The sequence below is a fragment of the Arachis ipaensis genome, chromosome B4 (assembly GCF_059453495.1).
Source record: "Arachis ipaensis isolate K30076 ecotype BB chromosome B4, ASM5945349v1, whole genome shotgun sequence".
NCBI classification, from domain to species: domain Eukaryota; kingdom Viridiplantae; phylum Streptophyta; class Magnoliopsida; order Fabales; family Fabaceae; genus Arachis; species Arachis ipaensis.
Window position 1 is genome coordinate 79,899,680 of NC_142439.1, and position 72,089 is coordinate 79,971,768.

The 72,089-nt window shown below is 38.5% G+C and overlaps 1 protein-coding gene and 2 non-coding genes across 3 annotated transcripts; 1 reads left to right on the top strand and 2 right to left on the bottom strand.

The window, feature by feature from the left end:
• Positions 1–20,906: 20,906 nt before the first annotated feature.
• On the bottom strand, positions 20,907–21,014 carry LOC148568076 (small nucleolar RNA R71). The gene has a single exon (XR_015882979.1). It is a non-coding gene; the product is annotated as a small nucleolar RNA R71 (small nucleolar RNA).
• A 21,184-nt stretch (positions 21,015–42,198) lies between these two features.
• On the top strand, positions 42,199–42,302 carry LOC148568077 (small nucleolar RNA R71). Its single transcript, XR_015883004.1, has one exon. It is a non-coding gene; the product is annotated as a small nucleolar RNA R71 (small nucleolar RNA).
• A 7,212-nt stretch (positions 42,303–49,514) lies between these two features.
• Positions 49,515–51,004, bottom strand: LOC148568078 (uncharacterized). The gene is made up of 5 exons (XM_088485830.1): positions 50,946–51,004; positions 50,366–50,486; positions 50,040–50,261; positions 49,708–49,931; positions 49,515–49,606 (listed from the first exon to the last, which is right to left on the bottom strand). Exons 1-4 carry the CDS (start codon positions 50,966–50,968, stop codon positions 49,737–49,739), a joined length of 561 nt encoding a protein of 186 aa, XP_088341956.1. The 5' UTR covers positions 50,969–51,004; the 3' UTR covers positions 49,515–49,606; positions 49,708–49,736.
• Between the last annotated feature and the right edge of the window lie 21,085 nt (positions 51,005–72,089).

The following is a 72,089-nucleotide window of genomic DNA, read 5'->3' on the forward strand; positions in this document are numbered from 1 at the left end:
TCCCTACAAACTTCATAGTCGTGGACATAGGAGAGGATGATGATAATTCTATCATCCTAGGAAGACCTTTCCTAGCTACTGCAAATGCCATGATTAATGTGGCAAAGGGAGAAATGGTTTTCCCACTAGAAGAGGACTACATCTTATTCAAGATGTCCAATCCCAATTCTCCCTCTAAAAAGAAAGAGATAATGGTGCAACACCTAATGTTCCAACCCTCTCTTTCAATGTAGAGCTTTACTGAGCCCCCAAACATCAATTTTAAGTTTGGTGTTGGGTAGCCATCAACAAGCTCTAAGCATAAAGGTACTAAGAAGAAAGTACCTAAAGGCTAGAGGGACAAGAAAGTCCCCACTGAAGGCCTCTCACCTGGCATGAGAGTTGTCTTCACTAAGAAATCAGTCGTACCACATACAGCGACTCATATCCTATCTGTAGAGCATGTGGAGCTCATCCATGAGAAGACAGGAAGAAAGTTCACTGTAAGGGGCAAAATTCTGAGCCCATACTCACCTCTGCAAGGAGCTAACTGTCAAGCTAGTGACGTTAAAGAAGCGCTTGTTGGGAGGCAACCCAACCTTAATTAATTATTATTATTTTTTTCATTTTATTTTTTTTAATTTAAATATTTAGGTTCATGATCATGTGCAGCAGTCAGAACAGAGACAGAAATATTAAGCAATGAAAATAGAAACACTCTAGATGGAATGTTGTTGAAGTTGAATGCCAGATAGGGAGCAAACCCTGGGCGTTCAACGCCCCCAATGGGCAGCACAGCTGGCGTTGAATGCCAGCCAGGGAGCAGGCCCTGGGCGTTCAAACGCCAGTGCAGAGGGCAGGTATCTGAATTCCCTAGCCTCTCAAGACCAGTGGGTCCCACAACATCTCTACCTAATCCACTTCTTTCTTCTTACTTTCACACTTTCCTATGCACACTTCCCTATAAACCCTAGCCCAATCACATCCATATCACTTCTCCAAACCATCATAAATCCCACCAACCTCCACCCACTTTAAAATCAAATTTCCCTCCCAATTACCCACCCATGGACGAACCCAACCCTATCCCCACTTATAAATACCCCTCTTCATTACCCTTCAAATACACCTCTCATACACTCTCAAAACCCATTCGGCCGAGCCCTCTATCTCCTTCTATTTTCTTGTTCTTCTACTCCATTCTTCTCTTTTCTTTATTTTTTCTCGAGGACGAGCAAAGATTTTAAGTTTAGTGTGGGAAAAGCATTGCTTTTTGCTTTCCATTACCACTTATGGCACCCAAGGTTAGAGAATCCTCTAGAAAGAGGAAAGGAAAGGCAGTAGCCACCACCTTTGAATCTTGGAAGATGGAAAGATTCATCACCAAAGCCCACCAGTACCACTTCTATGAAGTAGTGGCAGAGAAAAAAGTGATCCCTGAGGTCCCTTTCAAGCTCAAGAAGAATGAGTATCCAGAAATCCGAAGAGAGATCTGGAGAAGAGGTTGGGAAGTCTTAACCAATCCCATTCAAGAAGTTGAGATTTTAATGGTGCAAGAGTTCTATGCTAATGCATGGGTTACTAAAAACCATGACACTAGTGTGAACCTAAATCCAAAGAATTGGAGCACCATGGTCTGAGGGAGAATCTTAGATTTTAGCCTAGAAAGTGTGAGATTGGCGTTCAACTAGCCTCTGATGCAAAGAGACCCACATCCTTACACAAGGAGAGTCAACTTTGATCAGAGACTGAATCAAGTGCTCTCAGACATCTGTGTGGAGGAGCACGGTGGAAAAGGGATTCCCAAGGCAAGCCCATTCAACTAAGAAGGCTTGACCTCAAGCCCATAGCTAGAGGATAGTTGGAATTTATCCAACGCTCTATTATTCCCACTAACATCCGGTCAGAAGTGACCATTGACAGAGCCATCATGATCCATTTTATCATGATTGGAAGTGAGGTGAAAGTACATGAGGTAATTCCTCAAGAACTGTACAAGATAGTTGAGAAGCTTTCCACCAATTCAAGGTTGGCATTCCCACACCTCATCTGTCATCTATGTAATTTGGCTAGAATTGTCATAGAGGGAGATATCTCTATTGGGGAGGTCAAGCCTATTACTAAGAAAAGGATGGAGCAAACAAGGAAGCATGCACAAGAGCACTGGAAAACAAAGTGCTTAGGGTCATGGCCAAGACTCTAAGAGTTTTGTTCACGAATCAAAAAGAACTGAACTAGGAGAATCAATAATATCATCTAGATTCTAAGTTCCTAAAGATGCCAACTAATCCCTGTAATCATTTAACGCACATATCAAGGCATCAAATGATAATAAGAGAGGATTAAAGTTAGTAATTTGAAGGCCAAAGAAGCATGTTTTCAATCATAGCACAAAATCAGGAAGAAAAACATAAACCATGCGAATAGTATGAATAAGTGGGTAAAGAGTTGATAAAAACCACTCAATTGAGCACAAGATAAACCATGAAATAGTGGTTTATCACCAACCATTCTGAGTTTCAATGGATAGTGATATGCCAAAACTATTTAAAAGCAAAAAGCTACTAAGTCCCGCTCATCTAATTGAAACTGAGCTTCATTGGAAACTCTGAGATTTATTGTATCTAACTCTTCTTTCTATCCTATTTTGTTTTTAGTTGCTTGGGGACAAGCAATAATTTAAGTTTGGTGTTGTGATGAGCGGATATTTTATACGATTTTTGGCATCATTTTCATATAGTTTTTAGCATGTTTTGTTTAGTTTTCATTAAGTTTTCATAGGTTTTAGTTTTAAATTCACATTTTTGGATTCTACTTTAAGTTTTTGTGTTTTTATGCAATTTCAAATATTTTCTAGCTGAAATTGAGGAGTTGGAGCAAAAGACTGATTCAGAGACAAAGAAAGCACTGCAGATGCTGTCTGTATCTGACCTCCTTGCACTCAGAAGAGCTTTTCTAGAGCTAGAGAAGTCCAAATGGAGCGTTCTCAATGGCTATGGAAAGCTGACATCCAAAGCTTTCTAGAAATGGGTAATAGTCTATACTTTACTTCAGATTAAAAGGCCAAAAATTGGCGCCCAATGCCAGCCTCTTGCCTCCTTCCAGGCGTCCAGCGCCAAGGAGAATAGACCAGCGTCCAAATGCCCAGAGAGGAGCCCCTAGCCAGCGTTCAATGCCCTAGAGGCCTCATAGCACGTGGATCTCATCAAAGCTCAGCCCAAACACTCACCAAGTGGGTCCCAAAAGTAGATTTTAGCACTGAAAAAACTATTTTACCCTTATTAGTCATTAGTTTAGTATTTAAAGTAGAAGATCAACCTTGTTTAGGATCTTCTGCCATCTCTTCCAGCATATTTTGAATTCCATCATTGTATTCTCTATCAATATGAGTTTCTAAACCTCCTAGGTTGAGGGAAAGAGCCCTGCTGAGTTCTATGAATTAATAATAGTATTACTATTTCTCTTCAATCCGTGTTTGATTTAATTCTAAGATGTATATTTGTTCTTCAACATGATGGATGGGATGATCCATGACAATCAGCTTCGTTCATCATACTAAGACAGCGTGCCTGGCAACCACCCTTGTCTACTTGGGGTCTTGTGAATACATGGATGGAAAGCATCAACCGCTAGCTTGATTATACATCTTTTAGATGGCTAATCCACGACTTCGTTGGGGACTTCTTGAGACATCAGTTGAGCCAATTTATGGGGAGATTAGGGTCTCTGTAGTAGAAGCTAGAACCCAAAGGCGCAAAATTCTCTGATCCAGAAGATCTGACCTTGTTTGTGGCATTTTGAGTATGATCATTAAGGAGAATGGACTACAGGAGGTTCACTCTCAATCAGCCTGGATGCGTACTAACCCTAGTGTTCAGATCTCGAGGAGCATTGACGACCTCTAAAGAAAGACGTTGATCACATACAGCCTGCCATTGAAGAAATCATTCGCAATTGAAGAAGATAGTAAGACCAGAGTTAATTCAGAAGGACAAAGCAACTCCAAACCTTAACCATCTTCCTATCTCTGATTATCATTTAATTTAGAAAGTATTTTATACACTTTTATTCCTTTCAAGTCAACCTAGTTTAGATTTCACAAACCAACAACTCCTTGATTCGCCTGACTAAGACCTGCAAGATAACCATAGCTTGCTTCAAGCCACAATCCTCGTAGGATCGACACTGACTCGCTCAGGTGTTACTTGGACGACCCAGTGCACTTGCTGGTTCAGTTGTACAAAGTGCGGGGATTCGTGCACCATTAGGACATGCAAGATTCTACAGGAGGTTCATAAAATATTTTTGTAAAATTGCAAAACCCCTATGCAAACTCTTAGCCTCTGACACTCCTTTTGTTTTTGACATGGATTGCTTGCATGCTTTTGAAACTCTGAAGGCAAAGCTTATCTCTACACCTGTCACCTCTGCACCCAACTGGGACCTGCCATTCAAACTGATGTGTGATGCTAGCAATTATACCATTGGCGCAGTTCTAGGGCAGAGACATGATAAGCTCATGCACGTCATTTATTATGCCAGTAACGTTCTAAATGACGCGCAAAGAAACTATACCACTACAGATAAGGAATTACTTGCAGTGATCTATGCCATTGACAAGTTCAGATCTCATTTAATTAGCTCTAAGGTTATTGTCTATACTGACCATGCTGTTCTCATGTACCTTCTAGCCAAGCAGGATTCTAAACCAAGATTGATAAGATGGGTATTTGATAAATCCCATATTTAGGATTTATCTTGTATTGATTTTAGGAGATTTTATCACCTTTTACCCACATTTATTCAATGAAATAGCATGGTTTCATGATTGTCTCCCAATTTGTGCTTAAGTGTGAAAACATGCTTTCTAGGTCTTTAATTAGCTAAATTCAATTCACCCTTGATTCTACTAGACGCCTTGATTTGTTTGTTAAGTGATTTCAGGTTGAAAAGAGTAGGAATGGATCAAAGGAGTGAAGAAGAAAGCATGTAAAGTGGAGAAAACATGAAAAAGCCAAATATTTGGATATCTTCATCCACACGCACGCGCACTATACGCGCACGCGTTGATCGCGAAAATGCAAGGGATGCGCACGTGCACTGTACGCGTACGCGCCGGTGGACACACGTGATTTTTTAATAGAAAACGTGCCCAGTGATTTCTGAGACTGCAACCAACTTTGGCGCCAAAATGCATTTAAAGGACAAAGGATTGAAGGGAATCAATACTTAGCATCATTTACACACATTAGGATTAGTTTAGAGTTAGTTTTAGAGAGAGAAGCTCTCACTTCTCTCTAGGATTAGAATTAGGATTAGGTTTAGTTCTTACATATAGGTTTCAATTCGTGCCTTTTTCTACTTTTGATTCTCAATTCTTGTTGTTACATTCATCTTCCTCTATTCTTTTGTTGTAATCTCTTCTATTTTGTTTCCATGCTTTGTTGTAGATCTACTTTTGTTCCTTCTCTTCTCTTTCAATTCAATTAGAGGTAATTCATAATAATTGTATTCCTTTTGACTGTTGTTATTGATTTCTTACAATAATTGTTGTTAGATTTTATTGTTGTTATCCATTTACTATGCGTTTCTCTAGTGCCTTCCAAGTGTTTCATGAAATGCTTGGTTGGATTTTAGTGTAGATTTCGTTCCTCTTGGCCTAGGTAGAGTAATTAGTAACTTTTGAGTTATCTAATTCCTTTGTTGATTGATAATTAGAAGTTGCTAATTGATTTGGATACCACTAAAGCTAGTCTTTCCCTTGGGAGTTGGCTAGGACTTGTGGAATCAAGTTAATTCATCCACTTGACTTTCCTCCATGATTAGAGGTTAACTAAGTGGTAGCAATGAAAAATTTTGGTCACAATTGAAGAGGATAACTAGGATGGGACTTCTAGTTCTCATATCTTGCCAAGAGATTTGTTAGTTGTTAGTTTATTTCCCTTGCCATTTATATTTCTTGCCTATTATCCCCAAAACCCCAAAATACATCTCATAACCAATAACAAGAACACTTTATTGCAATTCCTAGGGAGAACGACCCGAGGTTTAAATACTTCGGTTTATAGATTTAGGGGTTTGTTTTAGTGACAAACAAATTTTTGTATGAAAGGATTCATGTTAGTTTAGATACTATATTGCAATGAGATTTCATTTGTGAATTCTAAACCATCAAAAATCCATTCAACAGTATTGCTCCTTCAAGAATTTGACATAGAGATTAGGGACAGAAAAGGATCAGAAAATCAGGTGACTGACCATTTGTCTCGGATTGAACCTGCAGCAGGGACGTCCCCTCCCACTACTGAGGTATCCGAGACCTTCCCTGATGAGCAACTCTTTACAATACACAAAGCACCTTGGTTTACCGAAATTGCAAATTACAAGGCTATAAGGTTCATCCCCAAGGAATACAGTAAACAGCAAGTTCAAAAACTCATACATGATGCTAAGTACTACTTGTGGGACGAACCATATCTTTTCAAAAGATGCTCGGACGGTATAATCTGCCATTGTATGTCCAAGGAAGAAACACAGCAGATCCTCTGGCACTATCATGGATCAGAGTATGAAGGTCATTTTGGAGGTGAGCGAACAACCACCAAGGTTCTTCAGAGTGGCTTTTAATGGCCTACGCACTTCATGGACTCCTAGGAGTTTGTCGGCAACTGTGACAGTTGTCAACATGCTGGAAATCTCCCTCATAATCACGAGATGCCACAACAAGGGATCCTGGAAATTAAGCTGTTTGATGTATGGGGCATAGACTTCATGGGGCCTTTTCCACCCTCATATTCGAACACATACATCCTTGTGGCAGTAGACTATGTGTCTAAATGGGTTGAAGCAATTGCATCACCCAGTAATGATACCCGAGTAGTGATAAAATTCCTCCAGAAATACATCTTCAGCATATTCAGTATCCCAAGAACACTGATTAGTGATGGAAGCAGTCACTTCTGTAACAAACAACTTGACTCTATTCTACACCGTTATGGTGTTCGCCACAGGGTGGCAACTCCCTACCATCCGCAGATAAATAGATAAGTTGAGGTCTTCGACAGGGAACTCAAAAGAATCCTAGAGAGAACAGTAAGCACCTCTAGGAAGGATTGGGCCAGAAAGCTTAATGATACTCTCTGGGCATACCAAACTGCATTCAAAACTCCAATCGGAATGTCACCCTTTCAGCTGGTCTACGGTAAGGCGTGCCATCTCCATATGGAATCGGAGCACAGAGTTTACTGGGCAACCAAGTTCTTCAACTTTGATGCCAAGGCTGTGGGAGAAAAAAGGTTGTTCCAGTTGAACGAGGTGGATGAATTCTGACATGTTGCATTTGAGAAAGCTAAAATCTACAAGGAAAGAGCCAAGAAATAACATGATAAAAAGATATCTTCCAGGGTCTTTAAGCCTGGCCAAAAGGTTTTACTCTTCAATTCCCGACTTAAGATCTTTCCTGGGAAGCTCAAGTCGCGATGGACGGGACCTTTTGTGATCACTGACGTGTCACCTTATGGTCATATAGAGCTCCAAAACATACACTCTTACAAAAGATTTATCGTTAATGGACAGAGAGTCAAGCACAACCTAGGAGATACCATTGAGAAAGAAAGCTCTACATTGCTGCTAACATGACACAGTGATGTCAAGCTAATGACGGTAAAGAAGCGCTGGTTGGGAGGCAACACAACTATAAGTATCCTCTAAGTTTAATTTTGATTTCAATTTTCTTTAAGTTTGAATTTCTTTTATTAAATTTTTATTCGTCATTAATTTTCATAGTTTTTCTAGCTTTTCTAATGTTTGTGATCATGCAAAATGCTTAGAACAGAAACAAGAACGCATGGTGATGACTGCGCATTATTTTATATTTTTCTATGCTTTTTCATATCAAAAATTAGTTTATAATGCCCAAATATTGAGTATTTTTTGTGCTTAAGTCATATATTACTTTCACCTCTTTGATTTTGATCTATTTTCTAGAAAATGGTAGAAAAAGAAGTAAAAAGCACAAAACAAGCATGAAAGAAGAAAGGAGTTTAAAGGGTAAAGCAAAGAAGATAAGAAACAGGGGAGAACGCCTTTGGCGCTACGCTTCCCTCAAGAACGCTTCTTCATCTCCAAGAGAGCACTGATGAATCCATATTTTATGGTATTTATTTGCTCTATTTGGGTGGATTTAATTGACTTTTCTTGCATTTATCCATTGAAATAGCATGCTTTTATGAATTCTCTCCTAATTGTGCTTAATTGTGAAAAATATGCCTTTCATGATTAAATTGCCAATTTTTAATTCACTTTTCTCCCATTCGATGCTTTGATATGTTTGCTTGAGTGATTTAAGGTTTTGAAGGCAAGAATGGCTTGAGAAGGTGGAAGGAAAGCATACAAATTGGAAGAATTCAAGAAATGAAGGATTTGGAAAGCTGTCTATCCTGATGTCTCGGTACTAAATTGGTCATAACTTGAGCTACAGAGGTCTAAATGAGGCGGTTCCAGCGGTATTGGAAAGGTAACGTCCGGGGCTTCAAAATGATATGCAATTTTTTAAAGTGGACATAAGTCTAAGTGTGCCTACGCACAGGTACTTGTGCGTATGCACAAGTCAGGATTCAGCATGTGTGCGGACGCACACATCTGTGCGTCCGCACAGGTCCCTGCACGTGACCTCATTAATTGCAACTCACTTGCAGTGATTTTTGGGCCCCCAAAACCCAATCCAACTCATTTCTAAAGCTATTTCAAGCCAAATTGATGCTTGGAGAAGGGGGGAGCACTTAGGTTTAGGTTTTTACATGTTTTTGTTTAGTTTTTCTAGAGAGAGAAGCTCCCCACTCTCTCTAGAATTACCGTTTTATTAGCTAATTTTCTTTTAATTTCTGTCTTTAATTCTTATTTTAGTGTAGTTTTATTTATGTTTCTATGCTTTGTTGTCTTTATCTTCTTCATCTCTTTTGTTATTTTCTCCTTTATGTCAATTTTCATGTTATGAAAACTTTTGTTACTTTAATTCCAATTAATACAAATTTATGTTTCCATGTCATTTATTGCTTTCTTGAGTTGTTATTGTCATTCCCTTGCCTTTGGTATTTTGGATTTTATTTTATTACAATTTAATATTATTTTATTCTCATGCACACCAAGTGTTTGATAAAATGCTTGGCTTAATTTTTACTTAGTTTTTCTACACTCTTGGCTTGGAATTGTTGACTTTGGTGATCCTTGAGTCATTGATGTCAATTCTTGTTTGATATATTAGAGTAGTTAGTTGATTTGGTCTCCCTTGACTCCATGTGACCCCTTAGTGTTGACATAGGACTTAGGGATTGGAATTAACGATGCGTATTTGACTTATCTTTGATGTAAGGTAGACTAAGTAGGATTAACTCTTCATAATCATCATGTGTTTGTGGTCAATGGTTAGGATAGGTAACCTTAGCTCTCAATTACTTGCCAAGAGGTTTTCTTGCATTTTAAGTTTCCTTTCCTTGCATTTAATTGCTTTGACTGTTATTGTTTTGACTTTTAATTCCTTGCATGTTTATTTAATTGCTTTGATGTTTAAATTCTTGCATGTTTAGTTTTCACACTCTTGGTTGAGAAATTGGATGTTTGGGTGGAATTGAGTTGTGGATGTCCATTCTGCATTGTGAGAATAGTTAATTGGTTTGGTTTCCATTGACGCTAGTCTTTCACTAAGTAATTAGTGAGTTGACTAGGACTTATGGATTGAGATCAATTATGGATTTTTGACTAATTATCAATGAGGATTGACTAATTTGGATTGATTCAACACAATTGCCATGTTTGTGGTACATAACTAGGATGGGAATCCTAAACTCCCGAATTCTTGCCAAGAGTTGCCATTTAATTTCATTCATGCTTGTTTCAATTCCTTGCTACTTACATTTCTTGCTTTCCATTTACTTTCTTGCTATTTACATTCCCTTGCTCTCTTGCTTTCATTCACAATTCCCCATGCTCTCTCTCATAGCTAATAATTGTACATTTCATTTGTAACTCCTAGGGAAGACGACCCGGGAGTTAAGTACTATCGGATTATTTTGTATTGACTTTATTATTTGATTGATGCTCAATTGTTGGGTTTGAACTATACTTACAACGGACAAATTCTACTTTTAGTGTGAAAATCCAAACCCATGCAATTGGGCGTCATCAAATTTGGCGCTGTTGCTATGGAGTTGCAATGGTGTACGTTATTGGCTATTGTACATATTGTGAATAGTGTGAATAGCTTGCTTTTTGGTTGATTGTACACATGTTGCTTGCTTATTTTTAGTTGATGTAAATTTGTTAATATGTAAATAGCTTTCTTTTTGGTTGTCTTTGTTTATAGTTAGGATTGGGATCCTAGAGGACATTGGACATTCTAGCATTTGTGGGGAAGTCAAGTACAAGCCACCATAGCAAAGGCTCTCCCAATTGTCTAACTTAAAGACATTAAATAAAAGTGCTTGGTAACATTGTTCTAACTCTTCTCTTTTTGTATATATTTTGGTTTATTGCATGTTTGTTTGATTGGTTAGCTTAGAATTAGTTTAATTTTGAGATTTGTAAGTAAATTTTGGTTTGGATCATGAATTTATGGGTTATTGCATGTTTTGGTGATGAGTTTTGATTGAGCTAAGGCTTGATACCTTAGAATTTAAAAATTTTTTTTGGGAAAAACAGGGCATGTGCGTGCGCACGCACACGACAACAAATTGCCACTTCCTGTGCGTACGCACCCACCTGTGCGTACGCACACAAGCCTTTATACCCCCTGGTCGCAGCGCCAGCACGCCTTGTGTGTGTGCATTCCCCTATTTTCTGCCACCTGTGTGTGCGCACCTACTCGTGCGTACGCACACATGCCCTTTTTTGCACCCTCTGTGTGGCCGCACAGACGTGTGTGTCCGCACACCAACTTGCAACCACTCTGGTGGGAGCGTTGGCACAGCCTGTGCATGTGAACCCCTGTCCCTTATGCTCATGAGCGCATGCACGGACTTGTGTGCGCGTGCACACATGATCCTTCCAAAAAAAAAACCCTTGTGCGTGCGCATAGCCCCGTGCGCACGCACACACCTTGATTCCTCTTCTGCCAGGAGCGCTCGCATAGCGGGTGCGCTCACACACCTTCCCCTTTCCTCATAATGTGCGCACGCACACATCCTTGTGCGTGCGCACGCCCCTGTTTTCTTACTATGCCTCTTTTCTTCTCTTCTCTCCTCTCTTTTTCTTCTCTTTCACCCTATTTTCTACTTGTTTTTGTTCATTTTGTTTGCTTCTCGCTTTTATTTTAGTTATTATATTAGTTTTGGTTTAGTTATTTGTTATTTAAATAAGTTGCAAGTGTTTGCTTGATGATTATTGGGTTGCTTGTTGCTTGAATTTTGATTCAATGAATATGTGCACTATGTATCAAGTCTTTATTTGATTGCCTAGATGAATTGCAAGTATAATGCATGTGTTGTAGCTACCATATGTGTTAGACTATATCCTTGTTTGGCATTTTAATCATGAATTGTGCACTTTTACTTTAGTGAATTGAGTTGAACTACTTAGTCATCATGATTCTTAAGTGAATATAATCACATAACAAGGTATTTGTTCCTTGTTAATACTTTGCATTTTTTTTAGTTGACTTGACTTGATTCTTATCAAGACTTGTCACTTTTTGTAACAAGCACCTTTCACATGTGATTATTTTATTATTTCTATGGATGAGTAAGTAGTCACTTTTCATCATTGAATTGGTTATTGTTAATTGTGCCATTTTCTATTAATTTTGCGCTTTCACTTGCACAATTTCAATATCCAATTTCTCATACACTCGATTCCCTTTAGTTGTGGTTCCCTAGGGTTGCTTGTAGCTTAAGTTTTGTTTATTCTTTACTTGCACCCTAGGCCACTTAATTGAGGAACATGCTATTTCTCTTGCTTTTGTGGTTACCAATTTAACCGGCCAATGTGTTGTGTTCTAAACCGCGCGTATTTAGAATACGCACATTGTCTTTTATCATACCACACATCTAATTTTTCCTCAATTCATGTTTGTTTGTTTATATAGCAACCCGGAGCCCCGGTGCCCACTAGCTGAAGGTGGAGCCTCATAATTTTTCACCCCCCCGGATTAAGCACATGCACGGAGGACCGTGCAATGTTTAAGTGTGGGGGAGGATTCGCAATTTCGGGGCATAAATCTATCTTTCTCAACACCTTGCACTTAGTATTATATAGTAGTCATGCATATTTTGATATTTTGCTCTTAATTTTGGCTTGTACATATGATCTTTTTGTTTTTTTTTTGTCTTGATTGTGATTTGGGATGATGTGATGATTGCACCTAAGTTTGATTTCCTATATGTTCCAAGGGTTACCTAAAACTGTAGGTCGATCTCGGTCGAGATCTGCGGTGGTGGCCAGAGCTGTCGTGTCCGACTTGTAGTACTTGGTGGTGATGCTGATCCTGGATCACCGGAGGGGGTGCTACCTGCAAAAGACTCCAATGCTTAAGTTAGCATGGGCTTTAAGCAGGTTTTTAGTAGAATCAGAGTATGAGTTATACCTGGGTGCTCTAGTGTATTTATAATAGTGTGGAGTGACCGTTCTAGATAAGATAAGTTAGTTATCTTATCTTTATCTTCAAGTGGGGTCATCTTTATCTCCTAGGGGAGCCGTCCTTATCTTTCTAGGCTTCAACTGCCTTTAGATTGGGCTGTGTCTCTTTATTTGGGCCAGTTCAGGCCTCTTATGTTGTTTTGGCCTACCTCTTTTAAAGGAGAGGTCGGGGATCCTGACCTGAAGAGGTCGGTTGCTTTGTCTTCGATCTCCTTAGGTCAGATAGCTCGACCTAGGGTATGAATAGTGCCCCTGCTTGAGCTCAATCTTTTTTAGGGTTGTGTCTTTCAGACTTCTATTTTTTTGGAGAAGTCGAGCTCAAGCATTTCTGCCTTTTACCGATTTATATAACTCCTGCTGGGCTCCTTTGAATGCGAAGCGTGTTCCTCCTTTTTAATTGTAGCGCGTGTTGCACTTTTCTTGGAAACGTGCGAGGGTTTAAAAGCTCATTTAATACCCCTTCGCTGTTTCCTTTTTCCCTCTTTTGGCACCTCACTTTGAATTTTTCTCTTTTCAAAACATTCACTTTACAGTTTCCTTCTCTAACTCTTCTCCGTGTCCTTCGCTTGTTGTTCGCAAGACGTTTCATTCCTCTATACCCTCTGTTTTTGCATCCCCCGCGCTTCCCTCTCTTCACTTTCGAAGGCGGCTGTTTGGAGTGAGATTTATTGCTGTTTTCTTCCTGATCACCTTCTCGCGCTCGTCTCTTCTTCCTCTTCAGGATGTCATTTTCTTTTTTTTTATGCTTTTTGTCATCTTTTTTGTTGCATGTGATTTTTATTTTGCTTCTGAGAGTCTTGATCCTTTTTGAGAAAAGATTGTATCTCTCCTTTTGTGTTTTTATGATTTTCTTTGAGCAAGCTTGCATCTTTGTTGTGATCCTGTACTTTGTTGTGATGCATGTGCCTGGTAGTTTCTGTCCTTAGAGTTTTATTTTCTTTTGGTTGCGTTTCCTTAATCAAAGTCTTGGTTTTTGTTGGAACTGCTTATAGAGGAAGATAGTGACTTGCTGGAAGGGAAGTATGTGTACCTTCTGGTGATCTTGCTTCTTTTCATCGTTGCCTGACTTCTCTTTGTTCTTGCTTAACAATCTTCTGATGATAAACTGTTGTAACTTTTGATGTTTTTGTTGGTGATGATGGCTTTTGCGTTGTGGAGTGTCGATTCTTGTTTGTGAGATGTTATAGGTCGTCAATTTCCTTTTTCCTGGTTCTTGCCTTGTTATTGCCTCCAAAGGGTGCCCCTGGGCTTTTGGTGTGAGTCCTGGGGTTTTCCTTTTACTAACTTCTTGACTTTCATATGTTATTGTCCGAGTTGTTTCCCTATTTGTCTGAGTTGTCTGGTAGTAACCCATTTTATTTTTTCTTACTGTAGGAATAGTTGACCCATGTCACATCGCAAAAATATTGTTGCAATGTTTTCCAAGATCCTAGTTGGCATGTCAGATTGGCTGGATTCCATTGTTCTGATGTGTGTTATAGTTGCTGACTCTGAGTATTGTGTGCGGCTTAGGAGACACTATAGGATTTGTAGTGATAGAGATCAAGAGAAAAACTATGAGTTAGTGTCACCTGACCCTGAGGAGAGGGTTAGCTTTCCCTCTTTAACTCAAGGAGAACACCCTTTTTTCTATGCTTATGACTATTTCTTTAGTCAGTTGAATATTACCATTCCCCTCTTGAGACTGAGTTGATGTGGTCTTGCAATGTAGCTCCTTCTCAGCTCCACCCGAACTCTTGGGGCTTCTTTAAAATCTTCCAGTTGTTGTGTCAGGAACTAGATATCCGACCCACCCAAACTCTTTTTCTTTATTTTTTTGTATTGACAAAGCCTGGGGTAGCGAAGAAGAAAGCATCCTGGGTTTCTTTCCGAGCTACTCAAGGCAAAAAGGTTTTCTCTATGTATGACGAGTCCTTTAGGGACTTTAAGAACTACTATTTCAAGGTCTGAGCTGTTGAGGGAGCTCGGCCCTTCTTTTTGGATGAGAATGACGAGCCTGCCTTCCCTTTGTATTGGCAAAAGAACATAGTAGTATCTAGGTATTCCTGGGAAAGTCTAGATGAGGTCGAGCAGGCCTTTGTAAATGTGTTGGAGGAAAACTGGGGGGAGCCCCCATATCTTGATACAAAGAAGTTCCTAGGGGATCCTTCCCTTCTTCGAGCTGAACTAGGTAGTGGTCGACTTCCTTTCCATAGTTGTGTTTTATGGTTTGAATGTTTATCTTTATCTGTTTGTGACTTGTTTTCTTGGTTTCTTTTTTGTAGAGATGGTGAAGTCTATGGATTCCATGAAGCACTTTCGCAGGGCAAAAAAGGCGATGGCTGCTTCCAACATCTCGGCCAAAGCTGCGAAAGGAGAGTCCTCTCAAGTTCCTCCAAAGAAACCACCGTCGAGTACCTCTGGGACGAGGAAGGTTATTCCAACCCATCAGGTCTGATTTATCCCTTCTGACCCAATTCGACCACCTTTTAGCGCTGCCTCTTCTCCTATTGCTGGGCCTCCTCCTAAAAAACAAAAAACTGTTGAACCTTATGACTTAGATGCCGCAGATTTTGATGCTATGGGATTTGTTGATAATCAAATTGCTCCTTTTGGTTGACTTTCTATGGATGATGTTTCCCTCCTTCAACACTTGAATTTTATCACTAGTAACAATATTCGGATGGCCCATATGGGAGCAGCTCTATTTTGTACTGTTCAGGACTCCGTAGTTCATGCTAGGAAAGCTTTTCTTAAGGATGCCAAGTCGGAGTTCAATAGGATTAAAGGTTTGGAGGACGAGTTGGATACTAGGGTGATTAAGCTAGAGCTGGACTTGGAGAAGGAGAAGTCGCGGGCTACTGCCACTGAGGCTGCTGCCAACTTGGCTGGGGAAACAACGAAAAACTACAAGGAGAGCTATACTCGCACTTATGCCGAGGTGTTGGAGTTAAGGGAGAGGCTTGAATCAGCTCTTGCGAATTACATCGATTTCTAGGGTCATCTTGTAGATACTGTGATGGGTGCTTACGAGAACTTAAAGGCTCAGGTCCAAGTTCTTGCTCCTGAACTCGACCTGACACTCTTTAGCTTGGACAATGTAGTAGAGGATGGAAAAATAGTGCCCACCCCAGATGACGAGGATGATGAGCCTCCCCCTTCTGCACCACCAGCCAAGGCTTCTGCAGCCACAACTTCTTCAAATCCTTCTGCTGAGGTCGACCATTCTCAACCTGATCCGGATTGTGAGATTCTTAATCGTGAGGATGGGACCGTGGACACTATCCCCGTGAATATCATTCCTCCTCCTTCTGCTACTGACCCTGCAACTAGGGAAACCTTGCACCCCTTATGATTGATGTGTTTTATCTCCACAGTCCGACTTGTGGGATTTTGAACTCTATTTTTTGTAACTTTGTTTATGATTTGGTTCTCTTTGACTGTTAGTTGCTTCTATGCAACTTAGTAGAAAAACAAAATGCTTCTGAACTCTTGAGGCCCTCTTTCAGGTCGCCTTCTGAGTCTTTTTAATGATCAATATGTTTCTTTGGATACGTTAGTCGTTCCTTTGCAAATTTTATAGATCTTTATAGAGTGTTGGTGTTCTTCTTCCCAACCTCTTTTGGATTAGACCTCTTATCTGTCTTTGGGTTTGGTGAGATAACCCTTGGGGCTAATTTTTTTGACAACTTTTTAGTGTTCTAGCAGAACCTTTTTAGTTAGTCTTTGAACAATTTTGATAGCCTTGTTGTGGAGTCGTGGCTTTCTGGGCAAAGCTATGTCCTTTTTAGCGCACGCTTTTTGTTGGACCGACTTCTCTTGTCGATTCTTTCTAAGTTATTTTTAGTAGTCTATTTTTAGTAGGACTTCGTCAGGCCACTTTTTATGGATTACTTTTTATAACTTTTTGCGTTGATCGTTTTGGTGCGACTTCTTCTTTGTCGGTCTTTCTTAAGTTATTTTTAGTATTCCATTTTTATTAAGACATCGTCAGGCCACTTTTTATGGATTACTTTTTATAACTTTTTGCGTTGATCGATTTGGTCCGACTTCTTCTTTGTCGGTCCTTTTTAAGTCATTTTTAGTAGTCCATTTTTAGTAAGACCTCGTCAGACCACTTTTTATGGATTACCTTTTATAACTTTTTGCATTAATCTATTTTTGTTGCTTTCACCTTGCTGACCTTTTTGTAACCGGGCAATGAATTTGGTTTTCATTCTACGGACTTTGTCGTGATCGGGCGATGAATTTGGTTTTCATCTTGCCGACCTTGTCGTAATCAGATAGTGAATTCTTGCACTCAGATTAATGCGTCTTGGTAGGTAACTTTTTATGAAATCTGAAAAACTTTATTCAAGAAGGGAATATAAAAATAGACAATAATATATACATATAAGTGCTTACCTTTCTAAGTCGGGCAATTTCGTATCTTGGCTTGGCGCCTCATTAAAAAACCTTTTCAGGAAAAAGAGTGTACCTTGACCTAAGATCTTTATCACTTTCTAACTATAGTACCTTCTTAGGTTATGATGAGCGGATAATTTATACGCTTTTTGGCATTATTTTTACACAATTTTCAGTATAATTTAATTAGTTTTTAGTATATTTTTATTAGTTTTTAATTAAAATTCACATTTCTAGACTTTACTATGAGTTTGTGTGTTTTTCTGTGATTTCAGGTATTTTCTGGCTGAAATTGAGGGACTTGAGCAAAAATCAGATTCAGAGGTTGAAGAAGGACTGCAGATGCTGTTGGATTCTGACCTTCCTACACTCAAAGTGGATTTTCTGGAGCTACAGAACTCCAAATGGCGCGCTCTCAATTGCGTTGGAAAGTAGATATCCAGGGCTTTCCAGAAATATATAATTGTCCATACTTTGCCTGAGTTTAGATGACGCAAACTGGCATTCAACGCCAGTTCCATGCTGCATTCTGGAGTTAAACGCCAGAAACAGGTTGCAAAGTGGAGTTAAACGCCAGAAACAGGTTACAAACTGGCGTTCAACTCCAAGAGAAGCCTCTACACGTGTAAAGCTCAATGCTCAGCCCAAGCACACACCAAGTAGGTCTCAGAAGTGGATTTCTGCATCATTTACTCATTTCTAAAAACCCTAGTAACTAGTTTAGTATAAATAGAACTTTTTACTATTGTATTTACATCTTCGAATCAGATCTTTGATCAGTTTTATGCTATCTTAGACCTTTATGGGGGCTGGCCATTTGGCCATGCCTGGACCTTCATCACTTATGTATTTTCAACGGTAGAGTTTCTACACACCATAGATTAAGGTGTGGAGCTCTGCTGTTCCTCATGAATTAATGCAAAGTACTATTGTTTTTCTGTTCAATTCAAGCTTATTCCTATTCTAAGATATCCATTCGCACCCAAGAACATGATGAATGTGATGATTATGTGACGTTCATCATCATTCTCACTTATGAACGCGTGCTTGACAAACACTTTCGTTCTACATGCAAACAAGCTAGAATGAATATCTCTTAGATATCTAGTACAGAGGACCGAGTCCGAGATATTAGAATCTTCGTGGTATATGTTAGAACCCATGGACGGCCATTCCTGAGATCCAGAAAGTCTAAACCTTGTCTGTGGTATTCCGAGTAGGATCTGGGAAGGGATGGCTGTGACGAGCTTCAAACTCGTGAGTGCTGGGCGTAATGACAGATGCAAAAGGATAGTAAATCCTATTCCAGTATGATCGAGAACTGACAAATGATTAGCCAAGCAGTGACAGCGCATTGGACCATTTTCACAGAGAGAATGTGATGTAGCCATTGACAACGGTGATGCCCTACATAAAGCTTGCCATGGAAAGGAGTAGGAATGAATGGATGAAGACAGCAGGAAAGCAGTGGTTTAGGAGGAACGAAAGCATCTCTATACGCTTATCTGAAATTCTCACCAATGAATTACATAAGTATCTCTATCCCAGTTTATATTTTATTTATGTTTTTATTATCAATTCACCATACCCATTTGAATCCGCCTGACTAAGATTTATAAGGTGACCATAGCTTGCTTCAGGCCGACAATCTCCGTGGGATCGACCCTTACTCAGGTAAGGTTTATTACTTGGACGACCCAGTGCACTTGCTGGTTAGTTGTGCGAAGTTGTGATAAGGAGTTGAGATTACAATTGTGCGTACTAAGTTGTTGGCGCCATTGATGATCACAATTTCGTGCACCAAGTTTTTGGTGCCGTTGCCGGGGATTGTTCGAGTTTGGACAACTGACGGTTCATCTTGTTGCTCAGATTAGGTAATTTTATTTTAATTTTAAGCTTTTTATTTCTTATTTTCGGAAAAAAAAATTTCTTCTTTTTCGTTTTTCCAAAATAATTTTCGAAAAAATCCAAAAAAAATTTATAAAATCATAAAATTAAAAATAATTTTTGTGTTTCTTGCTTGAATCTTGTGTCAATTTTTAAATTTGGTGTCAATTCCATCCTTTTATTTTCCTTAAAAAAATATTTTTCAAAAACACATGCATTGAGTTTCTTTCTTATTCTTTAGGATCTTCAAGTTGTTCTTGATAAGTCTTCTTGTTTGATCTTTAAAATTTTTTGTTTTGTGTCTTTTCTTGTTTTTCATATGCATTCTTGAATTCTTAGTGTCTAAATATTAAAAATTTCTAAGTTTGGTGTCTTGCATGTTTTTCTTTTCTTAAAAATTTTTCAAAAATAAGTCTTGATGTTCATCTTGATCTTAAAAGTGTTCTTGGTGTTCATCTTGACATTCAAAGTGTTCTTACATGCATTAGTTGTTTTGATTCATAATTTTCATGTTTTGAGTCTTTGGGTTGTTTTTCTCTTTCTTCATTGAAAATTCAAAAATAAAAAAAAAATTTCTTTCTCTTATTTCACTCATAAATTTCGAAAATTTGAGTTGACTTTTTCAAAACTTTTTAAAATCTAGTTGTTTCTTATGAGTCAAATCAAATTTTCAATTTAAAAATACTATCTTTTTCAAATATTTTTCAAAAATCAAACTTTTTTTTATTTGTCTTTCATATTTTTGAAAATTTCAAATTAATTTTCAAAATATTTTTCTTATTTTTATTCCATATTTTCGAATTCAATGCTAACAATTAATGTGATTGATGCAAAACTATAAAGTTTGTTACTTGCCTAATAAGAAAGGTTCAATCTTTAAATTTTAAAATCAAATCTTTTTGTTTCTTATTAGTCAAGTAATCAACTTTAATTTTTAGAATCAAATCTTTTTAAAATTCTTTTTCAAATCTTTTTTAAAATAAATTTCGATCACATCTTTTTCGAAATTTAATTTCAAAATCTTTTCTAACTTTTTATCTTTTCAAATTTGATTTTCAAATCTTTTTCAATTAACCACTTAACTTTTTGTTTGATTCTTATCTTTTTTAAAACTACCTAACTAACTCTCTCTCTCTAATTTTCGAAAATCCCTTCCCTCTTTTTCAAAATTCCTTTTTAAATTAACTATTTGTTTTAAATTTAATTTAATTTGATTTAATTTCTCCTTTCTTAATTTTCAAATTTTTTATTTTAATTCTAATTTAAAAACAAAAATACTTTTATTTTATTTTATCTAATTTTCGAAAATTCTTCTCCCTCACCTTCTTCAATTTATTTATTCATTTACTAACACTCCTCTTCATCCAAGAATTCGAACCTATTCCTCACCCTTGTGTTTGGATTTTCCTTCTTCTATTCATATCTTCTTCCACTCACATAAAGGAATCTCTATACTGTGACATAGAGGATTCCATATTTTCTGTTCTCTTCTTTTTCATATGAGCAGGAATAAAGACAAGAACATTCTTGTTGAAGCTGATCCTGAACCTGAAAGAACTCTAAAGAGGAAGCTAAGGGAAGCTAAAGCACAACTCTCTGGAGAAAATTTGACTGAAAATTTCAAAAAAGAAGGAGACATGGCTGAAAATAATAACAATGCAAGGAAGATGCTTGGTGACTTCATTGCACCAAATTCCAATTTACATGGAAGAAGCATCTCAATCCCGGCCATTGGAGCAAACAATTTTGAGCTGAAATCTCAATTAGTTTCTCAGATGCAACAGAATTGCAAGTTTTATGGACTTCCATCCGAAGATCCTTTTCAGTTCTTAACTAAATTCTTGCAAATCTGTGATACTATTAAGACCAATGGGGTTGATCCCGAGGTTTACAGACTTATGCTTTTCCCGTTTGCTGTAAGAGACAGAGCTAGAATATGGTTGGACTCTCAACCTAAAGACAGCCTGAACTCTTGGGATAAGCTGGTCACGGCTTTCTTAGCCAAGTTCTTTCCTCCTCAAAAGCTTAGCAAGCTTAGAGTGGATGTTCAAACCTTCAGACAAAAGGAAGGTGAATCCCTCTATGAAGCCTGGGAGAGATACAAGGAACTGACCAAAAAGTGTCCTTCTGACATGCTTTCAGAATGGACCATCTTGGATATATTCTATGATGGTCTGTCTGAATTATCAAAGATGTCATTGGACCATTCTGCAGGTGGATCCATTCACCTAAAGAAAATGCCTGCAGAAGCTCAAGAACTCATTGACATGGTTGCAAATAACCAGTTCATGTACACTTCTGAAAGGAATCCTGTGAGTAATGAGACGCCTATGAGGAAGGGAGTTCTTGAAATTGATGCTCTAAATTCCATATTGGCTCAAAACAAAATATTGACTCAGCAAGTCAATATGATTTTTCAGAGTCTAAATGGAATGCAAGCTGCATCCAACAGTACTCAAGAGGCACCTTCTGAAGAAGAAGCTTATGATCCTGAGAACCTTACAATAGCAGAGGTGAATTACATGGGTGAACCTTATGGAAACACCTATAATCCCTCATGGAGAAATCATCAAAATTTCTCATGGAAGGATCAACAAAAGCCTCAACAAGGCTTTAATAATGGTGGAAGAAACAGGTTTGACAATAGTAAACCTTTTCCATCATCCACTCAACAACAGACAGAGAATTCTGAGCAGAATCCATCTAGCTTAGCAAATATAGTCTCTGATCTATCTAAGGCCACTGTAAGTTTCATGAATGAAACAAAGTCCTCCATTAGAAATTTGGAGGCACAAGTGGGCCAGCTGAGTAAAAGAGTCACTGAAACTCCTCCTAGTACTCTCCCAAGCAATACAGAAGAGAATCCAAAGAGAGAGTGCAAGGCCATAGATTTAACCATCATGGCCGAACCTACAAGGGAGGGAGAGGACGTGAATCCCAATGAGGAAGACCTCCTGGGACGCTCAGTGATCAATAAGGAATTCCTTAATGAGGACCTAAAGAAATCTGAGGCTCACCTAGAGACCATAGAGATTCCATTAATCCTTCTTCTGCCCTTCATGAGCTCTGATGAGTACTCTTCTTCTGAAGAGAATGAAGACATTACTGAAGAGCAAGTTGCTAAGTACATTGGTGCAATCATGAAGCTGAATGCCAAATTATTTGGTAATGAGACTTGGGAAGATGAACCTCCCTTGCTCACCAATGAGCTGAATGCATTGGATAGGCAGAAATTACCTCAAAAGAAACAGGATCCTGGTAAATTCCTAATTCCCTGTAACATAGGCACCATGAACTTTGAGAAAGCTCTGTGTGACCTGGGGTCAGAATAAACTTAATGCCACTCTCTGTAATGGAGAAACTTGGGATCTTTGAGGTGCAAGCTGCTAGAATCTCATTAGAGATGGCTGGTGCACAAAATTACAATCACACTTTTGTAACTCCGCACAACTAACCAGCAAGTGCACTGGGTCGTCCAAGTAATACCTTACGTGAGTAAGGGTCGATCCCACGGAGATTGTCGGCTTGAAGCAAGCTATGGTTATCTTGTAACTCTTAGTCAGGATATTAGTAATTCTCAGATTTAATTGTAAAAAGTGAAAGAACATGAAATAAATACTTGTTAAGCAGTAATGAAGAACAGGTTGAGGCTTTGGAGATGCTTTGTCTTCTGAACCTCTGCTTTCCTACTGTCTTCTTCTTCATGCACGCAAGACTCCTTCCATGGCAAGCTTTATATTGGGCATCACCGTTGTCAATCGCTACATCCCGTCCTCTCAGTGAAAATGTTCCAAATGCGCTGTCACCGCACAGCTAATCATCTGTCGGTTCTCGATCATGTCGGAATAGGATCCATTGATCCTTTTGCGTCTGTCACTACGCCCAACACTTGCTAGTTTGAAGCTCGTCACAGTCATCCCTTCCCAGATCCTACTCAGAATACCACAGACAAGGTTTAGACGTTCCGGATCTCAGGAATGACCGCCAATGATTCTAGCTTATACCACGAAGACTCTGATTTGAATCATGAGGCTAAGAGATATGCATTCAATCTAAGGTAGAACGGAGGTGGTTGTCAGGCACGCGTTCATTGGTGAGAATGATGATGAGTGTCACGGATCATCACATTCATCAAGTTGAAGTGCGAATGAATATCTTAGAATGGAAGCAAGCGTAATAGAATGGAAAACAGTAGTAATTGCATTAATTCATAAAGAACAGCAGAGCTCCTCACCCCCAACAATGGGGTTTAGAGACTCATGCCGTAGAGAACACAACAAGAAACATGTAAAGTGTCATGAGGTACAATATGAATCCCTGAAAGTAGTATTTATAGTAAACTAGTGACCTAGGGTTACAGAAAATGAGTAAGCTAGGGTGTTTATTGTAAAATTCCACTTCCGGGGCCTACTTGGTGTGTGCTTGGGCTGAGCATTGAAGCTTTAATGTGTAGAGACATTTCTTGGAGTTAAACGCCAGCTTTTATGCCAGTTTGGGCGTTTAACTCCAGCTTTTGTGCCAGTTCTGGAGTTAAACGCCAGAATTCTTGAGCTGACTTGGAACGCCTGTTTGGGCCATCAAATCTTGGGCAAAGTATGGACTATTAAATATTGCTGGAAAGCTAGGATGTATACTTTCCAAAGCAATTGAGAGCGCCTCAATTGGGCTTCTGTAACTCCAGAAAATCTACTTCGAGTACAGGGAGATCAGAATCCAACAGCATCTGCAGTCCTTTTTCAGCCTCTGAATCAGATTTTTGCTCAGGTTCCTCAATTTCAGCCAGAAAATACCTGAAATCACAAAAAAATACACAAACTCATAGTAAAGCCCAGAAAAGTGATTTTTATTTAAAAACTAATAAAACATAATAAAAACTAACTAAAATGTACTAAAAACATACTAAAAACAACGCCAAAAAGCGTATAAATTATCCGCTCATCACAACACCAAACTTAAATTGTTGCTTGTCCCCAAGCAACTAAAAATCAAATAGGATAAAAAGAAGAGAATATACAATGAATTCCAAAAACATCTATGAAGATCAGTATTAATTAGATGAGCGGGGCTTTTAGCTTTTTGGCATCTCACTTTATCCTTTGAAGTTCAGAATGATTGGCTTCTATAGGAACTCAGAATCCAGATAGTGTTATTGATTCTCCTAGTTAAGTATGTTGATTCTTGAACACAGCTACTTTATGAGTCTTGGCCGTGACCCTAAGCACTTTATTTTCCAGTATTACCACCGGATACATAAATGCCACAGACACATAACTGGGTGAACCTTTTCAGATTGTGACTCAGCTTTGCTAGAGTCCCTAATTAGAGGTGTCCAGAGCTCTTAAGCACACTCTTTTTGCTTTAGACCACGACTTTAACTGCTCAGTCTCAAGTTTTCACTTGACACCTTCACGCCACAAGCACATGGTTAGGGACAGCTTGGTTTAGGCCAGGATTTTATTCCTGTGGGCCCTCCTATCCACTAATGCTCAAAGCCTTGGATCCTTTTTATCATCCTTGCCTTTTGGTTTAAAGAGGTATTGGCTTTTTCTGCTTGCTTTTCTCTTTCTTCTTTTTTTTTTTTGCAAGCTTTCTATTCACTGCTTTTTCTTGCTTCAAGAATCAATTTTATGATTTTTCAGATTATCAAATAACATTTCTCCTTTTTCTTTCATTCTTTCAAGAGCCAACAATTTTAACATTCATAAACAATCAAATTCAAAAATATGCACTGTTCAAGCATTCATTTAGAAAGACAATAGTATTGCCACCACATCAAAATAATTAAACTGTTTTAAAATTCAAAATTCATGTATTTCTTTTTCTTTTTCAATTAAGAACATTTTCCTTTTAAGAAAGGTGATGGATTCATAGGAAATTCATAGCTTTAAGACATAAACTTTAATTTTATTGATTATGGAATAAAAATAAGACTCAAAAATAAATATAAAGGCAGACCCATAATAATAGAAGACAAAAAATTAAAAGAAGAAAAATAAATGACTCTTAAAATAGACTCTTAATAATAAAGGTTATCACAGAGTTAGGACTCAACAACCTTGATTTTGAGAAGTGGATGCTCCCTCTTTTTGTGGGGTGCTTGGTCCTTCAAGGGAGAGCTTCTGGCGCTTCAGCTCCTGTAGCTCACGCCCCTGCTTCTCCTGTTTCTTCAGCAGCTTGTAGAGCATGCAGTTTTGATTTTGCTGTTCTTCCTTAAGTTGTTCCATAGCTTCCTGCAGCTTGGTAACAGATGCTTCTAAACGGGTCCAGTAGTCAATTTCAGGAATTTCTGGGAGGAACTCCTGCACCCTCTTTTTGATGGAGTTGTCTTGCACTTGTCCTTCCATTGACTTCTTGGTGATTGGGTGTTCAATTGGGATGAATTCATCTACTCCCATCCTCACCCTAGCATCTTTACATAGCAGAGAAATTAAGCTTGGGTAGGCCAGTTTGGCTTTAGTGGAGTTCTTGTTTGCAATTATGTAAATCTCACAAGAAATCAAATGATGAATCTCCAGTTCTTTTCCAAGCATAATACAATGAATCATCACTGCTCTTTTGACAGTGACCTCAGAGTGGTTGCTAGTAGGCAATATAGAACGCCCAATGAAGTCCAGCTAGCCTCTTACAACTGGTTTGAGATCTCCTCTCTTGAGTTGGTTTGGGACACCTTTGGAATTGGTTATCCACTTAGTTCCAGGGAGGCATATATCCTCTAGAACTTGATCCAACCCCTTATCTACTCTCACCATTCTCCTATTAAAGGATTCAGGATCATCTTGTAGTTGAGGTAGTTTGAAGACCTCTCTTATTTTGTCCAGATGGAAGTAAATAATTCTTCCTCTGACCATGGTTCTGTAGGTATGAAAGGTGGTTCCAGTCATTCTCTGCTTATCTGTCAGCCACAGATTTGAGTAGAATTCCTGAACCATGTTTCTTCCAACTTTTGTCTCAGGATTGGCTAGAATTTTCCATCCTCTATTTCGAATTTGCTCTTGGATCTCTGGATATTCATCTTCTTTCAGATTGAATTTAACTTCCGGGATCACTGACCTCAGACCCATTATTTTGTAGTAATGGTCTGCATGTTCTTTGGTTAGGAACCTCTCTTGATTCCAAAGACTCTTTGGAGTATTCTCTTTCTTACCTCTTGATTTGGTTTATTTTCCCTTAGGTGCCATGATCTTGATGAGTCTTAGCTCAGTGATCACGGAAAAGCACACCAAACTTAGAAGTTTGCTTGCCCTCAAGCAAAAGAAAGGAAAGGGGAGAGAGAGGAAAAGAGGTAAATTCGAATGGTGTAGAGGAGGGGATGGCCAAAACTATTTTTATAGGAGGAGGGGATGGCTTTCGAAAAATTTGAGAGAGATATGAAAAGATATGGAAAGAATTTGAGAAGATATTTGAGTTTTTGAAGAAGATTTGGAAAGGATTTGAAAGAAATTTAAAAAATAATTTAGAAAATTATTGAATGATGAAAATTGAGGGTGAAACATGTTTATGCAGAAAATTATGGGTCAAAACATGAAAATTTGAAAAAATTTGAAGTTGGAATCAAAATCTCCTCCTCCTGCCTTTCTGGCGTTAAACGCCCAGAATGGTATCCATTCTGGCGTTTAACGCCCAGTTGTTGGCCATTATGGGCATTTAACGCCCAGCCAGGTACCCTGGCTGGCGTTAAACGCCAGAAACTCCTTTATCACTGGGCGTTTTGCTGAACGCCCAAGATACTGCAATTTTGGCGTTAAACGCCCAGAATGGTACCCATTATGGCATTTAACACCCAAAATGGTACCTTTACTGGCGTTAAACGCCCAGAATGATACCCATTCTGGCATTTAACGCCCAAAATGCCCCTTACTGGCGTTTTCTTGCCAGCAAGCTCCTTTTCTCTGCTTTTTGCACTGAATCCTTCTGTAACTCTGTGAATTCCTTCATTTTTGATGATTAACCTTTAATGAAAATGTATATCAAGCCTCTACAAGTATTAATTTAAAATAAATAACTTGCTAATGGCTGGGTTGCCTCCCAGCAAGCGCTTCTTTATTGTCTTTAGCTGGACCTTTACTGAGCTTCATTCAAGCCTCAGTTTTGAGCATTCTTGCTCAAAATTGCCTTCAAGATAATGTTTAATCCTCTGTCCATTGACAATGAACTTTTTGTTAGAATCAATATCTTGAAGCTCAACATATCCATACGGTGACACTCCTGTAATCACATATGGTCCCTTCCACCGGGATTTTAATTTCCCAGGGAATAATCTGAGCCTGGAGTTGAATAGTAGAACTTTTTGTCCTAGCTCAATGACTCTAGATGACAATTTCTTGTCATGCCACTTTTTTGCTTTTTCCTTATAAATTTTTGCATTTTCAAAAGCATTGAGTCTGAACTCTTCCAGCTCATTTAGCTGGAGCAATCTTTTCTCACCAGCTAACTTAGCATCCATGTTTAGGAATCTGGTTGCCCAGTAGGCTTTATGTTCAAGTTCCACGGGCAGATGACAAGCCTTGCCATACACAAGCTGGTATGGAGAGGTTCCTATAGGAGTCTTGAATGCTGTTCTGTATGCCCACAGAGCATCATCCAAGCTCTTTGTCCAATCCTTTTTACGGGCAATTACAGTCCGTTCCAGGATTCTCTTTAGTTCTCTATTAGAGACTTCAGCCTGCCCATTGTCTGTGGATGATACGGAGTTGCTACTTTGTGGCTGATTCCATATTGAACCATAGCAGAGTAAAGCTGTTTATTACAGAAATGGGTTCCCCCATCACTGATTAGTACTCTGGGAACACCAAATCTGCTGAAAATATGTTTCTGGAGGAACTTCAGCATAGTCTTGGTATCATTAGTGGGTGTGACAATTGCTTCCACCCATTTGGAAACGTAGTCTACTGCCACCAGAATGTAAGTATTTGAGTATGATGGTGGAAAAGGACCCATGAAGTCAATACCCCATACATCAAACAACTCAATCTCTAAGATCCCTTGTTGAGGCATGGCATAACCATGAGGCAAGTTACTAGCTCTTTGGCAACTGTCACAGTTACGCACAAACTCTCGGGCATCTCTATAGAGAGTAGGCCAATAGAAGCCACATTGGAGGACTTTAGTGGCTGTTCGCTCACTTCCGAAATGTCCTCCATACTGTGATCCATGGCAATGCCACAGGATCTTCTGTGCCTCCTCTCTAGGGACGCATCTGCGGATCATTCCATCAGCACATCTCTTAAAGAGATATGATTCATCCCATAAGTAGTACTTTACATCAGAAATTAGTTTTTTCTTTTGCATCCTGCTGTACTCCTGGGGTATGAACCTCACAGCTTTATAATTTGCAATGTCTGCAAACCATGGTGCCTCCTGAATGACAAAGAGTTGCTCATCCGGAAAGGTCTCAGAGATCTCAGTGGAAGGGAGCGACGCCCCAACCACTGGTTCTAACCGGGACAGGTGATCAGCTACCTGGTTCTCTGTCTCTTTTCTGTCTCTTATTTCTATATCAAACTCTTGCAGAAGCAACACCCATCTTATGAGCCTGGGTTTTGAATCCTACTTTGTGAGTAGATATTTAAGAGCAGCATGGTCAGTGTACACAATCACTTTTGATCCTACTAAATAGGATCTAAACTTGTCAATGGCATAAACCACTGCAAGCAGCTCTTTTTCTGTGGTTTTGTAATTCTTCTGTGCGTCATTTAGAACACGACTGGCATAGTAAATGACGTGCAGAAGCTTGTTATGCCTTTGTCCCAACATTGCACCAATGGCATGGTCACTCGCATCACACATTAATTCGAATGGTAATGTCCAGTCAGATGCAGAGATGACTGATGCTGTGACCAGCTTGGCTTTCAGGGTTTCAAACGCCTGCAGACACTCTGTGTCAAACACAAATGGCGTGTCAGCAGCTAGCAGGTTGCTCAGAGGTTTTGCAATTTTTGAAAAATCCTTTATGAACCTCCTATAGAATCTTGCATGCCCTAGAAAGCTTCTGATTGCCTTTACATTGGCAGGTGGTGGTAATTTTTCAATTACCTCTACCTTGGCTTGATCTACCTCTATTCCCTTGCTTGAAATTTTGTGCCCAAGGACAATTCCTTCAGTCACCATAAAGTGACATTTTTCCCAGTTTAAGACCAGGTTAGTTTCTTGGCACCTTTTCAAGACATGTGCTAGATGATCAAGACAGGAGCTGAATGAGTCTCCAAATACTAAGAAGTCATCCATGAAGACTTCCAGGAACTTCTTTACCATATCAGAGAAAATAGAGAGCATGCACCTCTGAAAGGTTGCAGGTGCATTGCAGAGACCAAAAGGCATTCTTCTGTAAGCAATTACTCCAGATGGACATGTGAATGCTGTTTTCTCTTGGTCTTGAGGATCCACTGCAATTTGGTTGTAGCCTGAATAGCCATCCAAAAAGTAGTAGTATTCATGACCTGCTAGTTTTTCTAGCATTTGGTCTATGAATGGTAAAGGAAAATGATCCTTTCTGGTGGCTGTATTGAGCCTTCTGTAATCAATATAAATACGCCACCCTGTAACTATTCTTGTGGGAACCAGTTCATTCTTTTCATTATGAACCACTGTCATGCCTCCCTTCTTGGGGACAACTTGGATAGGGCTCACCCAGGGGCTATCAGAAATAGGATAAATAATCCCAGCCTCTAGTAACTTAGTGACCTCTTTCTGCACCACTTCCTTCATGGCTGGATTTAGCCGCCTCTGTGGTTGAACCACTGGCTTAGCATCATCCTCCAATAGGATCTTGTGCATACATCTTGCTGGGCTAATGCCCTTAAGATCACTTATGGACCACCCAAGAGCTGTCTTGTGTGTCTTTAGCACTTGAATTAGTGCTTTCTCTTCCTGTGGATTTAAAGCAGAGCTTATGATCACTGGAAAAGTGTCACCCTCTCCCAGAAATGCATATTTCAGGGATGGTGGTAATGGTTTGAGCTCGGGTTTAGGAGGTTTCTCCTCTTCCTGAGGGATTTTCGGAGGTTCTATTATTTCCTCTGATTCTTCCAGATCAGGCTGAACATCTTTAAAGATGTCCTCTAGCTCTGATTCAAGACTTTTAGTCATATTGATCTCTTCCACCAAAGAGTCAATAATATCAGTGCTCATGCAGTCATTTGATGTGTCTGGATGCTGCATAGCTTTGACAGCATTTAACTTGAACTCATCCTCATTGACTCTCAGGGTCACTTCCCCTTTTTGTACATCAATAAGAGTTCGTCCAGTTGCTAGGAAAGGTCTTCCTAGAATGAGAGTTGCACTCTTGTGCTCCTCCATTTCCAGCACTACAAAATCAGTGGGAAAGGCAAATGGCCCAACCTTGACAATCATGTCCTCAATGATGCCTGATGGATATTTAATGGAGTGATGAGCGGATAATTTATACGCTTTTTGGTAGGGGTGTTCGTGGTTCAGTTTTTTCATAAACTGAACTGAAACTGCACTAAACCATTTTAAATGGTTTAAAAACTGAACTAAACTACTTTGTCACATAAGAAACTGGTTTTAAACCAGTTTACAATACAGTGCACCAGTTTAAACCAGTTCATAAAAATAAAACCAGTTTTAATTGAAAAAACTAGTTTAAACTGGTTTATAGGCTAAAACTAGTTTTAACTTTTAACATATATAAAATTAGTTTTTATTTTTTACATTTTCTCTCTCTCCCACTCTCTCTCTCCTTCTCTCCCTCTCTCTCCCCTACTTCTTTCTCTCTCTCTCTCCCTCTCTCTCCCCTATCTCTCTCTCTCTCCCCCTCCTCTCCCTATCTCCCTTCTCTCCCTCTCTCTCCTTCCCCTCTTCCTCTCTCTCTTCTTCTCTCCCTCTCTCCCCCTCCTTTCTCTCTCTCTCTCTCTCCCTCCTCTCTCTCTTTTTCCTTTTTCTCTCTCTCCCCTTCTCCTATTTCTCCTCTCCCCTCTCTTTTTCTTTGTCTCTCTCTCTCCCTCTCTCTCCTCCTCCGCTCTCCCTCACTCTTTCTCTCTTTCTCTCTCTCTTTCTCTCTCTCCCCCCCTTTTTTCCCTCTCTATCCCTTTCTCTCATTCTCTCTCTCCCCTCTTCCCCTCTCTTCCCTCTCTCTTCTTTCCTCTCCCCTCCTCTCTCTTTTTCTCCCTCTCTCTCTCTCTCTCTCGCTCTCTCTCTTTTAACACATATAAAATTAGATTTTACATTCTCTTTCTTCCCCTCTCTCTCCCTCCCTCTCTCTCCTTCTCTCCCCCCTCTCTCTCTATCTCTCTCTTCCTCTCTCTCTCCCTTCTCTCCCTTTTTCTCTTTTCTTCCCATCTTCCTCTCTTTCTCCTCTCGTTCCCTCCTTTCTCTCTCTCTCTCCTTTCCCTCTCTATCTTCCTCTTCTCTCTCTCCCCCTCTTTCTCCCTTTTTCCTCTCTTTGTCTTCCTCTCTCTCTCTCTCCCCCTTTTCCTTTTCTCTCTCTCTCCCCTGTCTCTCCTTATCTCCCTCTCTCTTCCCCTCTTCTCTCTCTCTCCCCTGCCCCTCTTTCTCTCCCTCCCCTTTCTTTCTCTCTCCCTATATCCCTTTCTCTCATTCCCTCTTTCTCTCCATCTCTCTCTCCCTCTTTCTCCTTCCCTCTCCCCCTCCTCTCTCTCCCTTTCTCTCTCTCTTTCTCTTGGTCTCTCTCACTTTCTCTCCCTCTCTCTCTTCCTCTCTCTCTCTCTCTCTTCTTGTGCTCTTTCTCCCCCTCTTTTTTCTATCTTTCTCTTTCTTATCCTCCTCTCTCTCTTTTTTCTATCTCTCTTCCTCTCCTTTTTTCCTCTTTTCTCTATCCTCATTCTCTCTCTTGTTTTTGAGAAAAGAGGGAGAGAGAGAAGAGAGATATAGAGTGAGAGAAGGTCGAGAGAGAAAGAGAAAAGAGAAAAAGAAAGGGAAGAAAGAGGATAAAGAGAGAGATGAGGGAGAAGAAAGAGAGAGAAGAGGAGAGAGAAAGAAGGAAAGGGGGGAGAGAAATAAGAGAGAGAAAGAGAGAAAAAGGAAGAAAAGGGAGAGAGAGAGAAGGGAGAGAAAGAGAGAAACAAAAGAGGAGAGAGAGGGAAAAGAGGGAGAGAGAGAGAGAGAGAGAGAAGGGGGAAGGGAGAGAGAGAGGGAGAGAGAGAGAGAGAGAGAGAGAGAGAGAGAGAGAGAGAGAGAGAAGGGGGAAGGAAGGGGGAGCGAGGGAGAGGGGAGAAAAAGGAAAGAGAGGGAGAGAGAGCAAGAGGAAAAGGAGAGGGAGAGAGAGAGAGATAGAGAGAGAGAGGAGGGGGAGGAAGAGGAGAAGGAGAGAGAGGAAGAAAAAGGGGAGGGGAGAGAGAGATGAGGGAGATGATAGAGAGTGAGAGAGAAAGAAAAGGGGAGAGCGAGGAAAAGGGGGGAGACAGAGAGATAGAGAGGAAGAGAGAGGGGATGAGAGAGAGGAATGAAGGGGGAGAGAGAGGGAGATAGATGGGAGGGGGAGAGAGAGAAAGGAGAGGAGAGAGAGAAATGAGAGGGAGAAAGAGGAGGATAAGAGAGAGAGAGAGAGAGAGAGAGAGAGGAAGAGAGACTAGAAGGGAGAGGGAGGAAAAGAGAGAGAGAGAGGGAGAGAGAGAGAGAGAGAAGGGGGAGAGAGGAAAGAAGAGGGAGAGAGAGAGAGAGGGGAGAAGGAGAGAAAGAGGAGGGGAGAGAGAGAGAGAGAGAGAGAGAGGGGAAGGAAGGGGGAGAGAGAGGGAGAGGGGGAAAGGATAGAGAGAGAGAATGGGGAGAAATGGAGAGAGGGAGAGAGAGAGAGGGGGGGAGGAAAAGGAGAAGGAGAGAGAGGAAGAAAGAGGGGAGGAGAGAGAGAGTGAGAGGGAAAGAAAAGGGGGAAGGGAAGGAGAGAGAGAGAGTGAGAGAGAGAGAGAGAGGAGGGGGAGGAAGAGGAGAGAGAGAGAGAGAGAGAGAGAGAGAGAGAGAGATGGGAGGAGGAGAGAGATAGAAAGAAAAGAGGATAAGAGAGAGAGAAAAGAGGATAAGAGAGAGAGATAGAGAGAGAGAGAAGGGAGAGAGGAGGGGGAGAAAGAGGAGAGAGAGGAAGGGGAGAGAGAGTGAAGGGAGAGAGAAAGAAAGAGTATGTAAAAACTAATTTTAGAGTTTAAATAAAATCAGTTTTAATTTGGTTTAAAACTAAAGTGAACCATAAAAATTGGTTCAGCAAAGGGAATGTTGATTTGTAGTTTCTTGAAGATCTCCAAGAATTTGGAGAATTGGCTGTCCTTTGCATTCCTCGTTAGGCATTGAGGGTAAGGAGCCTTTGGGACATATGGCTTGAGAACTTCCTTTCCTTCTGATAAACTGGGAGTAGGTGTTTGTGCTTCATCCTTGTCAACTGAACTATCCTCCTCTTTCTCCTCTTTAGTCTCCCTTGACTTCTCTTCCAATTCTCTTCCACTTCTGAGGGTAATAGCTTTGCATTCCTCTCTTGAAGTTGTCTTGGTAGCACTGCTATAGCTAGGGGCTTGTTTGGACAAATACCCAACTTGTGCTTCAAGCTTCTGAGTGGCCGCATCTTGATTTTGCCGATTGGATATTACTTCCTCCTTGAATTTCCTTATGTCTTCAACCTCTTTGCAAAGGTTTGCAAGCATAGCTTCCATCCTGGCCATTCTGTCCTCATCATGTGGTGGTGGGTTTGAATTGGGGTGTTGATAGTGGTTATTGTGGCTTTGATATGATGGCTGTGAGTAGGTGCTTTGATATCCTGGCCATTGTTACAAATTTTGTACCACTGGTATGCCATGACTTCTATTGTTTTCTCACCTACATGTTGAAGCTTCCATGTACATGAGACCCTTTTTATTTGGCATTAACCCACCCATACTTCACTTATTTTCTTATCTCTATTACTGGGTAACCTTTCTTCCCTTTTTCTTTCAGGATGGCCACCCGGAAGGGAAGCAGAAGACGTTTACATAGGGAGACAGACAAGTCCATCTGCACAATCTTTGGAGAGAAGCCTCAGTTGGAACAACCCGTCCACATGTACATCTTGGCATGCATCGAGGACGGTGTAATCTTTAAGTGTGGGGAGGTCAATACCGATCTCCATGGGTTAGTATTTCCTTCTCAAACACCAATGCTTTATTTTCCTTGTTAGTTGTTGCATTTGCATGTTTGATTGCATGTTTATTTGATTTTGTGAATTTAGTTACTACTTGATTAAAGTAATAAATTCCTTTTTAGGACTCTATTTTTGAAAAATTTTTCAATTTAAATTAGTGAAATTTTTCAAAAATAGAGTCCTAAAAAGGAATTTATTACTTTAACCAAGTAGTAACTAAATGCACAAAATCAAATAAACATGCAATCAAACATGCAAATGCAACAACTAACAAGGAAAATAAAGCATTGGTGTTTGAGAAGGAAATACTAACCCATGGAGATCGGTATCGACCTCCCCACACTTAAAGATTGCACCGTCCTCGGTGCATGCCAAGATGTACAAGTGGACGGGTTGTTCCAACTGACGCTTCTCTCCAAAGATTGTGCAGATGGACTTGTCTGTCTCCCTAAGTAAACGTCTTCCGCTTCCCTTCCGGGTGACCATCCTGAAAGAAAAAGGGAAGAAAGGTAACCTAGTAATAGATATAAGAAAATAAGTGAAGTATGGGTGGGTTAATGCCAAATGAAAAGGGTCTCATGTACATAGAAGCTTCAACATGTACGTGAGAAAACAATAGAAGCCATGGCATACCAGTGATACAAAATTTGTAACAATGGAGAAGAGAGTGTGGGTAAGGAGAGATAATATAAATTCATGTCAATGTAAAATTAATATAGGTATAAAAGATTGGCATTGATTTAAATAATATTATCTAACCAGAATAAAACAAGTCTCTAAGCACCTAAAGTAATTCAAGAGAAGATGCAACAGTTAAATAAGAAAATTTTAACACCAAAGGAAAAATAATTAATTTAGAAAAGAAAATAAAAATGTGCACTAAATTAAAATGCAATGAATGAAATATGCAAATAAATTAAGTAAAATAAAAAGAAAGATAAGAAGAATGAGAAGTGAAAGAAATGAAGTAAGAAAGAAAGAAGAAAAGATAGAAGAAATTAGGATTAGAAAAGAAAAGATAAGATAATTGGCGCTGATCTGGAGAAGTTGTGCGACGCAGGCGACGCGGACGCGTGAGTGACGCGGTCGTGTGGTGCGCGATAAGGTCAGGTGACGCGGACGCGTGAGTCATGCGATCGCGTGACCTGATTTGTGCGATTGGCGCGAGTGCAGCCTTGCGTTCGTGCAACTCTCTGTTTAAATCTCTTTTTGCCAAATTATTGGGGTGACGCGTTCGCGTGGTGGACGCGATCGCGTGGTTGGCTTTATTTCCAATATGACGCGGGCGCATGGGTGACGCGTTCGCGTGGGAGGACTTTGGGCTTCTAGCATGAGTCCAGCCCAATTCCAGCTAAACTTTCGGCCATACACCCTTGTTACGTCGATTTACAGGGCCACGCGGTCGCGTGGGTGACGCAGACGCGTGGGGAAGCTTATTTTCCATATGATGCGGTCGCATGGATTAATTTGTGCTACAGGCACGCCTCCAGCCACGCTCTCGCGTGACTCTCTGTTCAGTTCTTTTCTCGCGTGACTCTCGCGTCGCATGCGTGATTTTTTTTTTAATGCATGAAAAGTGCAGAATGCAATGCTAATGTAGATGCAATAAATAATTCCAGGTTCGATTAAAATAAAATAAAAACAAACAAAACGAAATAAAATGGAAAAAGGAACGATCATACCATGGTGGGTTGTCTCCCACCTAGCACTTTTAGTTAAAGTCCTTAAGTTGGACATTTGATGAGCTTCCTGTTATGGTGGCTTATGCTTAAATTCATCCAGGAATCTCCACCAATGTTTGTAATTCTAATGGCCTCCGGGATCCTAAACTAGGCGCAGAAAGCCTTCAAGCAAGTTAAAGCAAGTGACAAGACCCCATGAGTGTTGATTACTGGAATGAATTTCGGGGTCCCAAACTTTGCTTTTACACCCGTATTTGTGTTGATCATTATGATTCCATCCGGGTAGCAAGAAATCTGAATTCTCACTAAGGCGGCCAAACAACTTCCTAGACCCATTCAGTTGAGCTTTACACCAACCTTTGTATTTAAACTTAAAGCTTCCAACCATAATGAACCTTGCAGAACAATTCTTACCACTGACCATTTTCCTCTTACTCTTAATGCCACAAAGAGCTCTAAGTTGACCATCCGTCTCCAGTAGCCCATATTCAAGTGGGATTAGAAAGCTAAGGGATATGAATTTTACCCACTTAAATGTTGTGAAGGATGATGGCAACTTAGGGGGAGGTATTTCTAACAAATTTGCAAGCTCCACTCCCTTGTGCTCCTCTCTGACAACTTCTACCTCTTTGCAAGTTTCTTCAATATTAACCTCTTTCTCTTGGTAGCTTTCTTCCAATTCAATCTCTTTTTCATTGCTCACCAAGGGCATGGAAGGAGGCTCTGTGACTGGACTTTCCAATGGAGGTACAACATCTCTTAAGTCTGCAACCACTTCTTCCTTTTTAATAATTGCTGCTTTGTCCAGTTATTTAAGTATAAAATCGTACTCATCCTCGATGATTTTCTTTCCATGACAACTCCTTTCAACTACTCTTTCATCTTCAAGGGTCTCTCCTACCTTTACCCGTAGGGCCTCCTCTAGCTCTTTATGAAGTATGGATTCACGAAGATGATTCCTTCTTTCCTGTTCCATATCAATAGCATAATTGGAATCATCCTGCTCTTGGATTGATGGTTGTGGGTGCTCTTTGATGCACATAAACTAGTTATGCTACGATTTAGGAAATTGCACGATCGGCAAAATTCCTTCCGGCAAGTGCACCGGTTATCGTCAAGTAAAAACTCACAATAGAGTGAGGTCGAATCCCACAAGGATTGGTTGAATGAGCAATTCGGATTAGAAGTGTGTTCTAGTTGAGCGGAATCAAGATTGAGATGAGTATTGCGGAATGTAAAATTGGCGGGAAAAGTAAATGACAAGAAATTGAAATGGCGGAATCTTAAATTGCATGAATTAAAGAGCAGAAACTAAATTGCTGAAATTAAAAGGGAATGGGGGTGATTGCATGAATTGAGTAGCAGAATGTAAAGAGAAAGTGGAAATCAGAAATGGGGAATTCATTGGGTTATAGGAGATATTGAGATCTCCGAATCAAAACATGTTTATCTCTTCCTCAACCAATGCGTTCATTGAATTACAATAGAGCTCCCTAACCCAATGAAAGGGGTTTAGTGAATCATAGCTCTGAATTCAATTACAAAGAAAAGGAAAACTAGCTACCAGTGAAAGTCCAAAAAAATCCCTTCTAACTTAACTTCTATCCTATTTATACACTTTCTATATTGAGCTTCAGTTGTGCTTCTTGGGCTTTGAGGCCTCTCCTTGCTTTCCTTTTGCCTTGGGTTTATGATCCATAATCTTGATGAGGTTGTTGATCCAATTCCTGTAACATTTATTGAGCCAACTTAGTGATAAGCAAATAATGACACATGACTCAATAAATTGAGATTTCAAACTCATCAATCCTTCAGGCCCAATCCCATAAACCATGATATTCAATTGGGTTTCATACCAAAGTAAGTTTAAGTTAATATTTGTGCTCAAAGACTAACTTAAATCACAATATTTTTGGCCCAGAAACCTTTTCCAAGAGTGGCGTTTAAGTTGTAGTTTAAGCTTAAACTGCAGCTTAAACGCCAGACACTTCCAGTGAGGCCTTTTGTAGAAGCACGTTTAAGCTTCAGTTTAAGGTTAAACTGAAGCTTAAACGTGGAAATGGAAGAAGGTAGCCCTGGAGAGTCATGTAGTCGAACACGTTTAAGCTTCAGTTTAAGGTTAAACTGAAGCTTAAACGTGGAAATAAGAAGGGCACCCCTGGAGGAGAAAAGCTGTCGAACACGTTTAAGCTCCAGTTTGAGGTCAAACTGGAGCTTAAACGTGGAATGGCTCCCTGGTACTCTTCCTGGTTCTGTCAAACTGGAGGTTAAACGTGGAACTCCTCCCTGAGTGGTATCATCATTCTGGCGTTTAACCTCCAGTTTGAGGTCAAACTGGAGGTTAAACGTGGAATGCTTCTTTAGTGAGGCTTTTCATTCTGGCGTTTAACCTCCAGTTTAAGGTCAAACTGGAGGTTAAACTTCAATTCCAGCATTTCTTATCCTTCATGATTTTGACGTTTAAGCTCTAGTTTAGGCTTAAACTGGAACTTAAACTCCACATGTGATATTCAAGCTTCCTTCATTGATTTTGTTGCTTCCTTGCTTAGCCTCTTCTTCCCTGAAATCATCCAAACAATTGCATCAAAGTCTTGCAAAATTTCATGAGAAATCTTCCATTCATAGTGTTTAAATATTATAACTAAAACTCATGGAATATGCATCAAAATCATGTTGTTTGGATGGTTCATTGCTTTGTTCTTCATTTAACCATTTTTGGTTACTTTAAGCTCAAGAAAATGCATAAAACAACTAAAACTAACAGAAAAATGCTAGTGAAACTAGCCTATGATGCCTTGGCATCACAACACCAAACTTAATACTTGCTTGTCCCTAAGCAAGTCCTGAGTTATTTGAGAAGAAAGTATGAAACAGAAAGCAATTACATTGGCTATATTAGCAAGCATTTGAAGTTCATCAGAAGGGTTTTATGCAGAAAGTTGCAGCATCACTTTTTCATACTTATCAGGTAGGATTATCACTTTTTCATTGCATTCATCAAACATTGCTATGGCCTCTTGTTATTCTTATGTCTTTGGCACTTTTCTCTTCTTTGTTTTCTTTTCTTTTTTTCTTAGAGCTCCTTTGCTCCTTGTTTGCTTAGTGTCATGTGTTGCACAAGCCTTTGGCATTTTCTTTTTCTTATCAGTGCAATACACATATCCACTTTAGGCATTTTAGTTCACATTTCTTCTTGAGACATTGGTGCCCAGCACCTCTTTGTGTGACTAAGTGTTTTGTATTTAGGTTGCTCTTGATAATGGACTTTTGGTTGATAATCCCGGGTTAGTTAACCCAAGTTACCAAGTGTTGAAACACTCCTCAGAACCTATTCATCCAAGCATATCCTTAATACATAAACACCACAGGCATTTGTTTCAGAAGTTCAAACCATTGGTACCTAGCTTATTTTCTCAATTTTTTTGCTTTTTGGTTGCCCTTTGGCTTTTTCTTCTTCTTTTTCTTTCTTTGTCATGGCCAAAGACATTTATTCATCAAAATCCATAGACAATTTTTACTTTCTACATAAAAAATGATAATTCTACACTCTAATTCTAGTGATCTGACTAAACAATCAAGCATGCATACCACCACTTAATTCTACTTGATTTGTCACTAATTTAGCCAAGTTACTTTTGTTCAAACTTTTCTTTTATTTTTGGAAACAGAACAAGCATGGCAAGCACTCGTTTAAGAAGGTGAAGTTTTATCCAAACATCTAGGCATTCACTTTATTCAAAGCAAATAACCGACACACATACTAGAAAAACTCTACATTCCAGAAAGATTCAACATTTACAGTTTAAAACAGAACACGCATGCTTTTGTTTGCCCTTTTTAAAGAATTATCAAGGAATAATACCACCTTGTGAAATTCCTTGTTTTCTCTTTGTTGTCAGGAAACAATTTGATTTCTCCTTCTTCTCCTAAATGTTGCTTCATGCTTTAAGATTCTTGTTTCCTTTCCTGCAAAGAGTGATGAAGTTGCTTGCTTCTCAAGCACTTGAGTGGTTAGCTCGACTATGTGTGGGTAAGTATCGGAGTCTTAGGTTGGTGTGTGAACACCAAACTTAGTCTCCCACTTACTTCTCTGTTCTTTGAATCCTTGAGTTCTCTTGGAATGATGTTGCTACTAAGGGTTTTAAGCATTTCTGTGACTGCTTAGAATCATTGTTCCTTTCATATAATTCAAGGGTTGTTGTGTTCCGTTGATCTTTATGGTGGAACACCAAACTTAGAGTCACACATTCCCCTTTGAATTATTGATCCATGAATTCATTGTTTGGTGTGAAACACCAAACTTAATTCTTTGCAATGCACAGAAACTACTTCACCCTTTTTATTGAAACAAATAAAAGAAACAGCAACAAGGTATTACCTCAGGTTGGGTTGCCTCCCAACAAGCGCTTCTTTAACGTCACTAGCTTGACGGTTGTCCCTTGTTAGGGTGGATTGTAGTGCTTGACGTCTTCTCCTCTCACTATGAAAACGTCCCCACTTGATTCATTCATGACCTCTAAATGTTCCATAGAAAGAACTTTCCTGATTGTGAACACTTGAGGGAGCTGGGAAGGAATGGTTTTGAGGCCAGGTGGGATTGGCAGATAATGACTTGATATCACGTTATCTCCCTGAGAAAAACCTTCAGTGGGAATTTTCTTGTTTCTCCATCCTCTTGGCAATCTCCCTATCACTCTTCCCTTTCTCTTGAGGATTTCTTCATTGACCCTTATGTCAGGAGGACCCTTCTGATCTGTTTCCACTGATTCTTGTGGCTCTAACTCTTGCAACTCTTGGTTGCCTTCCAATGACTGTTTTAGAGTTTCAGCTGCTGGATTCCTTTCCTCCAAACACAGATAGCTACTATCATCCTTAGGCTTTTCAGGTTCTGGTTCAGGCTCAGATGCAGGTTTGAAAACTTTGAAAATGAGCTGTTCATCATGTATTCTCAGAATTAGCTCTCCTTGTTCTACATCTATGAGCACTCTAGTAGTGGCTAGAAATGGTCTGCCCAGAATGATAGGGTGTAAGTAGCTTTCCTCCATGTCCACAATGACAAAGTCTGTGGGGAAGTAATAATCCCCCACTTTCACCAGCACATTTTCAACTACCCCTTCAGCTTGCTTCTGAGTTTTGTCAGCCAGTTGTATGATTACATCAGTGGATCTCACCTCATTCAGTTGTAGCCTCTTCATAAGAGTTAGAGGCATCACATTTATGCTAGCTCCTAGATCACAGAATCCTCTGTCAATTTCTGTTTCCCCTATGATGCAAGGGATATGAAAACTTCCTGGGTCCGTTTTCTTAGAGAGTGTGTCCTTCTTGATGAGAGCACTGCATTCTTTATTCATTGTTACCGTTTGTCCTCCCTTCAAAACTCTTTTCTTGCTTAACAATTCCTTTAAATACTTGATGTGTGTGGGCATTTGATGAAGAATCTCAAGAAAGGGAATATTGACATGAAGAGAGTTAAATGTCTCTAGAAACCTTGAATAGGTTTTCCTTTTTTCACCTCCTCCTAACCTCTCAGGAAATGGTGCTTTTGGTTGGTATATTTCCATCATGCCTTTTTGCAGTTCCTTGGCTTGCTCAGTTCCACCTTCCTGCTTAACTTCTTCCACACCTTCCTTCAAGATTTCTGGTTCCTGCTCTGAGGGCCTGATTCCTTCTTCTTCTGAGACTTCCTTCAATATGGTGATGGCCTTGCATTCTTCCCATCTTACTCTCTTTTGTTCCCCTTTAGGATTCTTTTCTGTGTCACTAGGGAACACTGCAGTTGATTTGGGTGCCTGTTGAGATAGCTCTCCTACTTGAGATTCCATCCTCTTAAGTTTTTCACCATGGTTTCTTAAGGTAGTTCTCACATCATCCCTGAAGCTCTTCAATTCAATTATGTCTTGACTCATGGTTGCCATCATTCCTTCTATCCGGTTTAATTGATCTTGAAATTGTTGGTTCGGATTAGGTTGGGTATGTTGATTATTTTGGCCATGATATGATGGTTGGGGGTAAGTATTTTGTGTGGCTTGGTATGATCTTTGGTTGGAGTTTTGGTATGTAGAATTGTTATGTTGGTTGTGGTTGTAAGGTTTGTGGTTTTGTGGTTGGGTTTGTTGGTTTTCCCACCCAAAGTTTGGGTGGTTTCTCCAGCCTGGGTTGTAAGTGTTGGAATGTGGATCATATGATTGCCTTTGTTGGTTTCCCACATAGTTAGCCTCTTCCCAATCACCTCCTTCAATGCTTACTTCCTCTTGATCTTGTGTGTGTATTGCAGCCACTTGCTTTGTTTCTAATTGCCTGGTAAGCTCTGCTAGTTGCTTGGCAAACACCTTGTTTTGGGCTAGAATTGTATCAACATGGTTCAGCTCCATGACTCCCTTAGTGTTGTGCCTTTCTGATGCATAGTAGTACTCATTCTCAGCCACTGTCTCGATCACCTCAATGGCTTCTTCCACAGTCTTTTTCCTGTTCAATGAACCTCCTGATGAATGGTCTACAGCCTTCCTTGATTCATAAGAGAGCCCATCATAAAAGATGTGCAATTGCTCCCAATCATGGAACATGTTTGGTGGGCATTTCCTTGTCAAGTCCTTGAATCTCTCCCATGCCTCGTAGAGAGTTTCACCATCTTGTTGTCTAAAAGTCTGAACCTCCGATCGAAGCCTATTGACCTTTTGTGGAGGGTAGAAACGTGCCAGAAACTTGCTTTCCACCTCATCCCATGTTGTTAGACTCCCCCTTGGGAATGATTCCAGCCACTTAGCTGCTTTGTCCCTAAGTGAAAATGGGAACAAAAGCAGTTTATATGCATCTTCCTGGACTCCATTGGACTTCACAGTGTCACAAATTCTCAGGAATTTTGTGAGATGTTGGTTTGGGTCTTCATTAGCACTTCCTCCAAAGGAACAATGATTCTCCACTAGTGATATTAGCTGTGGCTTGAGCTCAAAATTGTTGGCCTGAATGGGTGGTTTCTGGATGCTACTACCACAATTCCCAGAGGTTGGGTTTATGTATGAACTAAGAACCTTCCTCTCAGGAATGGCATCGTTTCCATCAGCTCTCTCATGGTTGTGAACTTCTCTATCCATGTTGAGATCTAAAGCTTCCTCAAAATTGTCCTCAGATTCTCCTTCAGATTCCTCTTCTCCCACTACTCTCTTCCCTCTCGCTTCCCTTCTAAGTCTATGAAGGGTCCTCTCTGGTTCGGTATATGGAGGAGTTGATGTCTCTCCTCTCCTACCTGTCATACAAGAACACAGCTCAAACACAAACAAGTGAAATACTCTTGGTTAATGGAAGAGTATGGTTAGATCAATTGAGGAATTAATTCAAACAGTTAGTGAGTCAGTGAGTTAGTTGCATGAATTTAAAGGCATAAAGAAGGAAAGCATGTAACCGAGTGCAGAAATTAAAATTCAACAAGTATCTTGAACAGAATTAACAAAGCAAGAGAAAATTGCTCAATCTAGTTAGCTTCCAATTTGAGAATTGTCAATCGAAAACCAATCCCCGGCAACGGCGCCATAAACTTGATGCACATAAACTAGTTATGCTACGATTTAGGAAATTGCACGATCGGCAAAATTCCTTCCGGCAAGTGCACCGGTTATCGTCAAGTAAAAACTCACAATAGAGTGAGGTCGAATCCCACAAGGATTGGTTGAATGAGCAATTCGGATTAGAAGTGTGTTCTAGTTGAGCGGAATCAAGATTGAGATGAGTATTGCGGAATGTAAAATTGGCGGGAAAAGTAAATGACAAGAAATTGAAATGGCGGAATCTTAAATTGCATGAATTAAAGAGCAGAAACTAAATTGCTGAAATTAAAAGGGAATGGGGGTGATTGCATGAATTGAGTAGCAGAATGTAAAGAGAAAGTGGAAATCAGAAATGGGGAATTCATTGGGTTATAGGAGATATTGAGATCTCCGAATCAAAACATGTTTATCTCTTCCTCAACCAATGCGTTCATTGAATTACAATAGAGCTCCCTAACCCAATGAAAGGGGTTTAGTGAATCATAGCTCTGAATTCAATTACAAAGAAAAGGAAAACTAGCTACCAGTGAAAGTCCAAAAAAATCCCTTCTAACTTAACTTCTATCCTATTTATACACTTTCTATATTGAGCTTCAGTTGTGCTTCTTGGGCTTTGAGGCCTCTCCTTGCTTTCCTTTTGCCTTAGGTTTATGATCCATAATCTTGATGAGGTTGTTGATCCAATTCCTATAACATTTATTGAGCCAACTTAGTGATAAGCAAATAATGACACATGACTCAATAAATTGAGATTTCAAACTCATCAATCCTTCAGGCCCAATCCCATAAACCATGATATTCAATTGGGTTTCATACCAAAGTAAGTTTAAGTTAATATTTGTGCTCAAAGACTAACTTAAATCACAATATTTTTGGCCCAGAAACCTTTTCCAAGAGTGGCGTTTAAGTTGTAGTTTAAGCTTAAACTGCAGCTTAAACGCCAGACACTTCCAGTGAGGCCTTTTGTAGAAGCACGTTTAAGCTTCAGTTTAAGGTTAAACTGAAGCTTAAACGTGGAAATGGAAGAAGGTAGCCCTGGAGAGTCATGTAGTCGAACACGTTTAAGATTCAGTTTAAGGTTAAACTGAAGCTTAAACGTGGAAATAAGAAGGGCACCCCTGGAGGAGAAAAGCTGTCGAACACGTTTAAGCTCCAGTTTGAGGTCAAACTGGAGCTTAAACGTGGAATGGCTCCCTGGTACTCTTCCTGGTTCTGGCGTTTAACCTCCAGTTTGAGGTCAAACTGGAGGTTAAACGTGGAACTCCTCCCTGAGTGGTATCATCATTCTGGCGTTTAACCTCCAGTTTGAGGTCAAACTGGAGGTTAAACGTGGAATGCTTCTTTAGTGAGGCTTTTCATTCTGGCGTTTAACCTCCAGTTTAAGGTCAAACTGGAGGTTAAACTTCAATTCCAGCATTTCTTATCCTTCATGATTTTGACGTTTAAGCTCTAGTTTAGGCTTAAACTGGAACTTAAACTCCACATGTGATATTCAAGCTTCCTTCATTGATTTTGTTGCTTCCTTGCTTAGCCTCTTCTTCCCTGAAATCATCCAAACAATTGCATCAAAGTCTTGCAAAATTTCATGAGAAATCTTCCATTCATAGTGTTTAAATATTATAACTAAAACTCATGGAATATGCATCAAAATCATGTTGTTTGGATGGTTCATTGCTTTGTTCTTCATTTAACCATTTTTGGTTACTTTAAGCTCAAGAAAATGCATAAAACAACTAAAACTAACAGAAAAATGCTAGTGAAACTAGCCTATGATGCCTTGGCATCACTCTTCCATGGAGGTTGGTGATGGGATGAAAAGATTATTATGTGGTTGAAAAGGAAGTGCACTAGAGCTTGAGAGTTGAATATTGGAGGTAGAGGGTTGGTTCATGCAGGATATAAGATTTTGGAGTGTAGAGGTGAGACCAATGATGTTAGAGATGAGTGTATTATTATCCAATGGAGGTTGGGGTGGATCTATGTATGGCCCATTCGGTTCATAGGGTGGTTGGTATGGTGGATGTGGGTTAGAGTCATATGGAGGTGAATGGCAGAAAGGGGCTTGTGAGTATGGTGGTCCAAAGTCATGTTGAGGAAAGGGTTCGTAGGCATATGGTGGTGGTTGTTGATAGTCCATTGGAGGTGGTTGTTGCCATGAGGGTTTATCAAATCCTTGTGGCTCCTCCCATCTTTGATTGTTCCAACCTTGATGCCTGTTCTCATTGTAATTTCTTCTTCCTGCAACATAATTGTAACCAGACTCATAGCCAAAGGGGTGAGAGTTCATAGTAGTAAATAAAAATTAAAAACAAAAATAAAAACAAATTTAAATTAAAAGGTTATTTAAATTTTGAATTTGAAAATTAAATTTTTTAAATTTGAAAATTAAATTTTTGAAATTTGAATTTTGAAATTTGAAAATTGAAATTTGAAATTTAAATATTGAAATTTGATTTTTGAAATAAGATAAGATAAGATTTTGAAAAAGATATGATTTTTTTGAAAAAGATTTAAATTTTTAAATTTGAATTTTGAAAATTGAAATTTGAAATTTGAAATTTGAGTTTTAAATTTTGAATTTTTGAATTTAATGAGGAAAGAGAAAAATAATGAAATGACACCAAACTGAAAATTTTTAGATCAAAACAAAGAAAACAACTAAGAACAACTTGAAGGTCAAGATGAACACGAAGAACAACTTGAAGATCAAGATGAACACTAAGAACAAATTTTTTAAAAAATTTTTTAATAACTAAATAAAAACCAATAACCTCTTAATTTACGAAAAGGCAAAAATAAAAACAAAAATAAAAACAAATAAACAAGCAAAAGAAAATATTTACAATAACCAATAATAAGGCACAAGTTTGCAATTCCCCAGCAATGGCGCCATTTCGACGTTATGATTTTTGCCAGTAAAGAATTTTATAAAAAAAACAGTCGCATTGTAGATATAGTCTCTAAACCAACAGAAATCCCTTCGTACAAACATTTTGGTTGTCATAAGTAACAAACCCCTTAATAAATTGATAACTGAAGTATTCAAACCTCGGGTCATCTTCTCAAAGAATTGCAGGGAGGTATGTTCTTATTATTGGTTATGAGTTTGTAAATTGGGGGTTTTGGAGTTTGGGCAATGGGCACAGGTATATTTAAATAACAAGTAAAATAAATTAACAATAATAAAATCTCATGGCAAGGTATGAAGAACTGGAAGTCCTATCCTGGTTATCCTTATCAATTGTAATGAGAATTGGATTTTTCTCCCACTTTGTTAACCTCTAACTATGAAGGTAAGTTAAGTGGATGAATTAATTTTTATTCCTCAGGTCCTAGTCTTTCCTTGGGAAAGGCTAGAGTTATTGGAACTCGAATTAATTCTTGAAGAATTCCAATTTTCAGTCAACAATGAGTTTGATAACTCAAGTATCTCCAATGACTCAACCAAAGCCAAAAGGGAAAAATTCAAATTATTTATATAATAAATAAAAGAAAGCAATCATAATTCTGAAATACCTCAATTAGCACTAATAAAGATATCAAATGTAACATGGAAGAGTTCATAAATTAAATTAGGAAAATAAAAAAAAAGAACATTGAACCTGGGATTGAGAGTCACTCCTAAAACTAAGAGAAATCCTAAATCCTAAAACTAAATCCTAAGAGAGAGGAGAGAACCTCTCTCTCTAAAAACTACATCTACTACTAAAATTGTGAATATTGAGAGCTTCTTTATATGAATGAATGAATTCATTCCCCCACTTTATAGCCTCTAATCTGTGTTTTCTGGGCCGCAAACTGGGTCGAAAACAGCCCAGAAATCACTGGAGAAGAAATCTGCCACGCTGGTTTTTCGCCACTGCGACGCGTCCGCGTGGATCACGTGACCGCGTCACTTAACATCAGGGCAACTATGGCATATTATATATCAAATCGAAGCCCCGGACGTTAGCTTTCTAATGCAACTAGAACCGCATCGTTTGGACTTCTGTAGCTAAAGTTATAGCCATTTGAGTGCGAAGAGGTCAGGCTGGACAGCTTAGCAATTTCTCCAACTTCTTGTATTCCTTCCACTTTTGCATGCTTCCTTTCCATCCTCTGGGCCATTCCTGCCCTGTAATCTCTGAAATCACTTAACACACATATCAAGGCATCTAATGGTAATAAGAGAGGATTAATCATAGGGAACTTAAGGCCAAAGAAGCATGTTTTCAATCAAAGCACATAATTAGGAAGGCAAATGTAAAACCATGCAAATAGTACGAATAAGTGGGTAAAGAGTTGATAAAATCCACTCAATTGAGCACAAGATAAACCATAAAATAGTGGTTTATCAGTATAATTTTTGGTTGGAGTTTTGGTGAGAAGAGTTGTTGTATTGGGTTGGATTGTGTGGTCTGTGGTCTTGGCCTTGGTTTTGTTGGTTCTCCCACCCAAAATTTGGGTGGTTCCTCCAACCAGAATTATAGGCTTTAGAGTATGGATCATTAGCTTGCCTAGATGAGTTTCCAAGATAATTGGCTTCCTCCCGGTTGGCTCCTTCTTGTGTCTCCAATTCTTCTTGAGGTGATGATTGAGTGTGGATAGCTACAGCTTGAGTCTTCTCCATTTACTTGGTCAATTTAGCCAGTTGCTTGGTGATCATCTTGTTTTAGGCCAAGATTGCATCCATATGGTTTAATTCCAAGACTCCCCTATTGTTGTTTCTATCAGAGGCATAAAAATACTCATTTTCAGCCACTGTCTCTATAACATCAATAGCCTCTACAATGTTCTTCTTCTTGTTTAAGGAACCTCATGATGGGTGGTCTATAGCCTTCCTTGATTCACAATTCAGCCCTTCATAAAAGATATGGATTTGCACCCACTCATTAAACATGTCAGGGGGGGCATTTCTTTGTCACACTACAAGAAAAACACCCATTCAGGTACACTTGAAAAGTGTAGCCAAAAGTGAAAAAAAATGATGCCTTAGGCTACGGCTACGCTTTCTAGGCTACGGCTACGCTTTTTGGAGTGATTCCTATTCGGCCGTTGCCTATTCTCAAAGGCTACGCTTTTCTGCACCAAGGACTACGCTTTTGGCGTTTGGGAATAGGCTACGCTTTTCAAGTGATGCTGTCCAGGACCAAAGGCTACGCTTTTCAGCTTCCATTTTTGCCAGAATAGGCTACGCTTTTCAACGCTACTGCATCACTTGTAAAGCGTAGCCACATTGTATACCATAGCTACTTTTTATAAGTGTAGCCTTAGGTCCCTCATTTTTTTTGTATACTATAGCTACTATATATAAGTGTTGCCTTAGGTCTCACTTTTTTTTGTATATATATATAATATTCTACTAATTATTAATACAACACAATATTTAATAATATAATTACATGTATAATAATTCAGCATTTTTAATTAAACGAGTTAAATATTATAAAATAAAAATAAATACATAATTATACTAAATAATTTTTTTATATAATAAAAATTATCTATAAATAAAATATATTTATAATGATCCAAAAGTATTAATATTCATACATCTCACACTAAAATAAACATAGCTATATCAAAATAAACATGAGACCACTTAGAATTTACTACTAATACTCTACCAAAAACTAAAATATTGTATCCTACATCAATTCTGTCTTCACCATTTTATTTTTTGAAAGAGGAGCTCAACACAGGCAGTGGAGCAATTCTATCTTCACCATTACCACTTCCTATAATCCATGCCCTGCCAAAAAGGTTAAGAGAGAAAAAAAATTCACATCAAAATTCACCATTATTTAGATGATTAAAGCTCGTAATCTTTACAGGGGGCTTTCCCTCTCCAACATGTTCAGATATTGGAAAGCTATGCTTCATAGATAAATCTTTTGTTTGCTTTGCTTTTGTATGGGGGAACCCTTATCCCCAATTTGTATTATCGTACTCTCTTCCTAATGAAATTCTTATTTTTTCAAAAATAAATAAATAAATATATCAAGGATAAGGTGAACAGAAAAGAATGTCAAGTTTATGACAAAGCAGTTTAAAATAAACCACTTGATGCATTTTCAAAGAGAAAAAAATGCCAATATAAACCATGATGCCTCTCTCATCAGTAACTGTCCTCTTTACATTACTACATCATGATTATTTGAACTTTTAACGAAGTTCCCATTTCGGACATGCAAATGGACTGGCCATCCTACTTTGGAGTATATTTCTATATTTCACTCTCCATATAAATGTTTCCTTATTCTCTTCTCTTCAATTTAAAATAGGAAATAATATCAAAGTTCTAAAACAGAAAAGTTGGAGGAGGGTTGGGTTTAAAACCTTAGGTATCGCTGGCAACTCTGAGACTCTGCAGTTTCAAATACATAAAGATATGACCCCGAAAGCACCAGAAAACATGTTTGCCACGTAGCAACTGAATTCCCAATTCCCTGTAAGATGAGGGCTATTTAGGTTTCTGATTTAACGAAAAAAGTTATTACCTCAAATATAATTGCTAACGGAAACATTTTTAAAAGGTTTGCAGAAGTACCTTCCAAACTAGGATTCTACCATCAACAACTAGATCACGACTCCAAGGAGCAAGTTTGGAGTGTAAACTATCAGGCGTAGGCTGATTACATATTTCCATAGTCTTGGCAATATGCTCAGCAGTTCCATGATTCTACAAAATCTCTCTGGTGAAAAGTGAATGCAAAGATTTGGCACTTGAATGGATATACATGTCGATGGGTAACTTGGATGAGGCACTTTAATCTTCAGAAAACCAGAGGCACAAACAGGATAAGAACAAATTATGCTCAACAAAAATGCGATGCAGATCATTACTGTAGTACAGTTTTGTTAAGTACACGACAGACAAACCTGATTAACAAGTACTGCCATTCCACACCTATCAATGACAGAATACACATTATCAGCTTCTTTGGCCCATGGTGAGCTTATTATTTGACTATCATGAGTTGGTTTAACCAAACTGCAACTCCCAAAATCAGAGCCACAGTCCGTAAAAAAGGCAGCAAAATCACGTCCTGATATGTAAAATCGAGAATAAAGATTATGCCTCTGCTCATCAGACTGGCTTTCCTGTAAAAACACCAAATCATACAAGAGAAGGCCAAACAACGTTGTCAATAAAAAGGCCAAACAACAAAAGTACAACTCAATTCCCCACAGCTCAAGCAGCATACCGCAGTGTGTAGTGTAAAATGACCAAAGTCCAAAAGAAAATGACTATCACATCTGGCTGAACCACGAGATCTGAGAGGAATTCTAACTTTTGGAGCATCAAGATCAACATCGAATGCAAATCTGAAAGATCAACAAGAAACAGGAATCTGTAAATGAGCCTTCTATGCCTTTCTAAGTTAACCAAAAAATTTAATAAGATATTCGAAGTTTGTTCATCTGCTTAAAAACGGTGGAAAATTTCCCCTTGGGGCACAATAACTGCATTAAACTACAAATCTCATGAAATGTGGTTCAAGAAGATCCCTACCCTGGAAATTCTTGTTAGAGGCAATAAAGAATTGGATCGGGACACAGGAGAATATATCTCTAATACTTCGTGCAATTTTCATATTATGTTTGGGAATAACACGTACAGAAATTATTGTGCATCTTATCTTTTATCCTAGCTTCATGTTATTTTCTTCTTATTTATGGCTACTCTAATCCAATACCCAATATATTCAAAGTAACAAAAAGATTAAAGACAGAAAATAAAACATAAATAATAAGAAAATAAAGATAAAAACAAAGAGAGATAACCTGCTTTTCTCCTCTAAAACCATCTGAAATTGCTCCTGTGCTCTACGAGTCACTTTCTCAATCTTAAAATTCAGTTTTAAAATCATTACAATTAACCAAAAATTCAGTTTTAAAATCATTTTTTAACCAATAAGGTACCAAAAATTTTCAATCAATCCTACTTGAAAGACACAAGATTCTGCAAAACCACTATTTTTCAAACTCAACATAATGATCAGAGAAATTAAAGTGTATGCTTACATTTTTCAGCGAGAGCTTGTTGGGCAGTCCCTTGCAAAAGCCCAGAATACCCACAGTTGTTACAGCTTCCACCACCGCCTCCGCCGTTGTACCTACCACCGCATCTGTAGCAAGCACCATCACCACCGCCTCCTCCTCCTCTGTATCCACCACCACGCGCAATAACCGCGACCACCACGCGCAATAACCGCGACCACCACTGCCATAGCTCTTAAATGGATCTCACAAAAAGCTTTCCCTACAAAAAATTAAATTCAAAATAAGCATGATTACAAGAAAGGCATCAAGCTGATATCCATTTACATAAAATCAGCTTCATAATCCACAATGCATTACAATTTCTAAGAGTTGCATCAAAACCGAAGTTCATATTCTTTCTACAAAAGCACCGCAAACAGAAGTCTTTTATGGAAAATAGCACAACTCAAATTTTATTATTTTTCTTACAACAATTATATTAAATCAAATGTAGTAGAAACACACCAGCCAAGAAGAAACACCAGGCCATTCAGGATACAAATGAATACAAAAGTGCTTTTCCATCCAGGATTGGTGTAAATAGAAGCTGCAAAATGAATATGAATTTTAATAACAAAAAGATGAAGTACCAAACCATGTTTTTAATTATTGCATGAAAATCAGTTCAATAGTTCATAGCCCTAGAAGTAAAGATAAGATATCCACATGTTTTCTTTTTCTCTAAATTTGCTTCTTCAAAATTCAAAATGTGGACATTGCTTTTACACACATCAACCTTGATATGAAGACTATTAATCACAATCCCAACAGTTCCGATCAATGGCTTTGCAAGCTTAGCAAACATCAAAATACTCATTTCATTTGTGTCCCAATCTAAACCCAGTTTTAGGACTCGCTGTGAAATACCAAGAAAATGCTCATTTCATTTGTGTCTGAATCAAAACCTGCCGAATTGCATACTAGGCAGAGCCCCAATAAGATGATGGCGATGTGAATTTTAGCCATTTTGTGCAACCACCTGAATACTGCAACAAGTTCAAGAGGATTTCGATTAATTCCAAGTACATAAAAAAAATATGTCAATTGTGTGCATATGCCTCAGATTTAACACATTGAATCTCAAACAAGAACAAACCCCTCTCAATGTATAAAAGAATGCACAGCTTCTAGGACTAGTAGAGATGGATCACTTAAAAGATGGTGCAAAAGAAAACTAAAATGGAACATAATGTTGATTACTCATTGAAGCTGGCAAAGTGCAGTTGGAAACTTGAGCAATTCATTCACTTAGAACCATCAAGATTTAGGATAAAAATTCAGTCATGTGATTTCACAGGAACAACTTTAGCTCAAACCATGTGGAAAAATAATTCATGATATAGGGATATCATGAATTAAAACCTAATCATGTCAAATATTCTTAATAAAATATCTAAAACTACTATTTTTCAGGTTATAATATTGAAATGTGAAGGAAGTAAAACCTGATCAACATAGTTGACCAACGCATCCCTTGAAGACCCACACTAGGAGGGCATGAACCCAATGAAAACTCCTGCAGCTCGACACTTTCCTACAGAATGATTTCCCTAGTTTAGCACGCACGTATGAAATTTCCAGCACCTATTGCTTCCGTTTATGCCAAACACAGAAAGGAATCATAACAAATTGAAAATCAGAAGGCGAAACCCCCAAAATTAGAAAACCTAAAATTAGAACCCAAAACCCCCAAAAATTCATAGAACCAATTGAAAATTGATACATACCTTCTGTATCTCAATTAGCCATTACAGTTCATCATCACTATCAAAATCATACACACCTTCGAACTACAAAGTGAGAGCGAGTTAGAGAATGAGCAAGAAAGAGAGGATACAGAATAGAGAATGCTTACCTGGTGACAGAGGATACGACGATGGTGTTGAGCAGTGACAGTGAAGAGATGAGCGGCGACGCAACGGCTTGGAGACGGTGCAGCAGCTCAGCGGCGAGCTCCAATCGACGGCAGCGCCGCGACAGAGCACGAAGGCGGCGATACATCCCTCCTTCCTCCCTTCGAGCTCCTCGGCGGGGGCACAGAAGCCCGACAGTGGCAGAACGGCGACTTAAACAAGCCCTAGCAGTGGTGGTGGAGCTTCAGCGGCGACGGAGCACCTCCTTTTTCTCTCCTCCATCACGTTTCCTCTCATCCTCGAGCTCTCTCTCTCACTGGCACTCGACGACGACGGCGACGGCGGCGGAGCCCTAGACGGCGTCGTCCTCTCTTTCCTTCCTTCCCTTCTCCTCTCTGATTTCTTCTCTCTTTCGTGTTTGTGTATGTTGAGTGAGGATAAGAGTGTGTGCTGCACTGCTGCGTGAGTGAGGGGGAAGGCCAACAAATTTTTTTACTAAGTGTTTATTAAGGATTCCCATATTAGGAGACATTTTAAAAGCGCACCCGAAACAGAAAAAATAAGCTACTCTTTACAAGCGTTCCCTTAGATGAAAAAAGTGTATTTATAGATATTTAGATAAGGCTACATTTTATAAGTGATTTCTAAAATAACTAAGGCTATACTTTTTAAATGATGCCACAATTGTGTATCCTTTTCTCATATAAAAAGGCAACACGGAGAAAGGCGTAGCCTATTCTATGAATAGGCTACGTTTTTCAAATGTAGCTTAAAAAAAGTGTGGCTGAATGGGTATTTTTCTTGTAGTGTCAAGTCCTTGAATCTCTCCCAAGCTTCATAAAGGGTTTCACCTTCTTGTTGTCTGAATGCCTGTACTTCAGTTCTTAGCCTGTTTACTCTTTGTAGAGGGTAGAACATTGTCAAGAATCTGCTCATTACATCTTCCCATATGGTTAAGCTTTTCTTCGGAAATGACTCTAGCCATTTTGATGCCTTGTCTCTCAAAGAAAATGGAAACAGTAACAATCTATAGGTGTCAGGATGAACACCATTAGACTTAACCGTGTCACATATCCTTTGGAATTTAGTGAGATACTCATTATGATCCTCTTGCGCGCTTCCTCCAAAAGAACAATTGTTTTGGACAAGAGTTATGAGCTGAGGCTTTAATTCGAAATTGTTAGCATGGATGGTTGGCCTCTGAATGCTGCTACCACAATTTCCTGGATTTGGATTAATGTATGATCCCAGGACTCTCCTTTCTTGTCCAGCAGGGTTAGCTCCACCTCTTCTGGCATGGTTATTCACCTCTTCTTCATGATGGTTTTCCATATCGTCCTCCATGGTTATATCAAAGTATTCCTCCTCTTCTTCTGCACCAACAACCCTCTTTCCTCTTGCTTCCCTCCTTAATCTCAGGAAGGTTCTCTCTGGTTCACTACCAAATGAGGTTCAAATTTCCTTTCTCCTACCTGTCATACAATGAACAAGTACAAGAAACAGCCAGCGCAAAGTCTACTAAAACAGAGTATAGTTAGCTTGGTTAGAGCAATTTATCAAATGGTTAGTAGATTAACTTGCTGGAAAGTAAAGAAGTAAGGTAAAATTAAAGAGAACTAACTGAAAATTGTAGAGAATAAAATGAACGACTGAAATTAAATTTCAATAAATCAAAAGAAAAAGTAAAGTGCTCAATCTAATTATCCTTCAATTCAATAATTGTCAATACAAAACCAATCCCCGATAACGGCACCATAAACTTGATACGCCGAAATTTGCCTCTCAACAAATTTCCTTCCGGCAAGTGCACCGGATTGTCGTCAGGTAAAAACTCACAAAAGAGTGAGGTCGTATCCCACAGGGATTGGTAGATCGAGCAATGTTAATTGATGAATTACACGAGTTGAGCAGAATCAGAATTGAAATTGGGATTGCTGAATGTAAAATGACGGAAAACTTAAATTGCAAGAAATTAAAGGAACAGAAAATTAAATTGTAGGGAATTAAAGTGACAGAATCTTAAATTGATGGAAATTAAAATGGGATCGGGGAATTAAGCATGAAAGTAAAGAACAGAATGTAAATAGAATGGGAAAGATCAGAGATGGGGGATTCATTGGGTTTTGGGAGATATTGAACTCTATGGATCAAATCATTTTCATCTCTTCCTTAATCAATGCATTCATTGACATTGCTTGGCAATCTTAGATGATCGGATCCCAATGTCTTGGCTCACCGATCTCTCTAAGCATGAACAATTGCCCAATGTCTTGATTTAATTGCTCATGGGATGAGTTGAAGTTCGGTCACTGACTATACCACACAAATTCATAGATCAAAGTGTTGGTAGGATTACATGTTACTATATCCATCCAAACCCCAATCTAATCCAATGTGAGAAAGTAATTCTAGCATAAATTCTTCATTCCTCTCTTAAGGCTCCGAAGAATTCCAATTATGGATAGCTTCTCTCTCAAGACAATTATCCAATTGAATTAAGACCGAAAGCTTGCTAACAAAAATCAAGAGAAAAGAAAGAAGAAGAAGATGAAAACTACCATTGATCCATTGAATTACAATAGAGCTCCCTAACCCAATGAAGAGGAGTTTAGGTGTTCATAGCTCTCAAAATGGAAATGGGAATTGTAAAATACATTCTGAAATTAAAAGTGCAGTAAGTGTAAGATTTCCCAAAATTGGAAAAAAGGGTCAAAGTCCTTGCTAACTTAAACTCTAAGCTATTTATACACTTTCTTCCATTGATCTTCAAGCCTTGAATTGGGCTTTTGACCTTGATGGGATTGGGTTGAAGATGGCTTCAATTGGTTGCCCTTGGTGGTGAGAAGAGATCTGTATAAAATTTGAATCCTGATGCTTCATGTTTGAGTCAACGTTTGAGGGCCAACGTTGACTCAAACGCCATATAGAACTAAACCAGCAAACCAGAAAGCTTGCTGTCATTGGCGTTTGACTCAACGTTGGAGGGCCAACGTCAGCTAACCCACACGTACGCGTACCGTGCGCTTCCGCGCAAAAGTGCCAAAAATGCTCATCCACGCGTACGCGTATTGCATGCGTGCACGTGGATGCAAGATTTTCATTTTTCAGTTTTAAAAGGAAGCATGGGACGTTGGCCTCAGCGTTGGACCTCCAACGTTCCCTCTAACGTTGGCATTTTCACGCGTACGCGTACCGTGCGCTTCCGCGCAAAATGGTCAAAAATGCTTATTCCCACATATGCGCACTGTACGCTTACGCGTACATTGGTATTTTTTCATCCGCGCGTACGCGTCATTGAAGCGTACGTGTCGATTCAAAATTCTCAACTCTAATTTATGGACATGGCATCGCGGACGTTGGAGGCAGCGTTTGTGGCAACGTTGGACCTCCAACGTTCGGTTTTGGCGCGTACGCGTACTGTACGGTTCCACGCGGATATCAAAATTTTCTTTTTCACACGTATGCATCATAGACACGTACGCGCCACTCAAAATTCACTTAGCTCCAGAATTGAAGTTTTTATCACCACGTTGGGGGTAACGTTGGATGTCCAACGCTACGTCAAACGTGAGCATCAGCCACCATGCAAAGAAGTGCTCTGTTTCTCTTCCAACATTTGAGACAACTTTGGTGGTCCAACTTTTCCACCAATATTGCTTCCTCTTCATCCTTTCCATGCTCCTTCTTCAACCTTCCTCTATGCTTTGTTTCACCTATCATCAACCAATGAATGCATCAAAGCCTTGCTAAAATCATGATAATTCTTATCATTCTTAGCATACAAGTAATTATAGCATAAATCATCATGAAATTGCATCAAATTACTCATGGTTGAATGAATATAGGCATACATAAATTTCTACCCAATTTGCTTACTTATAGCTCAAGAAAGTGCATAAAACCTATCAAAAACAAAGAAAAAGGCTAGTGAAACTAGCCTAAGATGCCCTGGCATCACTAGTCTTTCACTAAGCTAATTAGTGAGTTGATTAGGATTTGTGGACTGAGATCAATTATGCCTTTTTGACTTATCCTCGATGTTAGGATTGACTAATTGGGATTTATTCTTCGCATATACCATGTTTGTGGTCTATGATTATGATAGGAATCCTTAATTCCCAATCCTTGCCAAGAGTTCTTTTTTGCCACTTGAATTCCATTTTTTGATTTACTTGCTTTGGGTTTTAATACCCTTGCATGCTTGATTACTTTCTTGCCTTTTTAATCTTCTTGCCAATTGCTACCATAACCCCAATACCCTCATAGCCAATAATTGAATACTTAATTGCAATTCCTAGGGAGACGACCTGGGGGGTTAAGTACTCTCGGTTATTTGATTTGAATTGTGATAATTCTATATTTAAAATTTGATTGAGGTTTTCTTGTCGGTTTAGACTATACTTGTAATGTAATTCTATTTTGTAAAATTCTAGATCGGCATAAATCCAACACATCAAATTTTGGCGCCATTGCCGGAGAATCGCAATAATGTTATATTATTGGCTATTGTGAATATGTTAATATGTAAATAGCTTGCTTTCTAGTTATTTTCTTGTGCTTGTTAGTAATTAGGAGCTTGCTTTCTTTTGTTTCTTGATATATTTTGTTTTTATTTCGTCTTTTCTCTATGAATTCTCATCCCTTTTGCTTGGAGTTTGGTTGTTATGATGTTGTAGGAAATGGCAAGCTTAATGATGGTGTGCACCAAGCATTGAGCTATCACTTGAGAGAGAAGCCACATTCATATGGTCAATCCTCATGGTAACCTCTTCTTCCATACTACTATGATCATACTTCATCTTATAGTGCAGAACAACCACCATAACCTATGAAGCCTACCCTCAACATTATCATCAACCACAACACCCTCAAGCCTCACTACATCACCAAATACCTTTATGGGATCCACTTCCATATCCATCTTATAACCTACCTTATGAACCACTATCAGTCCAGCATCACTACTCCAATAATCACCTTGACCAACCACCTCCATATATACCACCAAAATATCCTCACCCTTATGAACCAATCCTCATTTATGAAGACTCTCTCCCATATGATGAGCCTTGTATTCCACCACAACTTCCCTTGGATGATAATGAGCAACAAGAGTAGATAAAGCATCATTAAGCCATTATGGCTACCTTGACCGAAGTCTTAGCCCACTTAGACTCACCACATTCATGCCACAACCAAATAAATTTTGTGGATGAATGTGAAGAACTAACCTCAATTAAAGAGTGCGGGATGAGGGAAGGTTTGGAACCCCTAGTAGAAGATGAAGAGTTGAAGCATGATTCATCACAAGTGGAAGAAGTTGAGCTTATTGAAGTTGAAGAAGTGGTTGAAGAATTGGGGAGGACTGAACAAGAAGTGGAGATGACCGAAGAGGAGCGCAAGGGAGTGAAAAATCAAGGCTATGGAAGGTATCCTTTCCTAAGCAACCATCTGACACACCATTTAAATGGGTAACAATCTTATCCTTTAACTTCATTAACTCACATGAATATGCTTTGTTGAAAACGGATAGTCAACTTAGGGTACTTTGTGGAGTGCTAAGTGAGAAAAAGATCCATGTTCGGTGGCATGGTGGATTAAGGCTAACTAAAGTTGACCCCTCAAGATTTAAGTTTCACGGGTGGTTCAAGGCACAATTGAATAGTTTTCAAAGGAAGATTTGGAGCCTTGATGGGAATTTAAGAAGTTGGTCACCCCATTGGAAGCTTGAAGATCAACAAGAAAGGGTGTCAACAAACAAAGTGTGGACCCTGGAGGACAAATGAAGACCAAGCATGGGTGGAGAATTAAGGAGGAATGGAAGTACAAGCCTCCTTGATCTGAGCTTCTCAAAATGTCTAACTTAAGAACAATAAACCAAAGTGCTAAGTGGGGTATCTTTCTAACCTTTCTCTTTGTTTTTAATCTTCATTTATTGCATTTTTGCTTGTCTTAGCTAACTTAGAATTAGTTTAATTTTGGGGTTAAGTATGATTTTGGTCCCCAACATAGAGGCCGAAAATCAATTTCGTCCCCCGGCCTTTTTTTCGCTACAAAATAATCCCCAAAGTTTCGGTTTATTTTAAAATCGTCCTTTTTACCAATTTTATTTTTTTATTACCAAATTACCCTTCATTAAAAAATTATGAAATAAAATAAAAAAGAAAAAAAAACAAAAGAAAGGCATCAGAAGGAGAAGGAGAATCAAGGGAGGGGGAGCGAGAAAAAGAGGGGGAAAGAAAGAGAATTCGGGGGGAGAAGGGAGGGAAGGCTGCACCACCGCACTGCCACACCGCTGCACCGTCACACCGCCGTACCGCTGTATGTGATCGGAAGGGGAAACAGAGAGCAAGAGAGGAGAAAGCTAACGGAGAAGAGAGAGATCGGAAGGGAGAAAGCTAAGGACGACCGCCGCTGCTCCTCGCCATCACCGCCGCCACTTCTGCTCCTTGCCACTCGCACTGCTCCCCGCGTCCTTGCCACTGCTCCACAACCATCACCGCCCGCTTCTTCTTCTTCTTCTTCTTCTTCTTCTTCTTCTTCTTCTTCTTCTTCTGTGAACTGGATTTTTTGTGGAATTTCTGAATTTTCTGTGAAATTCGTTGTTGAATATCTGAATTTTTTGCTTGGTAATTCTGAATTTGTTGTGGAATATCTAAATTTGTTATGGAATTTGTTTTCTTCTTCTTCTTCTGTGAACTGAATTTCTTGTGGAACTTCTGAATTTTTTGTGAAATTTGTTGAGGAATATCTAAATTTTTTGCTTGGTGATTCTGAATTTGTTATGAATTTGCTGTGGAATATCTAAATGTCATGCTCTATTAATGAATCTCTGCTTTCGATTTGGCTTGAATTTGGAATATTTTTGCTGCTGAATTTGTTGATTATTGTTCAAAGTGCATGTTGCTTGAATTTCTTTAAATATTTTGGTCTATTTTTCAAAATCTGAAGAATCTGAAAAATATGAAGAAGCAGTGCATAATCTGAAGAAGATGAAGAAGCAGAGCAAGAGAGGAGATGTTAAAATTGTGATAGAGGGTAAGAGTATAAATGTCCGAAGGATGATTTTAAAATTACTTAAACCTTACGGACCATTTTGTAGCGAAAAAAAGGCCGGGGACGAAATCGATTTTTGGCATCTACGTTGGGGACCAAAATCATACTTAACTCTTAATTTTGAGTTTAGTAAGGTTGATTTTTGTATGGATAATGAATTTGTGAAGTTCTGGATGTTTTGGGGTTGAAACCCTTGGTTGAGATCAAGTTTAGAAATTTAGAATTTGAAGAAAAATTTTTGGAGAAACAGAGCAATGTGTGCGTACGCACACCAACCCCGAATTCCCTATTTTGTGCGTCCACACCCCTCTGTGCATGCGCACACTAGTTTACATCCCTCTGATGGGAGTGCTCGCATACTCCTGTGCATTCGCACCACCCCTTTGTGTGTACGCACGCCCGTGTGCGCACGGACACATGATCCTTTTTTTAAAAAAAAAAAAGAAAAGTCTTCTGCACGTATGCACCCCTCTGTGCATACGCACATGTCTTAATTCCCTCTCTGCTGAATGCACTCGCACACACTTGTGCAATTATATACTTCCATTTTTCACCCAGTGTGCCTACATGCGTATATGTGTGCGTACGTACAAGTGCTGTTTTGGGCATAATTTTAATTGCACTCTGAATTAAGCCCTAAGGCACTTCCAACCCCCTCCATCTCTCTCTTTTATTGCTTTTGCCCTGTTTTCTACTTACCCTAGTTAGTGTTAATTGCATTTCATTTTCATTTTAGTAATTATATTAGGTTTGGTTTAGTTATTTGTTAATTAAATAAGTTGCAAGTGTTTGCTTGATGTTGATTGGGTTACTTCTTGTTTGAAAGTTAATGAATATGTGCACCGCATACTATGTGTTTGATATAATACCTGAATGAATTTTGAGTTTAATTCATATGTTATCGCTACCATATGCTTTAAATTATATTATTGTTTGGTATTCTATTCATTGTTCACATTTCAATGATTATGATGTTATCTCTAATTGAATTTCAATGGTGTACTTGTTTGTTGCTTTGAGTTGCTAGTACTAAATTAATGGGAGAATTACCATTGGGTTTCATATTTGGTGAAATGTTTAACAAGTGCATTGAATATTAGTGAATTGAATTGTTTGTTCATCATGGTTTTCAGATCAATATAATCATATAACAAGATACTTGTTTGTTTTTAATACTTTACATTTATTTGAGTGATTTGACTTGATTCTTATCAAGCTTGTCACTTTTTGCAACAAGCACCCTCTCTATGTGATTATTTCATTATTTCGTGAGGATGAATAAGTAGTTTTCTTTTCATTATTGAATTGGTTATTGTGTATTATGCTTTTATATTAATCTTGCGCTTTTGCTTACACAATTTCAATATCCAATATTCTTAGAATTCAATTCACTTTCGTTGTGTTTTCTTAAGCTTGCTTGTGTTTTAGTTGATGCTTATCCTTGCTTGCATCTTAGGCCGTTTAATTGAGGAACTCATTCTTAATTGTTGATTGTGTGGTTGCCATTTTAATCGGTCAATGTGTGTGTTCTAACCGTGTGCACATTTAGAATACACGCATTGTCTTTTGTCACACCACACCCCTACAAACTCTTCCTCAATTCATATTTCTTTGTTCTCTACAACAGCCCGAGCCTCCTGCGTCCACTAGCTGAAGGTGGCGAAACTTAGAGCTTCGATCTTCCCAGATGGTGTACATGCACGAAGGACTGTACAACCCTTAAGTGTGGGGGAGAATTCATGATTTTTTAGGCATAAACTTCTCTTTTATGAACACTTTGCACTCTATTCTATTTTTTTTATTATGTTTCTTATAGATATTTGGAGTACTTTTGACTATTGCATTGCATTTTCTTCTGGTACATATATCTTAGCCTATCAATAGTTTATTTCTAGCTATTGCATCTGGCATTTTTGCTTTTGTATAGTATATAGTTTATAGATAGAAGTTGTAATTGGATTATGTGAATAATATAGTGCTTAGTTCAATTTTGTCCTACATATTCATGATGATTTTTGGATAATGAAAATTAGGAAAAGAACTAGGAATTTTTGAAATTGCATCCATCACATCATACATACTTACATAGGAAATAATTTTAGCAAAAACAACAAAAAGTTTCAAGAATTCTCTTCTAGGGTGTTTGAACGAATAGAAATTCTTGCTAATTTAGAATTTTTATAAAAATATAATCGCGTTGTAAGTATAGTGTCTAAACCAACAGAGAATCCTTTCGTACAAAAGTTTTGGTTGTCACATAAGCAAACCCAATAAAAATAATAAACCGAAGTATTTAAACCTCGGGTCATCTTCTCAAGAAATTACAGGGCAGTATTATTTATTATTGGTTATGGAAAATGCATATTTTTGGGTTTTTGAAATGTGGAACAAATAATTTAAATGGCAAGAAAAATAAATAAATTAATAATTAGAAAATCTCTTGGCAAGGTATAAGAACTGGAAATCCTATCCTAGTTATCCTTATCAGGTGTGATGAGAATTGGATTCTACTCCAACTTAGTTAACCCTTACTAAATAAATGTAAGTCAAATGGACTAATAAACTTGATTCCTCAGTCCTAGTCAACTCCTATGGAAAGACTAGCTTTAGAGGGGTCTAAATTAATCAGCAATTCACAAATCTCAATCAAACGTTGAGTCTGATAACTCAAGTGTTACCAATTACTTAACCAAAACCAAAAGGGGAAAATAAATCTAAATTAAATTGAAAGCATCATAAATAGAATAAAACAATCATTAATCTGAAATACCTCAAATTGTATTAAATAGAATATTCAAATCTTAACATGAAAAGTTCATAAACCAAATTGGCAAGATAAATAACAATTAAAGTAATAGAATAAATAAAAATAGAAAATAAATTAAAGGAACATTGAACCTGGCATTGAAGTAATAACCATAAAATAAAAGGAATCCTAATCCTAAAACCTAAGAGAGAGGAGAGAGCCTCTCTCTCTAAAAGCTACATCTAAAACCTAAAATTGAATCATGAATGTTGTATATTGTTGTCTTTTGCGAGTTGTTGTTTGATTCCCCCATTCTCTGGCTTATATTCTGTGTTTCTAGATTTGGAATTGGGCCGAAAAGGGTCCAGAAATTGCTGGGGGCATTTTCTGCAGATTCATGTATGTGGTGTCTGTCACGCGTACGCACCGGTCATGCGTACGCATCATTTGTGTTCTGCCCAAGGCAGGCGTCCGCGTCAGTCACGCGTTCGCGTTGATGCCATTTCGCGCTAGGCACGCGTCCGCGTTATCCATGCATACGCATCGCTGCATTTTCTTCAAAACTCCATTTTTGTGCTTTTCTTCCATTTTTGTATGTTTCCTTTCTATCCTCTAAGCCATTCCTGCCTTATGAAGCCTGAAAATACTTGACACACAAATCATGACATCGAATGGTAATAAAGGCTAATTAAAATTAATACTTTTAAAGCATAGGAAACATGTTTTCACACTTATCACATAATAAGGAGGGAAAAGTAAAACCATGTAATTCATATGAATAAGTGGGTGAAGAATTGATAAAAACATTCAATTTGAGCACAAGATGAATCATAAAATAGGGGTTTATCAGCGTTCCATTGAATTGATTCGGAAAATTGTTTTCAACTTGCTTGAATTATTTTGTGGAACATAGTTTAGAGCTGAGAATACACAACCTTGTGAGGTTTGAGCCTAATTGTGTGGTTGCATCATATGACCACTAATTTTATTCTTGTGTGTGTTATTCTCGTTTTATGATTGCAATTTTTGATTTGTTTGATTCTTTATGTCCATTGTTTGATGTATATATGCATTTATATGATTAAGGCCTTTATTTCAATTAGATCAACCCATATAGCCTACCTTTTCATCTACCTTTGTTAACCCACTTTGAGCCTTTTTAACCCCTTCTATTCTTCATATTTCCATTTCACTAACCTTAAGCAGAAAATAATTAATGCCCATATTTAAATCTTTGATTAGCTTAGGATAGTAAGTGTGTGTGTCATTTGAGTGTGGAAAAATTTGGGGATTTTGGTTGATGAAAATGTGGTTGATATTTTTTGTGAAAACCTTGGAAATTTGGGTACAAACTCATGTAGGAATTATGTAAACCATATGCATCCACCTTTTGTATATATTATGCTATTGTTGATGAGAAGAAAATAGAATTGAAAAAAAAAAAGAAGAAAAAGAAGAAAAATGAGGAAAGAATAAAAAGGAGACAAAATACCCCAAAGAATTGAGTAAATTGACCCTAAACACTTGAGCGACTAGAGTGTATATACATATTCGATGAGGGGTTAGATTGCTCAATCCTATGTTTCCACCTCTTATCTTGTGTTTTCTTACAAGTTGCCTCATTGATTTCAAAAATTTTGAATCAACTCTTTGGATTTTGATAAGGTTGCACTATTTCCTTACTTGTTGCCCTATATGTCTATATGATTACTTGGAAATTTGCTTGTTTGTTTTTGCTAATTTGATAGGACATTATGGTATAGATAGAAATAGATAGCATTTAATATACTTGTATGCATATAAATAGTTTCATTAAATAAGTTGTTGCCTTTGATCCTTCTCCATGATTTTGATTAGCGTGAGGACATGCTATTGTTTAAGTGTGGGAGAATTGATGAGTCCATATTTGATGGTAAATTTTGGCCTGAATTGGACAGATTTCATCACATAAACCTATACTTATTCACTTAAATAGCATACTTTTGTATTTTCCCTCAAAATTTCACCTAAATGTGAAAACATGCTTTTTCATGCCTAAATTGAGCAATTTTATTCCACTTTTATTCCATTCGATACCATGATATATTCTATTAAGTATTTTCAGGTCAATTAGGCAAGAATAGTTTGGTAGAAATGGAAGAAATCAGGTAAAAGGTGTAACAACCCTATTTTTCGAGTACACGAGATCTTTTCTAAAGACACGGATTTCTCCGGAAGTTCAACAAAGGGAACACCTCTATTATATTATCAAGAATCTCAGTCCTCATTGTCATTATGTCATCCTTAAGTTAGGACCTCAGTTGAGACAAGCTCTACAATGCAATCACGAAGAACCTTGTTTTTGAACCGTATCAGTTAGGAGTTTTGATTCTTGTTTTCGTAAATAGTCTCTGTTTGATGAACCGGACATAATTCATGAGAGAAGAGAGATAATAATATAATATTATCATTATATTAGTGTTAGAAGATGCTTGAATGGTATTATAAGGTTACCTGGTCTGTTCTAGTTAAAAACAGGAAATCGGTTTAACCGGGTTCACAGTTTACTGGTGCATCTTAGCACCAGCACTCTCTGATAACTTTAGCAATGCTAAGGTCTCATCATACATCTTCTATTCTCATAATAAATATGTTACTAGTGTCATTTATTCTAGTAGCTCAGAAAATAATTTTTAGAGATGTTTTTACAAGTGTTCCGATACATCTAGTTTTAGTAGTTATACACGTGAGATATTTTAATATTATTTTAACCCACCTCGAAGCCAACCAATCAAAACTCACCCTACACCACCAAAACCCCCAAGGCTGCCTCATTTGCTCATTGTGGCCGAAAATCATCAAGAGAAAAAGGAGAGAAAGTTCTTGGTTCATAAATCTTCAAAGCTTGATTTCTGCTGAACTAAAATTCAAATCAAAATTCCAATCCGACCAAAATGATCCTGTCTTCTTTCTCTATATAATCATATGACATATCAAGGCTGGAATCAAGGTGAGTTGGCTGCACCATCTCCCTTTTGTTTCAGTTTCAAGGAAACATGCTTAAACATGTGTTTTCTTGATGTTTTTCCTTAGGAATCATGCTTAACTTTACTTGAGGGCCAAGAAGCGTTAATTTCTAGCAAGTCTAAGGTGAGATATCACTTCCTAACGTGCTTAGAGAGATTTGGTCAGTTGAGGATTTGTGGATTTAAAGTTGTTCTTGATGTGATTTAGGAAGAAAAAGTGCTTAAGTGCCACCTAAAAGTATAACTGAATTTCGAGCAGCAAAACCTTGTACGATGTGACAAAATTACTATTGATTATTTGTGTTTGAGTTGTGTAAATGTTGTATGATTTGGCTGTGCTAAAAATTGGTTGAATATATGTTTGATTATTGGTGAAAATTTGGTGAAGTTTTGATGAAATTTGATGAAATTCAAGCTTTGAGTTTATGTTCTTGGAGCTGCTGAAAGAAAGAATTATGGTAAAAATCAAGTAGAAAAGATGGGGCTTTGGTGGCTGCAATTTTATTTTGAATTATGGTAAAAATCGGTTACTGAAAAGATTGAAAAATGGGTAAAAATAGAGAAAGAATCTGAAGAATTTACGAAGAACACGAAGAACACTTTGAGTGTGATGAAGAACATTGAAGAACAGGCCTTAGATCTTGAAAAGGGCAAGGAAGTAAATTTTTTGGTGTTTTGGGGGTCATTTGGTAATTTCTGAAAGTTAGGGTGGTTAAAGTAGAAATATTAAAAGTTATAGGTGGTAAAAAATAAATTTTAAGGGTTAAAAGTTAAAAAGGGGTAAGTTTCAAAAATATATTAATAAAATAATAAATAATAATAAAATATTAAATAATAATATTTAATTAAAAATAATATTTTAATAAAAATAATAAAATTATGTGGAAAAAGCAGTTTTTCGTAAAAGCTTTAGAAAGATAACTTTAAGCTCAGAATCTCATAATTACCTTCAAAAAACACTTAGGAAGTGGTAATAACATATTAGTGAGGTAAAGATAAAGGAAAGATAAAAAGTTAAAGAGGAGATGAAAATCGGAGAAAAATTCCGTAAAGTTTAATGACAGAAAACAATAGAGATTAGTGAACGAACTAGGAGCAACATAGTTAGTTCTTAAGTTTCGCCTAGGGTTAGGTATAATATGAAGAGTTAAACTGTTTCAGTATAGACTTAACGAACCTATACTTGGGGCAGGCTAACTATTCATACCAAAATTTACATAAGCTTTAAATACATAAGTTAAGCAGAGAAATTAGAGCAGAGTAGAGAAACACAGAAAATAGAGTAACCAGACCAGAGTAAAGAGGTAAAGAGAAAAAGAGTAATATAGATACAGAGAAAAGAGTAATTAGAGCTGAGTAAAGAGACAGAGAGAGAAGAGCAGTAAAACACACAAACTGATAATGTTAAATACGGGAAGTACCCACGAACTGAATGATCATTGGTCTCGGGGAAACCTACGAACTATTAACTATTTCGTGTGCAGGAAAAACCCACGAATTGATAATCATTGATTACGGGAATAACCCATAAACTATTGATAATCTTTGATCTCAGGGAAACCCACGAACTGAGGATCTCTATTTTGTTGTATGTTAATCTCGGGGAATCCCACGAATTGAGGATCTCTGTTTTGTTTGTGTGTTGATCTTGAGGATGCCCACGAACTGAGGATCACTGTTTCCCCTTGTGTGTATATTACGGGGTCGAGCTTTGCGCCGACTGTCGATAGTCACGAAGGAGTGGTATTCTTACCACCAACACGTATGCACTAAGGACACAAAGGGAAACCATATCTGGGACTTGTTCCAAGGTAATGTCGGGCTACAGGGTGTAAACCGACACGTGAGCTCATGGCTTGCTAAGGACAGACATGCGTCATACTTGGTTGTGCATTTCCTCTGTTATGATTGTTGAATGAATGTATGCTTTGTTTGTTTGTATTCTATTCTTTGTATTTGTGTTTTATTTTCTTGTATTCTTTTGTTTGTGTTCTGCTTTCTGTTTTTTCTATTTTCTCTATTTATCTGTATCTTCTATTCACTGCTTCTCGGTATTTTGCTATTTGTCTGCTAAATAACACGGAATTAATGAACTCAACTAATAACCCTGGCCCTACTAAGAACTCCCCAGTTCTTACCCCTTCTCTCTCCCTTCCCCTTTCAGATGGAAGCATGAGTACCCTTCCGTAGTTCCCTGACGACCGTTTGCAAAAAGGATCCTTCTCTAGAGAGTCTTCTGAGTCTAGGGTGAATCTCATTCTCAGTTTATATGTATATACTATGAGACCAGCCAATGTCTGCACCCCGTTTGTACGTGAACTTTAACCTAAATCCTGTGTACGAGACTCCTGTTGTGTGGCTACTTGATGAGGTACCAGAGAGACGTCATATGGCGATGTCTGATCGTGCAGAGGAGTAGTAGATGATGTTCTACCTTTTGATGACATTCCACCTGACTTGAGTTTCGAAGACATAGAACGTACTTTCCCTCGCTTTAGTAGTTTAGAGGAACTAGGTTAGTATAGAGTCTAGGCTAGCCTGGGCACCAACTTAGGGACTTCTTGAACAGGTCAGGGCCTGGGATGTTGTATGTATATATATATATCTATAGATATTACTTAGCTATATCTAAGGGTGTTCTAACTAAAATTCTATAGTCTAATAAAGGCTGGATCAAGGAATGTTATGAACTGCTTGAGATGTATTTATGTGTGGTTGTTTATAACTGTTTTATCTATTATTATTTGTGAATTCATTATGAATGATTCTGTTTATTAATCCAAACATTTTCAAGAAAAAAAGTACCTCGCAAAATAACTACATTTTTAACAACGACTCAGGCTCATAAAATAAATAACAGATAATAATTAGGAAGACAAGTTGGTAGCGCTCAGTTTCTAGTATGATCATGACGTACCAGAAAATGGGTCGTTACAAAAGGGGAGAACACATGAAGAAAATAGAGGAGAAGCACACATTCAACTGTGCGTAGGCACAACCTCCTGTGTGTACGCACAAGTGAAGAATTCAGCAAGTGTGCGTACGCACAAGTCCTCGCGCGTGACTTCATTAAAAAGTCATGTGGCTCGCAATTTTGGGAGCCTCTTGGCCCAATTTTGAGAGACGTGATGCTGAATTGGAAGGTTATTAAAGGGGGCAACATACCAATACACACTTACATCATTCTTTAGGATTTTTAGCATGTTTTTAGGTTAGAATTCTAGAAAGAGAAGCACTCTCCTATCTCTAGAATTTAGGGTTTTAGTTTAATTTCTTCTGCAGATTTAGATTTTGATCTTCTTTTAATTTAGATTCATCTATTTTTCCTTATTTAATTCTTTACTTCTCTTAGTTTTTTATTTTAATTTCTCAATTTTGATACTCTTAGCTATACCTACTTTTGTCAATTTTGATTCCATTAATGCCATTTTGATATTTTATGTTTCTTGGATGCTTGGTGAGTTTTGATTGTTATCCTCATGCAATTGGTAGTGTAGATTTTATTTCTATTGCAATTTATCATGGTTTCCCTTTTATGCATGCTAGGTGTTTGATAAAATGTCTCTTCTAGCTTTTGTGTAGTTTTTCACACTCTTGGCTTGGAATTGGATAATTAGGTGACCTTGAGTAACAGATGTCCATTTGATATTGTGTTAGGATTGTTAGTTGATTAGGTTTCCCCTAACGCTAGTCTTTCACTAAGCTAATTAGTGAGTTGATTAGGATTTGTGGATTGAGAGCAATTATGCCCTTTTAACTTATCTTCGATGTTAGGATTGACTAATTGGGATTAATTATTCGCATATACCATGTTTGTGGTTGGTATGCGAAATTGTGATCTTCAACAATGGCGCCAATGGCTTGGTGCTCTCAAACGTGAATCACACTTTGTCACAACTTCGCACAACTAACCAGCAAGTGCACTGGGTGGTCCAAGTAATAAACCTTACGTGAGTAAGGGTCGATCCCATGGAGATTGTCGGCTTGAAGCAAGCTATGGTCACCTTGTAAATCTCAGTCAGGCGGATTCAAAAGGTTATAGAGTTCTGATAATTAAAAGATAAACGAAACATAAACTAGGATAGAGATACTTATGTAATTCATTGGTGAGAATTTCAGATAAACGTATAGAGATGCCTTTCGTTCCTCTGAACCTCTGCTTTCCTGCTGTCTTCATCCAATCATTCCTACTCCCTTCCATGGCAAGCTTTATGTAGGGCATCACCGTTGTCAATGGCTACATCCCATCCTCTCTGTGAAAATGGTCTAATGCGTTGTCACTACACGGCTAATCATCTGTCGGTTCTCGATCATACTGGAATAGGATTTACTATCCTTTTGCGTCTGTCACTACGCCCAGCACTCGCGAGTTTGAAGCTCGTCACAGCCATCCCTTCCCAGATCCTACTCGGAATACCACAGACAAGGTTTAGAATTTCCGTATCTCAAGAATGGCCGTCCATGGGTTCTAACTTATACCACGAAGATTCTAATATCTCGGACTCGGTCCTCTGTATTAGATATCTAAGAGATACCCATTCTAGCTTGTTTGCATGTAGAACGGAAGTGTTTGTCAGGCACGCGTTCATAGGTGAGAATGATGATGAGCGTCACATAATCATCACATTCATCATGTTCTTGGGTGCGAATGGATATCTTAGAGAAGGAATAAGCTTGAATTGAATAGAAAAATAGTAGTACTTTGTATTAATTCATGAGGAACAGCAGGGCTCCACACCTTAATCTATGGAGTGTAGAAACCCTACCGTTGAAAATACATAAGTGATAAGGTCTAGGCATGGCCGAATAGCCAGCCCCCTAAACGTGATCAAAAGATGAAACAAAAGATATTCCAAAGATTCCTCCTAAATACAATAGTAAAAAGTCCTATTTATGCTAAACTAGTTACTAGAGTTTACAGAAATGAGTAAATGATGCAGAAATCCACTTCCGGGGCCCACTTGGTATGTGCTTGGGCTGAGCATTGAGCTTTACACGTGTAGAGGCTTCTCTTGGAGTTGAACACCAGTTTGTAACCTGTTTCTGGCGTTTAACTCCACTTTGCAACCTGTTTCTGGCGTTTAACTCCAGAATGAAGCATGGAACTGGCGTTGAACGCCAGTTTGCGTCATTTAAACTTGGGCAAAGTATAGATTATTATATATTGCTGGAAAGCCCTGGATGTCTACTTTCCAACGCAATTGAGAGCGCACCATTTGAAGTTCTGTAGCTCCAGAAAATCCACTTTGAGTGTAGGGAGGTCAGAATCCAACAGCATCTACAGTCCTTCTTCAACCTCTGAATCTGATTTTTGCTCAAGTCCCTCAATTTCAGCCAGAAAATACCTGAAATCACAGAAAAACACACAAACTCATAGTAAAGTCCAGAAATGTGATTTTTATTTTAAAAACTAATAAAAATATGCTAAAAACTAACTAAATCATACTAAAAACTATGTAAAAATAATGCCAAAAAGCGTATAAATTATCCGCTCATCACAACACCAAACTTAAATTGTTGCATGTCCCCAAGCAACTGAAAATCAATTAGGATAAAAAGAAGAGAATATACTATAAATTCCAAAATATCAATGAAACTTAACTCCAATCAGATGAGTGGGACTTGTAGCTTTTTGCCTCTTGAATAGTTTTAGAATCTCACTTTATCCATTGAGGTTCAGAATGATTGGCATCTATAGGAACTTAGAATTCAGATAGTGTTATTGATTCTCCTAGTTCAGTATGTTGATTCTTGAACACAGCTACTTTATGAGTCTTGGCCGTGGCCCTAAGCACTTTGGTTTCCAGTATTACCACCGGATACATAAATGCCACAGACACGTAACTGGGTGAACCTTTTCAGATTGTGACTCAGCTTTGCTAAAGTCCCCAATTAGAGGTGTCCAAGGTTCTTAACCATACTCTTTTTTTGCTTTGGACCTTGACTTTAACCGCTCAGTCTCAAGTTTTCACTTGACACCTTCACGCCACAAGCACATGGTTAGGGACAGCTTGGTTTAGCCGCTTAGGCCAGGATTTTATTCCTTTAGGCCCTCCTATCCACTGATGCTCAAAGCCTTGGATCCTTTCTATTTACCCTTGCCTTTTGGTTTTAAGGGCTATTGGCTTTTTGCTCTTGCCTTTTGGTTTAAAGAGCTTTTGGCTTTTTCTGCTTGCTTTTTCTTTTTCTTTTTCTCCCTTTTTTTTCGCTATTTTTCTTTTTTTTT

Excerpts from the sequence above, each read along its gene's own strand:
- LOC148568078 (XM_088485830.1), bottom strand. The coding sequence starts at position 50,968 with ATGGTTTTAGAGGAGAAAAGCAG. Across the intron at positions 50,487-50,945 it reads GTTTTAGAGGAGAAAAGCAG|ATTTGCATTCGATGTTGATC; the intron begins GTTATCTCTCTT and ends TTGATCTTTCAG. Across the intron at positions 49,932-50,039 it reads TGGCAGTACTTGTTAATCAG|ATTAAAGTGCCTCATCCAAG; the intron begins GTTTGTCTGTCG and ends GGTTTTCTGAAG.